General features: G+C 33.4%; 1 protein-coding gene across 1 annotated transcript; it reads right to left on the bottom strand.

The window, feature by feature from the left end:
* Positions 1 to 49,350: 49,350 nt before the first annotated feature.
* On the bottom strand, positions 49,351 to 56,426 carry LOC110665314 (BEL1-like homeodomain protein 9). The gene is made up of 4 exons (XM_021825371.2): positions 55,189 to 56,426; positions 51,009 to 51,373; positions 50,667 to 50,727; positions 49,351 to 50,500 (listed from the first exon to the last, which is right to left on the bottom strand). The coding sequence occupies exons 1-4, from the start codon at positions 56,134 to 56,136 to the stop codon at positions 49,967 to 49,969; spliced, it is 1,908 nt and encodes a 635-aa protein (XP_021681063.2). The 5' UTR covers positions 56,137 to 56,426; the 3' UTR covers positions 49,351 to 49,966.
* Between the last annotated feature and the right edge of the window lie 15,663 nt (positions 56,427 to 72,089).

Raw genomic sequence — 72,089 nt, 5'->3', positions numbered from 1 at the left:
CAGAGAAAGGATATGAAAAATATCCTTCATCACTGCCATTCATCACTATATGGAGGACATTTTGGCACCTCAAAAATAATAGCCAAGATCTTGCAAGCAGGATTTTACTGGCCACATTTGTTTAAAGATGTGAGATCCTTTGTCCTAGCTTGTGATCATTGCCAAAGAATAGGCAACACCTTAAGTAGGAATGAAATGCTACTGCATGGTATACTTGAGGTAGAATTGTTTGATGTGTGGGAGATAGACTTCATGGGCCCATTCCCCTCTTCCCATGGAAATAAGTATATTCTCATTGGTGTTGATTATGTGTCAAAATGGGTAGAAGCAATAGCCACACCAACTAATGATGCTATAGTGGTCACAAGGTTCCTTAAGAAGAATATCTTCACAAGATTTGGCACACCATGAGAAATAATCAGCGATGGTGGAAGTCGCTTCTGCAACCAACAATTCAAAATACTACTGAAAAAGTATGGAGTGACTCACAAGGTGGCCACACCTTATCATCTTCAAACCAGTGGCCAAGTAGAAATCTCAAACAGGGAACTGAAGCGGATTCTAGAGAAAACTATAAACAGATCCAGGAAGGACTGGTGCATAAAGTTAGAGGATGTACTGTGGGCATACCTCACTGCATATAAAACCCCAATTGGCACAAAACCCTTCTGACTAGTTTATGAAAAATCATGCCATCTCCCTGTTGAACTTGTGCATAAAGCTTACTGGGCAATTCAGATCCTAAACTTTGACCTCAAAGCTGCTAGTGAAAAAGGGCTCCTACAACTGAATGAGTTGGAAGAAATCCGACAGGATACATACGAAAATGCCAAAATCTTCAAGGATAAAACCAAAAGTTGGCATGACAGACGCATAGCAAGGAAAGAAATAAAAGAAGGAGATCTTGTCCTATTAGTCAACTCTAGATTGAAACTCTTTCCAGGGAAGCTGAAATCAAGATAGCTTGGACCTTTTAAGGTCACTCAAGTCTTTCCACATGGAGCAGTAGAAGTATGGAGCAAAATCTCAGGAGCATTTAAGGTCAATGGGTAGAGGCTGAAGCTTTACTTTCAGGGAGAACCCATAGAAATGAGAATCAATTGCACCCTCGAACATCCTACTGACAGACCATAAATAAGCAAAGTCCAGCTAAAGACTATAAATAAGCGCTTTTTGGGAGGCAATCCAAAATTTTTATGAACTTTTCTTCTTTTCCTTTTTCATATTGATTTTTGTTTCATACTCATTAGTACTTTATTTTGTAGGACCTTCTGGAAAAGAAAAAAAAAGGAGTAGAGAACAAGAGAGGAGAGGAATCATCGAGTCAAAACCACAAAAGAGAAAATTAGACAAAACCGGGGAAGTAGCTCTATTGCTAACCTTTGCATCCATGTCATGTGTTGTGATGATAAAAATTTTCATTTGAGAAAAATTTGGAAAATCAGGAAACTACACGGGTAATGTACTGATTTTACACGCCCTATTTAACTTTCTGGAAGTCCGTAATTTCTTGCAATTTTTAACTATGAGGGAGACAGAAAGTTACACGGGTCCATAGCCTAATTTACACGGATCGTGTAATGTTGCTAGCAAAATAGCTTGAAGACAGAAAGTTACACGGGTCCTTTTTGTACTTGACACGAGCCGTGTAACATGTCCAGCAAAGTAACTCGAGGGGCAGTAAGTTACAAGGGTCCCTGAGCTAAATTACACAGGCCGTGTACTATGATAGAATTTGAAGTTTTCAAGTAGAAATTTACACGGCCCTACATGTCAGGACCCGTGTAGTGATACATGACCCGTGTATCATGTCACAGATGCGACTCCTGGGGTGCAAAACACGCAAAACGAAGAGTCCTAACGGCTCTTTAAATGCATCCCTCGCTTAAACCCATTCATAAAGGCAAAACCCTTCATCTCCACCCCTTCTAATCTATAAAAACCCCTCAAATCTCTTCTCCCTTCACCAAACCCTACTCTTCTTCTTCTTCCCAAAAACTCATCAATGGCTCCTGCAAAGCGATCTACGTGAAGAATGGGATCTTCCTCAAGGCACGAAGGGGAATCCTCACCTTTTCCCCCTCAGCTGACACCCTAATGCCCAAGAACAAGTGCAGCCTCTCCTCAACCCTCTCAACTAGCCCATCCTCCACCGCAACCCCAACCACAAGCCACTCCTCAACCAGAAATCTCCATTCCTTGGGGATTCAGTGATGATGCCCACAAGGCAATGTGCACCCGGCTTCACACCCGAAAAATAAGCTCCACAAAATACATGGATTTCGCGCTGCTGGAGCAAATCGGGCTGCAGGATGAGATCAATGAGCTACTCGATAGCATTGGGTGGACAAGGTTCGTCCAACTCCAATTTCTGGCATACCGAGACACAACTTTGGAGTTTTTGGGCAGTTTCAAGGCCACCTTATAGCCTACCGACAGGGAAGACAGAGGCAGAATTGAATTTTGCCTCCTTGATGTCGATCGAGTGATGAATATAGATGAGTTTAATGCCATCTTCGGCTTCGATAGCACCGACCACCAAGAGATCCCTAGGAACCACATGCTCTATAACAACATAAACTTCTAGAGTTCCATTGCCCTGAACATGGAATCGTATAACTCCAGCAAGTCCAAATCCACAGGTATCACAAGTCCAGCCCTACGCTACATGCACTAGTTTGCCACCCACACCATCATGGGCCGTGGTGATAGCCTTGGCATAGTAAATGCCAATGAGCTATTCTTCTTATGGTGTATGGTCACCGGGCAGTGCTGTAGCACCGGCTTCTTTTTGTGCAACTACCTCCTCCGCCTTGCCACAACCATCGCCCTCCACTTTAGATTCGTTCTAGGACATCACAAGTTGCGCTCTGTCAGTGGAACATCAAGAATAGATCAAACCATCTGCATATCCATGGCGATATGTAAGAAGGTGGGCAACACCTGCTACCTGCTGGATGGCGAAGGGAATGCCATCCCTCAAAGAGACAAAGCACAAGAAGGGCCTGGAGAGACTTCATAGCCACAGGTGGAACCCCAAGAACCAATGTTTTAGGAGTCCCCTGCTCGAGTACCTCCATACACACCACCACCCACAGACCTAGTACTCGCATACCTATAGCACATGGAGACCACAATCAACAATAGGATGTGAGCAATCTAGGACAGCCTCCAGGAAGCTCACAACAAGTTGGACATGCTAATGGAGAGGCTCGATGAAGAGGAGATAGCATCGCCATCATCACCATCAGAGACCTTTTAGACCTAGGACTATAGGATAGGTTCTTTATTATAAAATCCTGAATACCTTATGCCTAAACTGCAATCATAGGTCTCTTTTATTTGCTTTATGTCCAAACTTTTCCATGCTTAATAAATAATATGCTTTCTTATAATTTGTGTACGTTTTCTCTAATTTTGCATATTATGTTAACATTGAGGACAATGTCCGGTTTGAGTTTGGGGGGTACAAGTGCATTGCATATCATTACATGCATGTCATTACATTGTTTAAATTCAGCTATTCTTGTGTATCAAAATTCCAGAAAAATATTGAAAATTTTTAAAAATTTTGAACTTTGAATTGTGAAATTTAGAACTATAACTAATTTTTAGTAAGCTAATAATTGGACTCCATGGGATAGAAGAATGAACATATCTAGATAGGCAAAAAGGGATTCTAACATGTTGTCCGTGAAAAATCTAATCTTTTTAATGGAACTAAACTAGTTAAACCCCTTCATAGTCATTAATCTGTCACATTAAACTTGTAAAATTAGGAGAAAAGTTTTTGAAATACAAGTAAACCTAAAAATGCCTCAGCAACTCTAGAACATATCTTTTGGACCTATCAAGGCGAAATCCTAACATATGCTTGATGAAGAAATGATTAAGGCATTTTTTGCTATAGCCTCACTAAGCCTTAGCTATCCCTAATTAAAATGTATATCCCTTGTAGCCAACTTGAAGCATATATCTATCCCTTAGATTTTCCTTGCTTACCCATATTATTTACCTAGCCTCTAGCCTAGACACATACCTACCCTTTTGAGGAAGCTAAATGCATAAGTAAAAAAGTATATTAAAGTGCAAAAAGGAATTGGAGAGAGGATGAAGAACTTGAGAAAGAGTGCAAGTGTGAAATTAAAACCAAAGAAAAATCTGCCTTCCTAACCCAATAAAAGCTATGAGTTTGGGGTAAAGGACAAAAAGGGACATAAATAAATAAATAAAGGAGAGAAAAAGGAAGTCTCAAGAATCATGGAAGCATGCTTGGCACTATAAAAACTAAAAGCCCCTCCTCTCCAGACAAAATCAATAGAATAAACTTAGTATACTTGGTATTTTATGCATAAATATTATCCTCATAATTGCATTCCCTATAAACCTTTCATTAGCAACCAAGTCATTATCCCTTTAGCCCCATTACAACCATTTTAAAGACCTTTTGATCTTTTGAAAAGTGTATGCTACATTAGTGGAGATAGAAAATTGAGATATGCCTATGGAGTTGAAATTGAGTCACTTCATCACAATTACTCACAATAGAGGCAAATTTGAGAGAGTAAGTGTTTCTCAAGTCTATCTTGATAAAACAGGTTATTTGTGTAAGTGTTTCTTAAGTCTATCCTAATAAAACAGGTTATTTGTGACTTTTTAATGACCTTGTATAGAGGAATAATTAGTTGAAACACCATGAAAGGAGGTGAAGTTCCAAACACTTGAAAGAGGGTAATTGGTTTGAAGGTTGGAGGAGCTCAATTTTGTGCTTATTAAATTGTTGATTATATTCCTAAGTTATCCCCTGAAATGTATTTTAAAATAGAGTTTTATTTTGGTTGAGGATAAGCAAAAGTTTGAATTTGGGGGTATTTGATACACTTGAATTGTATAGATGTTTCTAAGCACAATTGTATACTATCTCATAGCATTTAGGTAAGTAATCTCATGCATAGTAGTTGATTTCAATAGTTTTTGTAATTTCTATTGTCAAACCCTTAATTCCATGTTTTCTGCATCATTTCAGGTGTTTGGGTGAAGCCTTAGAGTATAGGAGTGCAAAGGAAAGCTTGGAGAGGTCAAAAGACTCATAATTTCTGCTGATACAAAGTACACGGCCGTGTAAGCAGAGCCACAGACCTGTGTAACCTTCTACCAGACGAAAGCCAAAGAGCCAATGGAGAAACACAAGTACATGGATCATGTGATTGGACCCGTGTAATTTGCAGGGACCCGTGTAAGTCTCTGCCGGGCACAAGCTTGAAGAACTTTCTGAGAACAAAAGTACATGGCCCATGTAACCAGGCTTGTGTAGCTAGCGTAGACCCGTGTAAGTCTCTGTGCTAATGCAAGACTCCACAATTCCAATCCAGTAAGTTACACGGCTCGAGTCCGTGTAGTGACACATGGGCCATGTACCATGCGATAGCCAGTTTTTAAACCCGAGTTCCCACTCTTGTTTCCACATTCAAATCAGACTCCTAAGGCTTTTTGGACTCAAATGACCTAACCCTAGAACAGCTATTATAAATAGAAACAGAAAACATCAAAACAGGAGAGAGGGATCCTTTGACAGCACTTTTTGGGAGTTTCAAAGAAACTCACATTCTGCACTCTCTCCAGCCGTCTAAAGGAGAAGAATATCAGTATCAAGAGGAGTTTTTCAGCTGAAGTTCCACAAGATCAATGCTGCAAACTCTCTTCGGTTCCTTCGTTCCATCTCCTTAAATGGATTTTTATTGTTTTATTTTTCTATATGATTTCTTTCTACTGTCTTTACCTTTTTATCATGATGTTTGCTAAACTCATGAGAGAGTAGTTTTTATATTCTGGAATTGGGAGAGTAATGCTTGTAATCATTGTTATGGATAAACATTAAGTTTTATTTATTAGATTTGAGATTTGTTCCTTGATTTAATTTCTTGTGATCTTAATGCATGCTATGTGCCGGTACCCACTTAGTATTGATTGTAGATATTAATTGAAGGACTGAAAAGTGAAGATTAATATTAAAAAATCAAGATCTTGAACCTAGGAATTATAACCTAGACATAGGCTGATACCTTTGTGGAACTTCAAAATTGGTCAAAGACCTTAAAGGAATTTAATTAATTTGATCGCCACCAAAGTCGGGTTTAAGTTAATTAAAATACACCCTAGGTGCCTTGAGAGAGGACTTAGAATACCTTAGGACTGATTTCCATCAAGGCAAACGATTCTCAATCCAGTAAATAAACAAGATAACATCCATAGTAAGATTCAAGTGTGAAATCTTAATTCTGGAATTGTTCCAAAATAGAATACTTCATTTTAAACTTATCATTTTAGTGTTTAAAATAGACAACTTTCATTCCCTCATTGTTCGATAGCCTAAACAGTCAAAATTACTGTGTAGATTGGTACTTACTAATCAAATTCCTCGTGAGAATAATACTTTACTCATCACTTTATTACTTGTTAGCGATTCGTGCACTTGCTGTGGTTGTAAAACCAGCAAACAATAAAGCTTGAAAAGAATTTATTAGCATATGAAGACAACCTAAAAGATATTAGACAAAAATCATGTTAGAAACACTACTTGGGAAGGTTTCAAGGTTTTCTCTTCCACATGGTCCAAAGCAATTAGTTCTAGTACAAACCAAAGGAAAATTTCACTAGAATTTGTACCAAAAATTATTTCTCCTAACACAAAATCTTATCAATCAATCAATTCATATTCACATTTAAACTTGAACAAGAAAATCATAATGGATGTATATAGATACTACAAGTTACAAACATATGTACTTGGCAGTGAATGACAAAGGCAAAGTTTAGAGACCATATAAATTCAGGTAAATTTCATAAATCACCATAATTTGGCAAATTATACACTTGGGTCTTCACTTTCTCAAGCATGAAGTGTTTAATATATGAAAACTTGGATATTAAAAGGTTGTTTAATTTAAACAACTTTTGGGCCCAAAATGTTAGTCCTCCAACTCAAGGACCAGAATGTACAATAATTTAACAAAAAGATTAAACTATAAGGAAATTCAGAAGTGAAGGACCACATAATTTGGAAAAGAAAATAACAAGCATATATTTTGCCAAATGTTAGCAAGGTTTACTAATTTCTAGATTCCTACTTCACAGCAACATGGAAACAATGTCAAAATAAAATCTAAAGCAACTGCCAATAAACAGGACTAGACAAACAAAGACCTGATAACAGAACCCGTGACAAAAGGAAAAAGGTACATACTATGTTCTAAGGAATGGAAAAGGACTGAAAACTGAGCCATGGATAACAGAATAGGTCACTCACTTGTTGATGATGCAATGCCTGAATGACTACCACAAGCAAGACTAACCACAACAGTAGAATCAATGAGCCTGCAGTCAATGTGACAAAAACTTTCAATAAATCATTACAACATAAGCATGCTAAGCAAGAGACATTAAACATAACACTGTACATTGACATAATATTGCTCAATTTGACCCATCCAAGGAGTCTTCACCTTTGAGACTACCACAAAGATCTAAGGGATTTATAAACAGAAAAGCTTATTGCAATACTTGGACCAACTCCTTGCAAAACAAAACATCTTAATTGGTATTCAAAAATTAATAAAACTTAATTTAACTCAACTAAGCCTTTATCCAAAAAATTTGGGGTCGGCTATATGGATTCGCTTTCTCCACTCTAAACGATTTAGGGTTAAATCCTCAAAAATGTGTAATCCTTCTAGGTCATATTTTACTACTCTCCTCCAAGTCAATTTAGGTCTACCCCTTTTTTTCTTTTTATCCTCTAACCTAATGTGCTCTACTTGTCTAACTGGAGCCTTCATATGTCTACGCTTCACATGACCAAACCACCTCAATCTCCCTTCTCTCAACTTATCCTCAATTGGCACCACTCCTACCTTTTCTCTAATACTCTCATTACGAACTTTATCTAGTCTAGTATGGCCACTCATCAACCTTAACATTTTCATCTCTGCAACTCTTATCTTAGACGCATATGACTCCTTTGATGCTCAACACTCACTACCATATAACATGGCCGGTCGTATGGCTGTATGGTAAAATTTTCCTTTTAACTTATTGAGAATCTTGCGATCACATAAGACTCCCATGGCACATCTCCACTTCAACCATCCGACTTCAATCCTATGATTAACATCCTCCTCACATCCCGCATCTACTTGAACGATTAAGCGGAGATATTTAAAGTGATTACTTTGGGACAGTACCACTCCATCCAAACTAACTCCTTCCCTATCACCAGTTTGGCCTTCACTGAACTTGCAATGCATGTATTCTGTCTTCGTTCTACTTAACTTAAAGCCCTTTGACTCTAGAGTATTTCTCCAAAGCTCTAGCTTTCTATTGACTCCTTCTCGCATCTCTTCTATCAGAACAATATCATCCACAAACATCATGCACCAAGGAATACTCTCTTGTATATGTTTCGTCAATTCATCTAAAACTAATGTAAAAAGATAAGGGCTTATAGTTGATCCTTGGTGTAATCCAATTGAGATCAGAAAATCTCTTGTGTCCCCTCCCACTGTGCACACAATAGTAGTTGCTCCTTCATACATATCTTTCAACACTTATATGTACCTAATAGATACCCTCTTTGTTCTAACACTTTCCATAAGACATCTCTTGGAACACTATCCTAAGCCTTCTCCAAATTAATAAAAATTATGTGTAGATCTTTCTTCACATTTCTATATTCATCCATCAAGCTTCTAATGAGAAAAATCGCTTTCATAGTTGAACAACCAGGCATGAAGCGAAATTGATTGAGAGAGATAGAAGTATCATGACATAGTCGATGCTCCACAACTCTCTCCCTCAACTTCATAGTATGGTTCATGAGTTTAATTTCCTTATAATTTGAGCAACTCTGTATGTCTCCCTTATTTTTAAAAATAGGTACTAAAATACTCCTCCTCCATTCATCAGTCATTTTATTTGAGTTTAGAATCTTATTAAATAATTTAATTAACCATTCCACTCCCATATCTCCCAAACATTTCCACACTTCCACAAACTTCGCTTAAATAGTTTGCGCTTAGCTAGTCCCAAGCCCGGATAAAGGAAGAGGGTTGCAGTAGGTGACAATCAGTATAAAAATTTTATCACACCTTATGATATGGATCCAAATGATATTCAAAAATTAATAAGATGAAGCAAAAAAAAAAATTAGAGATATACAACACAAGCATACCAATAGTGTTGCTTTAAGTCCCTTGTACAAACCCAAAAACCCTTTTTCTCTGCATATGGTACGAAATGCATGCCTAATACCTTTATAATAGATTGTGTTCCTCTGCAAAGTTTAAAACTAGAGGGGGAAAAAAAGAATTCAATGAGAAAATGCATGTTAAATGGGCCGAAACAAACCTAAGCAGCATTATAACTGTCATTAAAAACTTCCCACCACCTCACCCCTAAGCCAAAGCAGCTATTTACTCTCCCACGTATGCTGGAGTTACTTGCACTACAAGTCACACCCTCACGAGATCCAATGGATATGTTGTAGAGGCTGCTGTTATTCCTGATAATCCACCACCTAAAAAGTGCACCAGAAGATCTGCAGTCACACTCCCCCTCTGCTTTTCCAGGCTAAGAATTGACTGAAACAACTGCAAAAGATCAAAAGCCAATATGAAATTTTAGAAGGAATTAGATCACATATCAATCAACTTTAATTTCAAGAGTTCTCAATAGCACATCACATACACTCTTGTAGCGTTCATAAGCATAGAAATTCACAGAATAAGGAAAATGATGAACAATAGTAACTAGATTGCCTTTCCAAAATGCTCTAAACCCTTCTTCATGAATAATACGAGAAGCCTCACACCATATGCTAGCCTTGCTTAATGTTGTAACATCAGAATGCATACCTTGAACCTATTAGATTAAGACAATAAGAAGACATCAACCAAATAAACAATTAGCAGCAACTAGGCACAAGAAAGGCAAATTATAACATAGCAAAATAGCTAAGAAAACAATTTTTGGGATGCATGCATGTTTAAGATAAAGGTAACGATAAATATTAAGCCTTTATCCAAAATCGGCTATATAGATTCTCTTTCTCCACTCTAAATGATTTTGGGTTAAATCCTCGAAAATGTGTAATGCTTCAATGAAAAATATTAAGCATACTGTACTAAAAATATATAGCAGCACATAAGTTAATATAACAAAAATTTAGAACTTCATGAAAACACCTAATGACGGTCAAGGGTGTTTGAGCCAATTACCATAAGAATTGAAGGTAAGCCAACAGCTCTTCAGCCTATTATCCTAATACATGCAATAAAAGATAACAACCTCCTTCTACCAAATTCCTTCAATGTCAATACAGCAGTCACTCATGTTACATCAAATGAGCAAGAAATTCAATTCAAGTACAATAAGCTAATTCTAATTCATCACCACAGCAATTGAACAAAGTTTACATTTTTTTTTTTTTTACAAAGCCTCAATTAACAAAAAGCCCAACAAAGGAGTAGAAGAGGGGAAAATAGACCTAAAAGAGTATAGTAAAGCGAGCCAGAGGAGCAGTGTAAGTCTCACTAAAAACACCAGCAAGTAGCTGCTGTACGGTTCCTATCTGTGCTTAAGGGCTAAAAGGGTGATGTTTATTGTGGTGGTGGCTGTGATTGTGCTGCTGTAGAAATTTCCTAGCACCTGCATCAATGAAACTTCCATGAACAGCAACAAAATTGAGGGCTTTATATCCTCCCTCAACAACCACACCAACTCTTGCTTCCATATTCAATTACTTCTCTATATATTTGCTCTTTCCTCTCAAAATCGTAGGTGTCTCTGTAATTGGGGTGTGTGTGAAGGTTGGCGTTGCACAGGTCTAAGGAATTTGGTAGTGAAATTCGGGAAAGATGAAAGCCATATTAGTGGTGAAGACCCAAACCCTAATAAGGGTGGACCAGCGTGCACTATTTTGTTTGGGGATAAAAGACAACCGAGAATTGAGAAACAAGGGTCGAACATTCAGCATACGTCGGACGAAATGCTCATTCTAAACAAAGCATTGTGTTATTAAATCCAGCTTCTCAAAATTTATTAAAAAAAAAAGCCTATTTCTGACTGAGATTAAATATATTAATTTTCAAAAAAATAATACATTTATTAGTATAAATGTGACACCCCTTACCCGTCTACAGTATAGCCAAGCAAGATATGCCACACTGTGTACCGGAACACCATATTTTATCTCAATTATTTTTATCCTTTCTTAATTTATTTCTTTATGATGATGAAATGCAATTTGGGAGATTTGACTCATTTAAGTTATTTATTGAAAATATAAATTCATTTGAGGTTTCGAAAATTTTATAGAAAATTTGGCAGAGTACTGGTTAAAAATGGAGAAAATAGTTCTTCGGAACCAGTGAAAAACACTTCTAATAATCATTCTATTCCACAACTCTCAATTATCACATTAATTTTCAATAATTTCTCATCAATTTCTCAAACTTTCCAATCATTCAATTCACATCATATTTATACTCAAATCATAAATAAATACTCAACTTTCATTTATGAACACCATTTACAGATAATTTCATTAATACATAATCACATAAGTTTCAATATACATGACAAAATAAAAGTTTAATTACAAAATTTACAAAAATACAAAACACAAAATACAAAATATAGCCTAGCATCCTACCAATGCACTGTAGCTAAGAGGTAACACAGGACACTAGCAGATCTGACTCTTACCCTGACTGGGGTCTACTGGGATCGCGCTCTGTATCTCCAGTGCCTACGTGTGGCAAAAAGTAACACACTAAGCAATAATGCTTAGTGGTGTCAATAATAAAATAAAAAGAACTAAAAGAAAATAAATATACAGTGTGTATATTGATGTCTCATGCAGACAAATTGTTGGTAATTATTTATAGTCTTATTTATTTGGTACTTGTTATATCCATTATTTCATTAAATTTATCAACTTCCATTTTTTGTTGCCCAAGTAACCTATACTGGATGACTGGACTGGATAAATGGGTAAACTAGCACTGGGTACCAAGTACATCAAGGCTGTCACACCATCGGTCACATATGTATGTCCCGGTGTGCAAAATAACAACTAATAAGCTGTAATAATTATTACGCACATGGCCAAGTATCACCATAATATCAGAATGGCTAAAAGCCATAAAATCACAGAATGGCATAATGCCATGTGCAGTACTGCTAACTGAACCCTATTGACATGCCAACCTATCCAAACCAATCTTACTAGGTGTACTAGGGCACATTACAAAGTTATTGATTAAATTTTTATGCTTTACATGTAAGTTACTATTCATTTTACTATTTAAGTCAAATTATTGACTTTCCAATGCATAATAGCTACATGAGTCCTAATCACATGAATTTACCACATTTTGGTTCCCAAAAGTATTGGCATTAGTTGTCAATCCATACTTCTAACCAATAGAGAATAAATCAAAATTTCAGTTTTTGGGTGCTAGAGTTCACTGTTCCATTAGGCCATTCTACAGTGAGAATTTGGCCAAGTGTTCTAAATCAAAGTTGTTCTTTATTGTGTCTAGTTATATTTCACTTTTTGAATCACCCCATTTGGAGCTTTCTAGCTTAAGTTATGTCCTCAATACCATAACTGGCCGAATTGCAATTTTTCCAGAATTTCTGGATAGAATCAATTCTGTAGTTTCTGTACACTAATTGCAGGTGGGTTTTTGGTCATGTTATGGTCAAAATTTAGGTTTTTTTTCTTCATGAAAGTTGTAGGGCTATGTCTCAGCTTTCTATTGGTATAAAATTCAGGTCAATTGGACCTTTCTACACTGAGTTATGACCAAATGAATGAATACTGTTCATTTGGTCATTTTCCAGGGACTGCATATTAGTCACCCGGATTAGGTCAATTTTTAGAGCCACTTTGGTTGGTTTTCTGGGCAGGGTTCCTCCACCAAAATTATGGCATTATGTATCTAGTTTCACCTCCAATTGACCTTGCACCAATTGGAGCTACACAAGTTCAGTTAAGGCTCTCCAAACACACTGGACTCCAAGAGTCTAGACTGCAGCACACAAGGCAGCCTACCCTTTCCAACATTCAATGACTCAATTCACTTCATATTAAGTTTAAAACTTACCAAATGGTCACTAATTGACCATTAAAATGTTCCTACACCATTATAGGAGCAAAACCTCAATTTGGTCAAAACCCTAAGTTCTCAATTTCTCTATTCTTCCATTAACTTACACTTTAAGGTGCTAATTGTTAAGTTCATATCAAAGGGCAGCTTATGTACTCATTTAAACCAAAGAAATCATCAAAACCCTAATAAGTCCATGGCTACCAAAAATAGTAAAAATTCATCATGTAAATTTTGTGTAATTTCACTTAATTTTCTCACTCAATTCCTACTCCACATAAAGTATACATAACATTTCTAGAAGGAATTGGCACTAACCTTGTTGGAGCTAACTCCCAAGTTTGCAAAACCCTCTTTTTCCTTCTTCTTTTTGCTGGTTAGAGAGAGTTTAAGGGGTGAGGAAGAGGTATTGTGAAGCAAGTTTAAAATTTGATGGTGGTTTATCAAAAATTTCTAGGGAGAAGTTTTGATCAGCAATGGTGGGAGGGAGAGAGAGGAAGTAGCCAGCTGAAATGGAAGATGATAGCAAAATTTTCCTTTCAATTTTTCCTCAATTTATTTGTATTTATCTCTTTTTAATTGGTTTGTCCATTTCCCATTGGTTAGAATTTAAAATTTGTTGGGATTTTCTTTTTATGCATTATGTAATAATTCAATTTACATTTTATTTTCTTTTCTCATTTCTTTTACTCATTTTTAATTATTTTCTCACAAATATTAATTCATATTTTATTTCATAATAATTATTTAATTAACTGGACAAGTTGGCCAAAAATATCTCTGAAGACGAAATGACCAAAATGCCCTCTGTTTAGCCTAATAAGCTAAAATTGTCTATACTAATTGAAAAGTTTTTCTAAGCCTTTTTCTTGGCATTCTAATGCCATAAAAACCTCAATGACTCTTCTCTAGAGTCTCAAAAATTATTTTATGAATTTTCTCCCGGGTTTAGGGCTTCTAGCCGTGAAGACCGCAACTTTCCACTGGGTTACCAATCGCTAGGGCACCGGCTCATTTAACTTGGTTGTATTTTATTTCTAAAATTCTTCCTAAATTTTTCTTATTAATATTTGAGTTAATTATGGCTCCTCACTTTAGTTTAAATGTTTTTCTAGACGTTCTAGCTATTCGGACCGACACCGGTCATCGGAACAGTAGAATGTATTACTACAGTGAGGGTGTTACAATAAATAAATAAATTTAATGGAATAATTTTTATTTTTAAAATAAATTTCAATATTTATTAAGTTACATTTTTATATATCTTAATAATATTTTTATAAGTAATATATGAAATTAAAATATTTCTACAAACATATAACTATCTTTTTAATAAACATTAACTATATATTAAAATAAAGAAAATAAATACATCATTTATAAAACTTACTATATTACAATAAATTAAAAAATAATAACTAAATAACATCTCATTTATTGAGACAATATGCATTTAAATTTTAAAATATTAAGTTATTAATATTATTTATATTTTTGAAAAAATTTAAAAATTATAACTGACCTAGTCAAAGTGTCAAAAGGTTACACCGATTCAACTATCAAGTCACTTAATTTTTTTTTTTTAGTTTTCTCATTATTTTATTCAATTGATAAATCCTATTTTATGTCTAAATCACTGATCAACCCACTATATTGGTCCGAATTTTATAGCATGAAACAAAGTCCTAATTAAGGAAATCAAATTAAAATATTTGCTCTATAATTGTAAACAAATTCCAATTTCATCTAAATCAATGTTTAGGATTGATAGGCATTCAAATTTAGATTTAAGACCAATTTAATGTCTTTATTCGCAAAAAAATAAAATAATTATTCTATATTTTTAATAATAAAAATATTTTTAAAATAATTAGGAATATTAAAAAATAAAAGAAAAAACTAAAAATACTAACACTATGTTTGGAAATTTTTTTAAATAGAGAAAGAAATGATAATAAAAAAAAGAAATGAAAGATTAAGTAATTTTTTAAGTTTATAAATTTTTTTTTAAAAAAATTAAGCATTAAAGTATAATAAATTTTTAAAATATATTTTTAATGTGTTACATGAGAAATAATTCTTATTATTTAATTTTCATGACAAATAAAGTGGAGTTTGAAAGTTAACTTATCTCTCGTTATTATTCATAAAATTCCCAAATAAAGAAGGGGAAAGTATAATTTAATATCATGTGTAATGTCCCTAATTTCAATTTTTTTATGTATTTTGGTATATTAAAAATTAGAGAAATTTAATGAAATTTTCCTAGAAGTTAATTTTTGAGGTAAATTTTACTCATAGTACATAAATTTTAGGATCGGTAACACTACAATATATGAACTTTAAAATTTCATTTAAACCTTATAAACTACAAATGTCATTTTAAACCTTATGCAACCTACAACAATCAATTTAAAGGTACAATGATGATGTGGCATGTTCAAGTAAGATAAAAAATCATCTTTCTCTTTTTTTTTCTCTCCTCCAACACGTAATATTCCACTTTCTCACTCTCTTATCTTTATTTAACTTGAACACCTTGCCTCTCTCATTTCTCTCTCTTCCTAGTTGAAGAAGGTGAAATCCCTTGTGCTTTCCTTTTGGTCTCTTTCTTCTTCATGTCTATAGGTGAAGGATATCATTGTGCTACCCTTTTCTTCGCATATGAGTTGATAATGTCTCAGTTTAATGGGAGAAGTGTAACACCCCCATTTGCATAGCCTGGTAGATTTCACTGTTCCGGTGACCGGTGTTGGCCCGGACAATTAAGGGGATTAGAACCACACTTAAGTTAATTAGAGAAGCTATAAACACAAATAATTAGTAATGTTCAATTAGTTGAGTATAAATAAGAAAAATAGAACAGAAGAAGTTAAACGAGCCGAGAGTCACAAATGATGAGTGACTCCCTGAACGATCACAAGTCGTTTTAAACTCAAATTTCGAACCGTAAAAAGTGACGCTGCGGTCCTTAGGACCCTTATGAACACAGTGGAAAAGAGAAAATCATGAAAAAGAACTGTTAAGCCAGTCAAATAATTAGGTCAGGGAGCCATAAGAAATATTGGATTATTTACAAACCGGGATGAACCGGCGAGGGGCAATTTGGTCAATTGACCCCGAGAGCTGACTCCTGACCTAACTGTCAAATAAAATCGGAGAAAAGAAAATTTCAGGATCGAAAATTAAATTAAAGAACTAATAGAAAAAAAAAAAGAAGGAAAATGAAAAAGGTGTAGGGAAATGACATCATGCATGACATCATGCATGATGCCATAAATCCCATAATTAATAAATTAATTAAATGGATTAATTGTTGTCTTCCATAAGGATAAAAACATAAAAGAAAAGAAAAAAAAAATCATTCTTCTTCTTCAAAAACGTGCATCTCTCCTCTCTCTCTCTTTTCTCCTTAGTTTCCTCCATAGCCATGAAATTCAAGCTTTCAAAGCTTGAATCAACCCCATAAACTCTCCAAAAATTCTACTAAATTATGATTAAGCTTTGTTTGGGCTACTAGAAGTGGAGATTGAAGAAACAAGAAAGAAGAAAAAAGAGAAGAAAATTAGTTATTGGAAAATCAAACAAAGGTTAGTATATAAATTTGAATTCTTTTACTAAATTTCTATGTTCTTAGTTTAATTAACTTAGAAAGTAACTTAAAATGAAATAAAAATAATTGTGAGGGATCAAAGCTGAATTTAGGCTAGCTAGGGTTTGATGTGTGTGCATGAATTTGATGGACTTAAAGGTGTATATGAGCTTGATAGAGTTAAAGAAGCATGTACATAGGCATTGAATTGGTTAAATGAAACAACTTAGTGAGTTAGGGTTAGGAGGCTAGGGTTTGTGAACCAAATTTTGGAGAAATGCATAAATGATGACTTTGGTCTATTGTGAGATGAAAAATGGTCAATAATGACCAAAAGAGATGTGTGGGAATTGTTGGAATGAAAACCAAATTCGTAGGTCAAATGGTCATGCTGCTGGCAGCATGACCAAACCTACTTTGAAGGACCAAAACAGGAATTTTACAAGCCCAATTGATATGCCACCAATTGGGGATGAAAATAGACATAAGAGGGCACAATTTTCATTAAGGAACCATACCCAAAAACTGACCAAAACTTAGTGAAACAATTGACCAAAGTGAAATGAGAGCAGGCTGCCACTGCACCAAACTGACCAAATGAACAGTAACTGTTCATTTGGTCATAATTCGAGCTAGACAAGTCAAATTGACCTGAAATTTTACCAGAAATTAGATAGGACATATATCTAAAACTTTCATGAAGAACACCACCCCAAATTATGCCATTAACCCATTCAAATTATTGAGCAAAGTTGAGTTACTATACCTGCGATTCTGCAGAATTCCATTTGAGTAGTAATGTTTGAAGGGCTATAACTCTCTCTAGCAAACTCGGATTTAGGTGATTCTTGAACCGATGGAAACCTAAGACATAATAGAACATTTCATATGAAGAAAGTTAGACCAAATTATGAACTTAACTTGATCAAATTACTGAACAAATTTGGACCAAAAATCTGCCAGAACCAAAATACCAGTATGAACAGTGCACGTGAACAGTAATTATATTTTGGCTATAACTTGAGCTACAAAACTCCGATTGGGGTGATCCAAAAATGAGAATACACTTAAGACAATAAGGAACATTTTCTATGAATGAAGTTTTGCCAAATTCTAACAGTAGATTGACCAATAGAACAGTGCAACTTCGGAGCACCAAAACCGAAAATTGGCAATTTTGCCAAAATGACTTAAGCTTTGAGAAAATGACCAAAACCAACAAGTTTAATGGCCAAAATGTGGTATGTGGGTGAAGTTGGAGTTCCCATACCTATTAAGCCTTAAAAAGTCAACAATTTGACTTGAATAGTGCAGTGAATAGTAACCCGAAACATAAAATTTCAAGAACGTCAAATTTAGCACGTTAGAGCTAGGTAAAAGTGAAGTTAAATTTATTTTTGGATTTATGTTAAATTATGGTACTGAAACACTATAAAATTGTGTGTTTCAGAGGAAAAGAATACCGGGACAGAACCTGAGGAGTCGAGTCAAGGCCAACAAGCGACTCATTTGAGGTTTGTGTACAACTAACACTTTTGTTATTTTTCAATTCCAAATTGATTTGAAATAAATTTATTGTATGATTTATGATTTTTGTTGTGTTGAGAATTTTAACTTATTGAATGAAATTGTATAATTTGAATATAAATTTTCTTATGCATTTAAGGATTTATAGCATTGTTTTGAGGATTGTAAATTTTAAGTTTGATGTGTTGCCAACCTTGAGCATGAATTTATGATGATTAAATATGTTAATGATTTGTAAACACTTTGTAAATAAAAATTGTTTTGAATATGATTTAAAACCACAGTTGACATGACAAAATATGTTGTGAATTCTCATTAGCTTGTCTAGTGAGATAACTCCTCCACTTGATGGGGCGAGTTTCTTCCTCTCTGGCTTGCCAGTTGGGGAATGATGTGAATGAGTACTCATATATACTAGCTAGTCTTTGTTTCTCCCTTTTAGCCTCGGTTATAGGGAGTATGTGAAATGTCGTGGTGTACAACACGGCATCTATTCGAATTTTGGGTCATGGGTTCGACTGTGTGTATTGTTGGCAACGCCCTTTAAATTATGCATGATTTGATAAATTGTGATTGAAATAAATAATTTGTCAATGATTCAAAAATTTTTGCATTGTCTCGGAATTTCAAAGAAATGTAAATAAATAGTTACTATTTGATCAAAATGTTATTCGAATGAATAATTTGCATAAATGAAAATGTTGATTTCTGAAGGTCATGGATTTTGAAGAATTTAGAAATTTTAAAATTCTATTTGTTATGAATTGTCAAGCATAAATTGTGTTAAGTTTTAAATTGTTAGGTTGTGCACCACTGAGTTTACCACTCAGCGATAGCTTTGTATGCTGTCGCAGATATAGGGACTAGAAGAGCAGCAGATTGAGCTGCTGAGGACAGGGGAGTTACGTGCTAGAAGCTATCGGGTATAATTTATACCCTGGCTGTAAATACTTCTTTTGATGTATATATTGCACATAAATGTATGGACATGTAAAAATCGATCTTGAGCAGCTTGTATAAAGTTTGTATAAAGTTGTAATAAATTTTAGTTTGGATTTTCTTAATGTAAATTTCTTGTAATGATGTATCTAAATTGTTTTGTTTCTAAGGAAATATGAATGATATTGATTGACAGTATTTTGAGAATTATTGAACTTGTGAATTTGAGAAATTGGTTGAGATTGAGTATGAATTTGAAGCAGTGGTTAGAAAATTATTGGAAGTGCTTTTATTTCAGGTATTTGAAGAACTGGTTTCTCAAAATACAGAGGGAACTCTGTCAAAATTTTTATAAAATTTGCGTAAAAACAAAATGGACCAAAAATATTAATTTGATTTACTTTTAATCATATGTTTTAAATACCTATTGGAAAATGCTCACCACTCATCAAAAATAAGAAAATTGTTTTAAAATCCCTTGTAGGGTACTTAATGAGTTATCGATAGGTGAAGTTCGGTAGTTCATTAGGTATTCTACGGGATCATGTTATACCTTATAGAGGGGTAAGGTGTGACATGTTTTAGTGGTATCAGAGCAAGGTTTTGAAGTACGTTTTAAATTGTGAATTTGTGTCTTTCCTTGTTAAGTATAACTGCTCAATGTCAATAATTGTTACATACCGTGCATTACATCATGAATATGAACTAACGGGGAGAAATCTCCTTGTGTTGGGTGTACAGGAAATTGAAAAAAAAAAATTCCTGTGAATAGATATGGACAAGAGGGATAAAATTGTAGAGCAGTCTGATATAACTAACGTACAAAAAGAGGCCCCAGTTTCACAGAGCATTGGGGGTCCAACTGCACCAATCCCTCCTATACAAATTACTGCTCAAATGGCCCAGCAGATGGCAATGTTCTTTCAGCAAATGGCTGATAATCTATCAGCCCAGGCCCAAGTACGAACCCAACCCCCTCAAGAACAGTAAGAAAAAGAGAAAAGTGGGAAACCCATCGGTCAAAGTTCGAGTAGTAATTTGGGAAAGACAAAAGATTTTGAGGGACCCCGAGCTCCTAAGTATGACAGAGGTGGATCTTTAGGGCGGAAGCAATCAAGAACCATTCGTCAAAGAACCAGAAGTTCCTACCCTACCCGTCTCTGTGACGTTTGTGGGAAATTACACGGAGGTATATGCCATAGGGTCACTGGAGCCTGCTTCAATTGTGGTGGAATTGGACATTTCGCCCGAGATTGTACTAGCGCACGTCGAGTTATGCCACATACTACACCAAAGGAATCAGTCCAAGGTTTTGATTTTAGAGGCTCATTAATAGTCAGTAGGGGCAAAAGCAGAAGTAGAGACAACACTTCAGGTAATCCTCGTACAATGGACCAACCCGAGCAGAGGAATACACTAAAAAGAGGGAACGCCGTGCATCAAGGGGAAGAAGCAGAGACTTCAGATGTAGTTGCAGGTATGTCCTTAACTTGTGAAAGGAATAATTATGTACTATTTGATTCAGGCTCTACTTGTTTATATGCTAATGCTAAAATTATATGTTCTACTGCTATTCCCTTGCATGGAGATAAATTTTAATGTGTTAGTAATTAGTCTTTTAGGATAAGAATTGCAATAATAAGCATGATTGGAATTAATTTTGGAAAAGTTTCTAGTGAGAGACATCTCCTAGACTATGATAAATTATAAAGTTAATTAGTAAGCCTAATTAGATAAGGCAAGAGGACCTAAAAATAAGTTGTAGTAATATATTTGCCCTAGATGGAAGTAAATGTATTACTGTTGATAGATGTCAGTAAGTACCATAATCAAAATAAATTTAAGATATTAGTGGATTTGAAAGAAATAAAACATAGGAAAGTTTGATCTATTGGGATATATAGTAGCAACTATGCAATATACTTGATGTTTGTGCTGTAAGCTGCAGATTACAGTATTGACTTGAGATTTATTATGTAGAGCTACGTACTACCCAATAGTACATAAGGATAAGAATAGTTATAAATGATTTTTGCTCTGGTATAAATATACCAGAATAGAGTTTATTACTAGAACTGAGTTTGAAAATCCTAATTCAGGATTTAAAACTCTATGATTAGAATAGCAAAATATCATAGTTGTAAGGTAGTGAGAGTTAAAGACTCTGTTACCCTAGCATGAATTACAGTACATCAGGAATTGTTATGGGACTAGAGATTTTAGCATGGAAAAAATTTAAAAATAACACCTATAGGGCTAAGTCATCCAATCTCCGATAAGGGATTTATAGTTGTTCTGATATTGCAATGGATCTTTTGCTTAAAGTTTAGCAAGAAACAGTATTCTATTTGTGTAACGGTAAGACACAAAATATAATTTTGTTTCCTTAGAAGAGATAGGATGCTATGGATGACAATTATCACTTATAAACAGTTAAGAAACAATATTCTACTGATAACAGCAATTCGATAGGAACTAGTTGGTCAGGTATTCTTTAGGAAGAGCACAATTTTATTGTGCAGATCATAAGGATTAGATTAGAATTCAAGCGGAACTTTTGAATAGTATGGGAAACAGGAGAGTCCGGTAGACTCCCTTCTTAAGATTAAAGAATTGTTTATGGTTAAAAAAAAAGGGGGGTAATGATCACAGACCAGCGGAAAATAAGCTATAGAATATTGATAGATAAAAGAGTTGTGGGAGTAAAAATTAGAATAATTAGTGCGAATGTAATAAAGAAACATTATGAATATTAGTTAAAGTGTTGACTAGAATGGTCAGAGGACCAAATCAAGTAATATTGAAGTATAGTGGATTTATTAGGGACGATAAGAGGTACTAAATTATGACTCGACAGCCAAGTTAAGGAAGAAGATAAGATTGAGGAATAAAATAATTAAAGTTAAGTTGTGAAATGAAAAAAGGAAACAAATAGAACATTAAGAAATGAGAAAAACACTAGATGAGGAATTGCTACTAAGGTAAACAACTTACTTAAGATGCGTAACGATATCCTGAACTATTTTATCAAGAAGGAAATAAGTTAAATAAAAGCAAACAAGATACTGCAAAATGGCACATAGGCCGTGGTCATAAATGGAGATGGTAAGATAATGGTTATGGACCTATGGCCAAGAAAGAGATAAGCAGTTCATATACGACCAACAAGGTCATTTAAGAAGAAAAGACTATAAAAAAAAATAATTGTTAAAACAACAACAAGAAAAGACTAAAATATTCTAAACTAAACTGAAGGTTGCATCAAATGATCAAGAGATTTGATAAGAAAATAGTAAAACTAAGTTCTCACCCATAGGATCATACGAGGTCCTAGAAAGAGTGGATCCACTAGCACACAGATTTGCTTACCTCTAAAACTGAAATGAAATTGAATCTAACTTATGACAGAAGCTCATAAGAAAATTGGCACACAAGGTAAGCAATTGATGAGTAAATAGTGTTGGTTAAAGTGCTATAGACCATTATTCTGATTATAAAGCTACACAGAAATGTGAGAAAAACACGAGAAAACAATATGTATGACTATTTGAGGACAGATAGTGAACAGAATTTCGAGGACGAAATTATTTTAAGGGGGAGAGAATTGTAACACCCCCATTTGCATAGCTCAGTAGATTTCATCTGTCAGGTGACCGGTGTCACTGACAATTTAGGGGATTAGAACCACACTTAAGTCAATTAGAGAAGCTATAAACACAAATAATTAGTAATGTTCAATTAGTTGAGTATAAATAAGAAAAATAGAATAGAAGAAGTTAAACGAGCAGAGAGTCACAGCGATGAGTGACCTCCTCGGGAACGACTGCGAAGTCGTTTTAAACTCAAATTTCGAACCGTAAAAAGTGACGTTGCGGTCCTTAGGACCCTTATGAACACAGTGGAAAAGAGAAAATCACGAAAAAGAACTGTTAAGCTACCAAATAATTAGGTCGTGGAACCTAAGAAATATTGGATTATTTACAAACCGGGATGAACCGGCGAGGGGCAATTTGGTCAATTGACCCCGAGAGCTGACTCCTGACCTAACTGTCAAATAAAATCGGAGAAAAGAAAATTTCGGAATCGAAAATTAAATTAAAGAACTAATAGAAAAAAAAAAAAAGAAAAAAGAAGGAAAATGAAAAAGGTGCAGGGAAATGACATCATGCATGACATCATGCATGATGCCATAAATCCCATAATTAATAAATTAATTAAATGGATTAATTGTTGTCTTCCATAAGGATAAAAACATAAAAGAAAAGAAAAAAAAAATCATTCTTCTTCTTCAAAAACGTGCATCTCTCCTCTCTCTCTCTTTTCTCCTTAGTTTCCTCCATAGCCATGAAATTCAAGCTTTCAAAGCTTGAATCAACCCCATAAACTCCCCAAAAATTCTACTAAATTATGATTAAGCTTTGTTTGGGCTACTAGAAGAGGAGATTGAAGAAACAAGAAAGAAGAAAAAAGAGAAGAAAATTAGTGATTGGAAAATCAAACAAAGGTTAGTATATAAATTTGAATTCTTTTACTAAATTTCTATGTTCTTAGTTTAATTAACTTAGAAAGTAACTTAAAATGAAACAAAAATAATTGTGAGGGATCAAATCTGAATTTAGGCTAGCTAGGGTTTGATGTGTGTGCATGAATTTGATGGACTTAAAGGTGTATATGAGCTTGATAGAGTTAAAGAAGCATGTACATAGGCATTGAATTGGTTAAATGAAATAACTTAGTGAGTTAGGGTTAGGAGGCTAGGGTTTGTGAACCAAATTTTGGAGAAATGCATAAATGATGACTTTGGTCTATTGTGAGATGAAAAATGGTCAATAATGACCAAAAGATATGTGTGGAAATTGTTGGAATGAAAACCAAATTCGTAGGTCAAATGGTCATGCTGCTGGCAGCATGACAAAACCTACTTTGAAGGACCAAAACAGGAATTTTACAAGCCCAATTGATATGCCACCAATTGGGGATGAAAATAGACATAAGAGGGCACAATTTTCATTAAGGAACCATACCCAAAAACTGACCAAAACTTAGTGAAACAATTGACCAAAGTGAAATGAGAGCAGGCTGCCACTGCGCCAAACTGACTAAATGAACAGTAACTATTCATTTGGTCATAATTCGAGCTAGACAGGTCAAATTGACCTGAAATTTTACCAGCAATTAGATAGGACATATATCTAAAACTTTCATGAAGAACACCACCCCAAATTATGCCATTAACCCATTCAAATTATTGAGCAAAGTTGAGTTACTATACCTGCAATTCTGCAGAATTCCATTTGAGCAGTAATGTTTGAAGGGCTATATCTCTCTCTAGCAAACACGGATTTAGGTGATTCTTAAACCGATGGAAACCTAAGAAATAATAGAACATTTCATATGAAGAAAGTTAGACCAAATTATGAACTTAACTTGATCAAATTACTGAATAAAGTTGGACCAAAAATCTGCCAGAACCAAAATACCAGTATGAACAGTGCATATGAACAGTAATTATATTTTGGCTATAACTTGAGCTACAAAACTCCGATTGGGGTGATCCAAAAATGAGAATATACTTAAGACAATAAGGAACATTTTCTATGAATGAAGTTTTGTCAAATTCCAACAGTAGATTGACCAATACAACAGTGCAACTTCGGAGCACCAAAACCGAAAATTGGCAATTTTGCCAAAATGACTTAAGCTTTGAGAAAATGACCAAAACCAACAAGTTTAATGGCCAAAATGTGGTATGTGGGTGAAGTTGGAGTTCTCATACCTATTAAGCCTTAAAAAGTCAACAATTTGACTTGAATAGTGCAGTGAATAGTAACCCGAAACACAAAATTTCAAGAACGTCAAATTTAGCACGTTAGAGCTAGATAAAAGTGAAGTTAAATTTATTTTTGGATTTATGTTAAATTATGGTACTGAAACACTATAAAATTGTGTGTTTCAGTAGAAAAGAATACCGGGACAGAACCCGAGGAGTCGAGTCAAGGCCAACAGGCGACTCATTTGAGGTTTGTGTACAACTAACACTTTTGTTATTTTTCAATTCCAAATTGATTTGAAATAAATTTATTGTATGATTTATGATTTTTGTTGTGTTGAGAATTTTAACTTATTGAATGAAATTGTATAATTTGAATATAAATTTTCTTATGCATTTAAGGATTTATAGCATTGTTTTGAGGATTATAAATTTTAAGTTTGATGTGTTGCCAACCTTGAGCATGAATTTATGATGATTAAATATGTTAATGATTTGTAAACACTTTGTAAATAAAAATTGTTTTGAATATGATTTGAAACCACAGTTGACATGACAAAATATGTTGTGAATTCTCATTAGCTTGTCTAGTGAGATAACTCCTCCACTTGATGGGGCGAGTTTCTTCCTCTCTGGCTTGCCAGTTGGGGAATGATGTGAATGAGTACTCATATATACTAGCTAGTCTTTGTTTCTCCCTTTTAGCCTCGGTTATAGGGAGTATGTGAAATGTCGTGGTATACAACATGGCATCTATTCGAATTTTGGGTCATAGGTTCGACTGTGTGTATTGTTGGCAACGCCCTTTAAATTATGCATGATTTGATAAATTGTGATTAAAATAAATAATTTGTCAATGATTCAAAAATTTTTGCATTGTCTCGGAATTTCAAAGAAATGTAAATAAATAGTTACTATTTGATCAAAATGTTATTCGAATGAATAATTTGCATAAATGAAAATGTTGATTTCTAAAGGTCATGGATTTTGAAGAATTTAGAAATTTTAAAATTCTATTTGTTATGAATTGTCAAGCATAAATTGTGTTAAGTTTTAAATTGTTAGTTTGTGCACCACTGAGTTTACCACTCAGCGATAGCTTTGTATGCTGTCGCAGATATAGGGACTAGAAGAGCAGCAGATTGAGCTGCTGAGGACAGGGGAGTTACGTGCTAGAAGCTATCGGGTATAATTTATACCCTGACTGTAAATACTTCTTTTGATGTATATATTGCACATAAATATATGGACATGTAAAAATCGGTCTTGAGCAACTTGTATAAAGTTTGTATAAAGTTGTGATAAATTTTAGTTTGGATTTTCTTAATGTAAATTTCTTGTAATGATGTATCTAAATTGTTTTGTTTCTAAGGAAATATGAATGATATTGATTGACAGTATTTTGAGAATTATTGAACTTGTGAATTTGAGAAATTGGTTGAGATTGAGTATGAATTTGAAGCAGTGGTTAGAAAATTATTGGAAGTGCTTTTATTTCAGGTATTTGAAGAACTGGTTTCTCAAAATACAGAGGGATCTCTGTCAAAATTTTTATAAAATTTGCATAAAAAAAAAATGGACCAAAAATATTAATTTGATTTACTTTTAATCATATGTTTTAAATACCTATTGGAAAATGCTCACCACTCATCAAAAATAAGAAAATTGTTTTAAAATCCCTTGTAGGGTACTTAATGAGTTATCGGTAGGTGAAGTTTGGTAGTTCATTAGGTATTCTACGGGATCATGTTATACCTTACAGAGGGGTAAAGTGTGACAAGAAGGCTATCACCCAATGGCATTCCTCTTTGCCAATATGAAGAAGAAGTAAAATTAACAACATGAACCAATGCACACCCTGGAATAAAGTTCTATAGCTACATGAACTATGGGGTAAGTAGAGATGAAATTTTCATTTGGATCCAGATTTGGGTAAATTTTTTATACAGTTGCATGGGATGAGCAGTGATGGTTTTGGTAAAATTTTTAATGTGGGTTTTAGGGTGAAAGAGGATATTTATGATGATATAGATTATGGGTTCTTTTATATGGACAATGTTATGATATGTGTTTTTTCTTTGTAGAGAAGCAATTGTTGTTATTATTTTGAGTGGGTTGATCCAAAATTTCCTAGGCCAATAAATGTTGTCAAAGTTTGGCTGTTGAATCGAATCATGAGGATGGAGCTTGGGAGAGATGTTAAAAAGAAAAAGATTGGAAAAGGTTGTAAGAGATGGAAAATGGTTGTGGCATATTTGTTAATTGGGAGATATTTCTTTTGTGCTTAGTATGAAAGCTGGTCAATAATGTTGGGACTGAAGTTGGAGCCAAAATTTTGCAAGTATGTAACAGTTGGCTCTTTTGTGTATTTTGAGTGGAACTTAATGTAATTTGGGTTAAGATGTTACTGCTTTGTATTACTTAATATATTTAATCTATTATGTAATTTCAATTATTTGGAATGTTATGATCATTGTGGTATTTCATGGCTCTTGTTCAGGTTGACACTACACAATTTTTACACTATATTAGTTCTTTATAGTAATTTCAATCTATTATATAATTTCAACACATTTGGACTAAAATCCTTAAAAGAATAATTTAGGTCATCAAATTTTATTTTTACTCCACAAATGGAGGGATTTACAAGAATTCACAAAATCCTTCACAACATCAAGAAAATCTAAAGTAAATAATGCCAAACATTAATATGAAAATGTTAGAAATTATGTCCCATATTAAAAGGGTTATGTCTATTTTTAAAAGGTATCAAAATGAACTATTTATTATCAGTAATTGTATCTGTTCTAAGAAGTATAAGTGAAGAGATGTAATTATTCTAAGAGATACGGAATGAAATGTTGTATCTATTATTTTAAGGTACAAATGAATAGATATAATTGTTTTAATAAATACAAAGTGAACTGTAGTATTTATTTGAAAAGAAGCAAATGCTTTATAAATAGTAGTTTTGAACAAAAATTTATTAACTCTTTCTCTTTTATCTTTTTCTCTTCTATCTCTTCTTTTTGTTTCTACTTACAATCAACATTATTATTTTTTATTTCATTCTTAGGAAAATTTTAGAGATACTGCTTAGAATTCTGTTTTGGCTTTATTATCCTGGACGGATCTACCCAAACTACCTAGCAATAACATAGTAGGGGGAGGGGGGGCACATAATTCCCCTAAGGAGAGTGACTACACGATCGAAGCCTATTGTTATTGTTATTGTTATTGTTATTTTTCTAAAAATCTTAAGGAAATTATACAATAATGGAGGCTTCTGATACTAGTGTTGCTGATTCTATTTTCAACAAAATTGTCAATCCTAATTTCTTCAAACTATAGCATTTTGATGGAACCAATTTCACTCACTGGACGAACAAATTATTATTTTTGCTTACTGAATTAGGTATTGCATATCTGCTTAGTAAAAATCTACCAAAAATTCTTCGACCATTTAATAGTGATGATGCAACAGTCACAACATCTTGCAAAAAATGATAAGAAGATGAAATTCGATGTAGATGATTTATTTTGAATTCTCTTTTTGACAGACTGTATGATTTATTTCAACCTATCAAAATTTCACAAGAAATTTGACAGACCTTACAGAATAAGTATACTTTTGAAAAACTACGTACGAACATATTTATAAGTACAAAGTTTTTTGAGTTTCAAATGTCAGAAAATAAGCTTATTATGAATCAAGTAGATGAATTGCTTATTTTGGTATCTGGACTCAAAGATTTGATAATAGAAGTATCTAAAGAACTTTAAGTGGCTACTGTGATTACAAAATTGCCCACCACTTGGAATGATTATGAAAAGAAAGTATTGCACACTTATAAAGTTTTCACCATAGACCAACTTATAAAGCATGTTCGTATTGAAGAAGAGACTCGTATTTGCAAGAATAAATTTACTTTAGAGTCTGGTACTAATGTGAATAATATAGAGTTTAGTACTAAGAAATTTGGAAATAGCAAGTTTGGAAAAAAGAGGAAATATACTAATATAATTTCAAGTTCTAATTCTGCAAATAATAAGAAAAATAAATCATGTTTTTTCTATGGAAAAAAGGGCTATTTTAAGAAAGAATGCAAGTTCTATAAGAAGTTAAAATTGGAAGAAAGTGTTGGTCAAAAGAAGGCAAATGTTGTTGAAAATAAACCATCTATTTAAGAAATTATTGTCATAGTTGCTAGACTTAATATCATTATGATAACAAAATGCAACATGGCAACAATTGAGAAATCTGCTAATTGATGGTATGATTCTAGTGTTACTGTTCATGTCTACAACAACAAAAATCTGTTTAAAAATTATAAAGTTACAGCAAAAGATGAAAAAGTTTTGATGTGAAATCAAAACATATCCAAGATTTTTGGAAAAGGAACCATTGAACTTCAATTCACTTTTAGAAAGAAGTTAATTTTAACAAATATTGTTCATGTTCCAATGGTATGATTCTAGTGTTACTGTTCATGTCTACAACAACAAAAATATATTTAAAAATTATGAAGTTAGAACAAAAGCTAAAATAGTTTTGATGGGAAATCAAAACACATCCAAGATTTTTGAAAAAGGAACTATTGAACTTCAGTTCACTTTTGGAAAGAAGTTAATTTTAACAAATGTTTTTCATGTTTCGGATGTGAGGAAGAATCTGATTTCTGCAAATTCATTATGCAAGAAAGGTATGAAGGATGTCATAGAAGTAGAAAAAGTTATTTTGTCTTTAAATGGTGTATTTATTGTACAGGGATATTTATGCGATGACATGTTTAGATAAAGTATTAATAAAGTTGATGTTTCTATTTATATACTTGAGACTTCTTTCAATTTATGGTATGTTCGTTTATCACATGTTAATTTTCAATCAATTAAATATATATCTAAGTATGGATTGATTCTTAGTGTTAATGACAATTCTAAAAAATGTGAAATATGCATACAAGCAAAGATGACTAAGAAACATTTTCCAAAGAATGAAAGAACAACATAATTGCTTAAACTTGTACATTCTGATATTTGTGAATTAAATGGTCATTTAACTAGAGGAGGTAATAGATACTTTATTACTTTTATAGATAATCATTCTAGATTTACTCATATTTAGTTAATGAGAATAAAAGATCAAGCTTTTGACATGTTTAAAAGTTATAAAGCCTTGGTAGAAAAGTAATTGGAAAGAAAGATTAAAATCCTATGAAGTGATAGAGGTCATGAATACATTTTAAATGAATTTTTTGGTTTTTGTAAAGGAAATAGTTTGATTCATCAAATAAGTGCTCCTTATAACTCATATAAAAATGGTTTAGCTGAAAGGAAAAATAGAACATTAATGATATACTTATGCATGAAAAATTACTAATAAATCTATGGGGAGAAGAATTATTAATAGCTTACCATGTGCATAACAGAGGAAAGGAAGAAAGCCTATCTTAAGTTATTTAAGCATATAGCCTATTATAAAGTTCCTAATCCTTAAAAAACTAAGTTAGGACCTAGAGCTCTTAAAGTCCTTTTATGAGATATGCTGAAAATTCAAAAGAATATAGATTGTTGGATTTAGATTTTACTGTAATTATAAAATCTAAAGATTTTAAATTTTTAGAATCAAATTTTCTTGATGCTACAAACATCAATCCACAATCAAATATAGAAGGTCCTAATCCTACATTAACTTAAGATGCCATTTTGAATTCTAGTTCTTCAAATAATAAATGAAAACAAATTGATTCTCCTATTGAACCTTAGAGAAGTTAAAGAGTTCAAAAAAAGAACTTAGATTATGATTTCATTTCCTCAAAAGCAATAGCCTTCCTAGTTGAAGGTAGTTGAGATATAGTATTAAATAAAATACATATTGTTTTAAATCTGGAAGAGGATCCTAAATCTTATAGTGAAGCAATTGCTTCAAAAGAATCTACCTTTTGGAAAGAAGCTATAAATGATGAAATGGATTCTTTATTATCAAATGGTACATAAGTATTAGTAGATTTACTTCATGGTTCTAAACCTATTGGATGTAAATGGGTTTAAGAGAAAATATAATACTGATGGTTATCTACAAACTTTCAAAGCTAGACTAGTTGCAAAACATTTTAAACAAAAAGCAGGAGTTGATTATTTTGATACATATACTCCTGTAGCAAGAATTACTTCAATAAGAGTGTTGTTTGCTTTAGCATCAAATTATAATTTATTTATTCATCAAATGAATGTTAAAACAACATTCTTAAATGTTGATCTTGATGAAAAAATATATATGGAGCAACCTGAAGGGTTTGTACTTCCTGGAAATCAAAAAAAAGTTTGCAAATTAGTAAAATCATTATCTAGTTTAAAGCAAACCTAAAAACAATGGCATGAAAAGTTTGATAATGTGATATTATCATGTGGTTTTAAACATAATGGAGCAGATAAATGTATTTATTCTAAATTTACAAAAAATTATGGTCTAATAGTGTGTCTTCATGTAGATGACATGCTAATAATAGGAACTAAGATACAAGGTGTGAATGATATTAAGAAATATTTAGCTTCTTAATTTAAAATGAAAGACATAAGAGAAGTGAATACTATCTTAGGTATCAAAATTAAAAAACATAGTGGAGGTTTTGCTTTGAGTTAATCTCATTATATTGATTAGATTATCTCCAAGTATAATCATTTAGGTATTAAATAAGCTACTATTCCTTTTGATATTTTTAATAAATTAGTTTAAAATTTGGGTAGATCTGTAAGTCAATTATACTATGCTAATGCAATTGGTAGTTTGATGTATGCTATACATTATACTAAGCCAGATATTGTTTTTGATTTTTATAAACCTTCAAGATATACTCATAATCCTAACACTGATCATTAGAGAGCTATTAGAAGAGTTCTCATTTATCTTAAAAGGACAAAGTCTTTTGCCTTGTTTTACAATAAGCTTCCTTCAGTGCTTAAGGGTTATAGTGGTGCTAGTTGTAGTATTAATGATAATAAGTTTATATCTAGTTAGATATTCACTTTAGGTGGAGGAGCTATCTCGTGGGCTTCTAAGAAACAAACATGCATCACTCATTCCATAATAGAATCTGAGTTTATTGCTTTCGTGGTAGTAGGAAAAAAGGTAAAATGGCTGAAAAATTTATTATTAAATATAAAGTTGTGGCAACAACCGATGTCGACAATCTCTTTACACTATGGTATTGAAGCTACTATGTCTAGAGCATTTAGCAAGATTTATAATGGCAAGTCTAGATATATTACTTTAAGACATGAATATGTTAGACAACTAATTTCTAATAGTATATCGCAGTTATCTATATTAGATCAAAGAACAATCTTGCTAACTAATTAACTAAAGGGCTCCTAAGGGATATGATTAATAGCACTGTATGTGTGATGGGTCTAAAATATTTATGACTTGTCACTAGTAATAGACATCTTACCTTTCTTATTACTCAACAATTTTAAAGGTTTAAAAGGTAATAACAAGTTATAGTTTGTGATAGGTTGCGAGCACTAGAAATTAAGCAGTGCTTAAGAAAAAGAGATTGAGTATTTATTACTCTTAATGAAGATACTAGGTTTGGTTTAGAGACAAGAAGTCCTTAATTGTGACTTTGCTTAAACTTTACCAATATAAACACAAGAAGTGGTGCCACTTCTATCAAAGTTTGAATAATAAAATTTTGTAAGTGTTTATAAATTCAGGAGGTAGCACAAGGCCATAATATGGTGCTAAAACTCACAATGAATGTGTTAAAGAAGTTAATAAGATTTATAAGATAGGAATTATGGTTTAATATTTAAATATAACCATTAATTTCATTGAGATTTTGAAATATTTATACTAATAGCAGGTTTAAGTCGAAAGACACCTTTTATATGTATAAATCTTAATTCATGTTGATTGTATTTATCACTAAATAAGTGAGGGATTGTTAGAAATATTTAGGGATTGTTAGAAAAGTTACCCCATATTGAAAGAGTTATATCTATTCATTAAAAGGCATCAAAACAAACTGTTTATTACCAACAGTTGTATCTATTTTAAGAAGTATAAATAAATAAATGTAATTATTCTAAGAGATACGAAGTAAACTGTTGTATCTGTTAGAAGAGGAACAAATGATTTATAAATAGCAGTTTTGAATAGAAATCTATTAACTCTTTCTCTTCTATCTCTTCTCTTTATTTCTACTTACAATCAATATTATTACTTTTTACTTCATTCTTGGGAGAATTCTAGAATTGTTGTTTAAAATTCTATTTGGGCATTGTTATTCTTGAGGGATTTGTTCAAACTATCTAGCAACAGCATATTGGGGGGCATAATTCCCTTAAGGAGAGTGACTGCATGATTGAAACCTATTGTTATTTTTATTGTTATTTTTCTAATAGAAATAAATTATATTTATATATTCATATGAACAATCACTATTCAATAACAATCTTGTTCGATATATCCAACATATACTTAGCATTGAATCAATAATATATCAATTTGATTCAATATTTGAAGCACAAATATTGTAGCCTTATAAAATCTAGACATGTCAATATGCCAACCCTACCAAAATATAAACCAAAATTTGACATATACTTGTGGTATTACTAAAACCGCAATAAAAGGTAATCAACTAAGACATCCCACCAACAAATCATTCACAAACTCCTGGTCAACATTAATAAAATCTGTCAAAATTACCCTAAAATAGGCTAAAATAGACTATTCTCAAACACATAAAAAAAAAAGACTCAAAATAGAACATTAATATTTAGTTTACTTTGTTTTTGTTTGCATATGTGCTCCCTTTGCTTTTGCCTCCTCTCACTTTAAGTTTGCTTGTTGCATTAAACCTTCCTTTTCGAATATGAACCCGCCTAACTCCACCTCAAAAGCTAGCTCACAAGATGGGGTTTGTAAACTCATATATATAACACCCAAGACCTCCTGCAGAACTAATGTGGGATGTATCATTCCTCACCCCTTTAGACTGAACATCCTTGTAAAGCAACCGGGTCATAATTCATTCACCCTATCTCTCTCGAAGAACATCTAGCAACCTTTAAACATGGCCCACCGACCCATGCAGAGTAAGGCTCTGATACCAAATGGTATGAACCCACCGAACTCCACCTCAAAAACTATCTCACAAGGGGAGGTTTGCAAACTCGTATATATAACACCCAAGACCTCCCTACAAAATTGATGTGGGATGCATCATTTTCCTTTAGATGTGTGAGGTACCCCTTCGTCATTAGATGCATTTGCTTAACCCAACAAAATGTAAAAAATAAAAAAAAAAATCTTAAAAACTCACTCAACTTAGTAAATACATGAGTGTCTACACATTTTTGGTCCTCTCAATTAAGCTAATAACATACTGGTTTCCAGCACCAATTACGTGCACATTTGGTCCTCCAAAAAGTGTGGTTCAAATAAGCAAGAAAACTTTTTTATCTTGTTTAACTTCTTTTGTATTTTAGGACATATCCCACCATTCCACTTTCTAATATCTTCCTTCTTCTTAAATAACAGCTTCATTAGCTTAGATCTAATCATCTCTAAAATTAAGATAATTGGCTTGTCCATAGCATTTAAAATGTATTTGTTAAAGCACTCATAGAGGTTATTGGTTAAAATATCATAACATATAAGCTTTCATTATAAAAGCAATATTGACATTTTACATGAGGTACATAATATCTTTCAATAATGGGTTCATCATTAAAGCACTAGACAGAAAACAACTTGACACTAAACACTAAGAGAAAGACTTTGCAAACAATGACACACACTAAAACTACTAATATTGACATATTATTCATTATAAAAGCAACATATTTAATACATATAAGCTTTTCCAAGTCAAATATCATTATTCAAAAAGCAATCATTTTGTGGGTAAACTTGATTGTAAGCCATTTTTGTTTCCATAACTGTGGAATCAATAGTGGTCCCTCTTTAAAAAAAAAAAAAAAAAAAAAAAGTGCTATCAGATGGACCCTCAAATCTTCTCCTTCGAATCAACTGATAACAAAAAACAACATACCCAAAATGGTTCCCTTATAGTGGATTACATTAAAAATTTTCAACAAAATCTAAACTAAATAATGTTAAATCAACCATACTCAACAAAATCTAAACTAAATAATGTTAAATCAACCATACTCATTAAAAAAAAGCTACAACAAATAATGTATCTTAACTAAATCAGGCAAAAATAATAAGGAAAGTCCCAAACAATGAACTTAAGAGAAATTTGCGAGGCAACAATAGATTTGTGAGAAAAATAACAAGCAAGCTAACAATCCTTTGAGGGAACAATAAGTGAACTGATGAATTGATGAAACAATGAGTGAATTGACAAATCGAGGGAATAGTAAGAGAGAGAGAGAGAGAGAGAGAGAGAGAGAGAGAGAGAGAGAGAGTAAAGATGAGGAAAATATCGTGAAAGTGAACAGTGACGAAAAAAGCCATGTTTAAGGTTTTAGGTGCGATCCTTGGCTAATAATGAAGAATAAGCCATAGGAAGAAAGAATCAAAGGACTTCAAGTGAGGATTTGCAATGAAAAAATGAGCTTAACAATGAAGAAATTGAAGGGACACAGCCTGTTACATGTAAAAGAGAGAAAATGTGAGATGAGAGAGTGAGACAGTGAAACATTACACGTTGGAGGAGAGAGAAAAGAGAAAAAGATGATTTTTAATCTTAATTGGACATGTCAAGTCATCTTTTACCTTCAAACTAGTTGTTATAGGTTGTATGGGGTTAAAGTGACATTTACCATAATTTATGAGGTTTTAAGTGAAATTCTAAAGTTCATGCATTGTGGTGTTACCAATCCTAAAATTCATATACCATGAGTGAAATTTACCCTTAATTTTTGAGTTTAAACTTTTAAGATATTTAATTCAAGAATTTATTATAAATTATTTAAAAACTATGTAACATGTTTTAAATAATATTTATATTTTAAATATTATTCTCAATCTCTAAAAATTTTGTAAATTTTTTGGAATTTATTTTGTGTCAAAGCAAAAAGGACAATAAAGAGTATTTAGGGTTAAGTTATTTGAATCGGACCAGACTTGCTTCAAATCACCCTTCCCTTTTCCTTCTCTCCTCCTCCTCTTTTGGAATTTATTTTTTTGTCAGAACAAAAAGGACAATAAAGAGTATTTCATCCTCCTCCTCCTCCTTCTTTGGAATTTATTTTATACCAGAGCAAAAAGGATAATAAAGAGTATTTAGGGTTAAGTTATTTGAATCAGACCAGACTTGCTTCAAATCACCCTCCCCGTTTCCTTCTCCTCCTCCTCCTTAAGTTATTTGAATCGGACTAGACTTGCCTCCTCCTCCTCCTCCTCCTCCTCCTCCTCCTCCTCCTTCTTCTTCTTTAATCTCCCTCCTCCTCCACTATCCTCCCTCTCTCCTCCCCATTCACTCTTCCCTTCAGCCCAAAACCCATGCCACCACCCTTCCTTCCTTTTGATGCACCTCCCAATGCTAGCCAGCGCCATTTTCAAGCTGAAGTTGAGATTTTTTACTTGTTTCTCCACTAGAAATTGGTCATTTTCTTTTTGGCGTTGTTTTCGACCATTAAAGCCAACATTTTTTATGTCTATAGTTTCATCTTGTAACACCCTCCCTGTAGCAACTCTGTACATTCTACTGTTCCGGTGACCAGTGTCGGTCCAGACAGCTAGAACGTCCGGAAAAATATTTAAACTAAAGTGAGGAACCATAATTAACTCAAATATTAATAAGAAAAATTTGGAAAAAATTTTAGAAATAAAATACAACTAAGTTAAATGAGTCGGCGCCCAAGCGATGGGTAACCTAGTAGGAAGTTGCGGTTCTCGCAACTAGGAGCCCTAGACCTAGGGAAAAATTCATAAAATAATTTTTGGGACTCCAGAGAAGAGTCATTGAGGTTTCTATGGCATTAGAATGCCAAGAAAAGGTTTAGAAAAATTTTTCAATAGGTACAGACAATTTTGGCCCGTTAAGCCAAACGGAGGGCATTTTGGTCATTTCGTCTTCAGAGATGATTTTTGGCCGACTTTTCCAGTTAAGCAAATAATTATTATCATCTAAAATATGAATAAATATTGCTAAAAATTAAATTCAAAATAAGTAGAGAAGAGAAGAAAAGAAAATGAAAGAAAATGCTAATTATGACATCATATGATGTCATTTAAATTTCCTCCACCAATCACAATTTGTTAAACTCATTAAAAGAGATAAAAGAGACCAAAAAATTGAAAAACCAATCTGCATCTTCAACCTTTGGGCAGCCAAAAACGTTGAGAGAGAGAGAGAGAAGAGGTTCCACCATTAAAGCTCCCTTAAGCTTCATTTCCCACTTCAATTCACCTTAAAACCTTATCCTCCCTTCACTAAAAATTATAACCACACCAAGGAGAAGTATTTGGCAGCCAAGAAAGAGTAAGAAAGTAAAGAAAAATTAAAGTCTTGGTTGGCTTGGATTTGAGCTACAAGAGGTTAGTGCCCTAAACAATTTCTTTTCTTTCTTTAATCTTGTAAGCATGCTAAATCAAGTGGAAATTGTGTGAAATTAAAAGAAAAACTTGAGTAAATGAAATCTCTAAATTTGGCAGCCATGAGAAAGTTTAAGGATTGTTGGTTTTTGATGAAATTAAGTGGCTTAATTATGTTATTGATGAGTATAGATGATGGATAGAGTGATTTGGTATGAGTTTGGTGTGTGTATGCCATGAATTGGAAATTTGAGTTAGGGTTTGAGCATGAAATTGAGACTTTGATTATGTAATGATGAAATTGAGTTTTAATGGTCAATTAGTGACCATTTGGCTATTGGTAAACAAGAAATGAAGTGTGTTTAGTGATGGGATTTAGGTTTAGTGTGGCTGCCCTAGGTGACCAACAGAATTGGACATGAGTCCAGCAGGTTTGGGCAGCCATAACTTGAATTGTAGAGGTTCAATTGGTGTTTGGCTAATTTGACATGAAACTAGACACATAATGGCACAACTTTGGTGAAGAAACCACGCCCATAAGACCAAACCAAGTGGACCAAAAGCTTGCCCCAATCCGGGTGACCTGCAGTCTGTTTCTGCAGAATGACTAAATAAACAGTGTTTGGTAATTTGGCCATAACTCAGTTTAGAATAGTCCAATTGATCTGAAATTTTACCCACAACAAGCTGAGATATAGACCAACAACTTTTATGAAGAAATATAACCCAAATTATGACCAGAACCTATCCAACAAGTGAGTTGAAGTCACTGTTTACTGCACTGTAGATATGGTCAGTCCAGAAAAATTTCAATCCGGCCAGTTATGGTGAAATGACCATAACTTGAGCTACAAAACTCTAAATGGAGTGATTCAAAAAAAGAAATTCAACTAGACAAAATAAGGAACAACTTTAATGTTGATCATTTTGCCAAATTCCCACTGCAAAAATGACCAATGGAACAGTAAACACAAGGCATGAAAACTGAAAATTCTGCCCAATTAACATTAAGCTTGGAAATGGTATTGGCAACCAATACCAACAAATTTTGAATGCAAAATGTGGTATCTTTGAGAACTTAGGTTCAATAAATTTATTATGTATTAAAAAGTCAATAATTTGAGTGAATAGTAATGTGAATAGTAATACATAGACACAAAGTATAATAACTAAATTGGTAGAGGAAATTAAGGTATGAAATTTGGAATCCATGAAACATTCATGGATTACTTGAAATAGAAATAATAATTCACCTAAATGACTTAATGAACATTTAAGTTATGTGAGTATATAGTTAAGATTTATTCTCATTACTAGTAGGTCTAATAAAACATAAGTAATACCACTTGAATATGAAATGACATTAACCTAGATGGATTGTTGAGTATAAATGGGATGAGGTTCACATTAAGATTTATGTTTCCATTACAAATAAGATAATAACACCTTGTATGAGTTATGAATTCATATAAATATTGTAATGAATAAATGAATCTCATGAAAATATGAATGGAACATTAGTTTTCTTTATAAGGGAAAAGAAGAACGTTTTGAGTACAATGGTATATGAACACCATTGTTATGAATTGTGATCAATATGAATGATGTAAGGAATGTATGAATATTATAATGAATGTATAAATTATGAAATTTATCATGAAATAATAAAGTCATAAAACACAATATATTAATATTTAATGATATTATGTGCCCTTGTATTGCCTAGACATGTGTGTCAATTGGATAGTTTGGCATGCCAATAGGGTATTGTTTTAGCAGTACTGCGAAAGGCTTTATGCCTATATTCATGGCTTTGTGCCTGTATTCATGGCTTTATGCCCGCATTCATGGCTTTATGCCAACATTCATGGCTTTTATGCTCGATTATGTGTTATCATGGCTTTTTAGCCATACTGACTGCATACGTAGTTGACGTTCTGCGTACAATGGTATGACGGCCCGAGGCACTGTGGTGTCCAGTGCCAACGACTCATTATCCAGTTTAGTCAGCCTGTCATAGGTTACTTGGGCAGTGAAATTTATTGAAATAAGTTAAGAATATTAGCAATTAAAAATATTAGAAATTAAATAAAATAAATGAGTAAGATGACCTAAAATAAATTAGAATAGTTATTTATTAGAAAGAATCGAAACGAACTAGACCGATATTAAAATTTACTTATTATGAAATAATCTGAGACAACCTAGAAAGTATTGAGAAAATGCTAAAAGATTAGCAAAGAAAATTATAACATACATAAATATTGCAAATGTGACTTACATGATAATATAAGCATAAATTTATTATTTTTAGATCATTTTTCTTTGTACATTATTACTATACATTGGCGAAATAAACACTTCCAAAGAAGACTAAATTAGGATAAAACATATTAAATTTTAGAACCGCATGTGAAGTATAAATAAATCTTAATTATTTAAATTATGTTTTATTTCTATATTTAATTGTATATTATTTCCTTGTTATATTATTGCACCACTAAGCAGCAATGCTTCGCGCGATGGAATTGTTTCCTCGCGCAGATACTGAAGTTAAAGCCCAGCGAATACTAAACAGAGATTTTGGAGTTCTGATCTGCAGAGCGTTCAAGGTTGTCACCTCCTCAGCAATGCATGTAGATAGGGCACATATAGATCATATTTTGTATTTTATATAAAATGCTAGATATTGTATTATAATGTAGATTATGAACAGGTAATTAATAGAAATGTGATGTAAATTAATAAATTAGCTTTTTCATATGTAATTAATTTATATATCATGTAAATTATGAAATTATGTAAATTAATGAAATTTGAAAATTTTACTTATGTGACTTGAGCATGAATGAGATTGTATGGATTTGAAGATAGATTTGAAATATATAGATAATGCATGGAAATGAATATGAAATTGAGATATATGAATGAGATGTGAATTATGAGATGGTTATGAAAATAATTGATGAGATTTTTATTATAAAATATTATTGAATTTTTCAAACGGGTAAATAGTAAAATACGTCAACTGGTAATAAAATAGGGAAAACTCCGCTGGGTTTCTCCGTCGAAAAATAATTAATATTAAAATATAACGAGATCAAATTATGAAAGGAATAAAGTAAGATAAGATAGGGTGCTCCGGCACCGAATGTAGCACACTTTGCTCGGCTAAACTGTAATTGGGTGAGGGGTGTTACATTTATTGGTATCAGAGCACAGTTTAGGCTTTCCTAGGCATAGATAGATAGAATAAGATTGTGTGCATAACATGCATTGCATTCATATGAGTTGAGGTGACACTAATGCAGATCTGTTTTCTTGGTTATTTTAGGTTAAGGTATGGACTCAGAATCACAGAGGGCAGTAGAAGAATAAGTAGTAAGCCGTATTCCGACTGGGAGTGATATTGGAAATCGGGGAGATCCTGCTCCACTAGTGCAAGAGGTGCCTGTACAACCCCAACAGGCCTTGTTTGAGCAGATGACTGGATTCTTTCGATAGATGATTGGGGTTATTCCACCACTGTCTCAGCAGAAATCACCTCTAGGAAAAATTAGAAAGTATGGAGCTATGGATTTCAATGGTAAAAAGGAAGACGATTCTTCAGCAGCTGAGTATTGGTTAGAAAGGACTGAAAGAGTCCTGCAGCAGCTCCATTGCACACCAGAACAGAGTTTGGAGTGTGCAGTTTCATTGTTACAAGAAGCTTCATATCGGTGGTGGGATGTTGTAACCAAGGTAGTGCCACCAGCCGACGTAACTTGGGAATTCTTTCTGATAGAGTTCAGAAAGAAATATATTAGCTTTGTTCATGAAGAGGAACAGAAGAGGAGTGGTGATCAGCAAAAGAGGAAATTTGGACAGTCTAGTAATAAGAGGCCGAGAGAACAGTTAAGTCAGACATCTGATCAAAGTAGGAGATCCAGACCTAGGCCTATACCCAGAAGAGATCAACCAGAAACACTAGTAGTGAGTGCGCCAGATTAGCAAGAAAATGTGGCCATTGTAACAAGTGGCATAAAGGTGAATGTAGGGGATTGACTGGAGCCTGTTATAGTGTGGGGCCATAGACCATCGTCTAAAAGATTGTCCTAAGAGGAATTTACCACGAACCCAGACAAAGGTCGTGGAAGGACCAAGTACAATAGTAACACCACTTCCAAATGTCACCCAAGCCGGAGAGGAGCAAGAAGCCCCAGATGTGAATTTCAGGTAAAACATTTCCTTTATGATATGCCTAAGTGTATAATGATATATTCGAAAAGACTAAATAGTACCATATATATAAAAGAAGTAGACAGAGGGAGCAATAGAAAGGTAAAAGAATTATCTTAGATACCTACACCCAGTAAATTTCGAGGACGAAATTTAAATTAGAGGGGAAGAGTTGTAACACCCTCCCTGTAGCAACTCCGTACATTCTACTGTTCCGGTGACCAGTGTCGGTCCAGACAGCTAGAACGTCCGGAAAAATATTTAAACTAAAGTGAGGAACCATAATTAACTCAAATATTAATAAGAAAAATTTAGGAAAAAATTTAGAAATAAAATACAACTAAGTTAAATGAGCCGGCGCCCAAGCGATGGGTAACCTAGTAGGAAGTTGCGGTTCTTGCAACTAGGAGCCCTAGACTAGGGGAAAAATTCATAAAATAATTTTTGGGACTCCAGAGAAGAGTCATTGAGGTTTCTATAGCATTAGAATGCCAAGAAAAGGTTTAGAAAAATTTTTCAATAGGTACAGACAATTTTGGCCCGTTAAGCCAAACGGAGGGCATTTTGGTCATTTCGTCTTCAGAGATGATTTTTGGCCGACTTGTCCAGTTAAGAAAATAATTATTATCATCTAAAATATGAATAAATATTGCTAAAAATTAAATTGAAAATGAGTAGAGAAGAGAAGAAAAGAAAATGAAAGAAAATGCTAATTATGACATCATATGATGTCATTTAAATTTCCTCTACCAATCACAATTTGTTAAACTCATTAAAAGAGATAAAAGAGACCAAAAAATTGAAAAACCAATCTGCATCTTCAATTTTTGGACAGCCAAAAACGTTGAGAGAGAGAGAGAGAAGAGGTTCCACCATTAAAGCTCCATTAAGCTTCATTTCCCACTTCAATTCACCTTAAAACCTTATCCTCCCTTCACTAAAAATTATACCCACACCAAGGAGAAGTATTTGGCATCCAAGAAAGAGTAAGAAAGTAAAGAAAAATTAAAGTCTTGGTTGGCTTGGATTTGAGCTACAAGAGGTTAGTGCCCTAAACAATTTCTTTTCTTTCTTTAACTTGTAAGCATTCTAAATCAAGTAGAAATTGTGTGAAATTAAAAGAAAAACTTGAGTAAATGAAATCTCTAAATTTGGCAGCCATGAGAAAGTTTAAGGATTGTTGGTTTTTGATGAAATTAAGTGGCTTAATTATGTTGTTGATGAGTATAGATGATGGATAGAGTGATTTGGTATGAGTTTGGTGTGTGTATGCCATGAATTGGAAATTTAAGTTAGGGTTTGAGCATGAAATTGAGACTTTGATCATGTAATGATGAAAGTGAGTTTTATGGTCAATTAGTGACCATTTGATTATTGGTAAACAAGAAATAAAGTGTATTTAGTGATGGGATTTAGGTTTAGTGTGGCTGCCCTAGGTGACCTGCAGAATTGGACATGAGTCCAGCAGGTTTGGGCAGCCATAACTTGAATTGTAGAGGTTCAATTGGTGTTTGGCCAATTGGACATGAAACTAGACACATAATGGCATAACGTTGGTGAAGAAACCATGCCCATAAGACCAAACCAAGTGGACCAAAACCTTGCCCCAATCCGGGTGACCTGCAGTCTGTTTCTGCAGAATGACTAAATGAATAGTGTTTGGTTATTTGGCCATAACTCAGTGTAGAATAGTCCAATTGATCTGAAAGTTTACCCACAACAAGCTGAGATACAGACCAACAACTTTCATGAAGAAATCTAACCCAAATTATGACCAGAACATATCCAACAAGTGAGTTGAAGTCACTATTCTCTGTATTGTAGATATGGTCAGTCCAGAAAAATTTCAATCCGGCCAGTTATGGTAAAATGACCATAACTTGAGCTACAAAACTCCAAATGGAGTGATTCAGAAAAATAAATTCAACTAGACAAAATAAGGAACAACTTTCATGTTGATCATTTTGCCAAATTCCCACTGCAAAAATGACCAATGGAACAGTAAACACAAGGCATGAAAACTGAAAATTCTGCCCAATTAACATTAAGCTTGGAAATGGTATTGGCAACCAATACCAACAAATTTTGAATGTAAAATGTGGTATCTTTGAGAACTTAGGTTCAATAAATTTATTATGTATTAAAAAGTCAATAATTTGAGTGAATAGTAATGTGAATAGTAATACATAGACACAAAGTATAATAACTAAATTGGTAGAGGAAATTAAGGTATGAAATTTGGAATCCATGAAACATTCATGGATTACTTGAAATAGAAATAATAATTCACCTAAATGACTTAATGAACATTTAAGTTATGTGAGTATATAGTTAAGATTTATTCTCATTACTAGTAGGTCTAATAAAACATAAGTAATACCACTTGAATATGAAATGACATTAACCTAGATGGATTGTTGAGTATAAATGGGATGAGGTTCACATTAGGATTTATGTTTCCATTACAAATAAGATAATAACACCTTGTATGAGTTATGAGTTCATATAAATATTGTAATGAATAAATGAATCACATGAAAATATGAATGGAACATAAGTTTTCTTTATAAGGGAATGGAAGAACGTTTTGAGTACAATGGTATATGAACACCATTGTTATGAATTGTGATCATTATGAATGATGTAAGGAATGTATGAATATTATAATGAATGTATAAATTATAAAATTTATCATGAAATAATAAAGTCATAAAACACAATATATTAATATTTAATAATATTATGTGCCCTTGTATTGCCTAGACATGTGTGTCAGATTGGATAGTTTGACATGCCAATAGGGTATTGTTTTAGCAGTACTGCGAAAGGCTTTATGCCTGTATTCATGGCTTTGTGCCCGTATTCATGGCGTTATGCCCGCATTCATGGCTTTATGCCAACATTCATGGCTTTTATGCCCGATTATGTGTTATCATGGCTTTTTAGCCATACTGACTGCATACGTGGTTGACGTTCTGCATCCCATGGTATGACGGCCCGAGGCACTGTGGTGTCCAGTGCCAACGACTCGTTATCCAGTTTAGTCAGCCTGTCATAGGTTACTTGGGCAGTGAAATTTATTGAAATAAGTTAAGAATATTAGCAATTAAAAATATTAGAAATTAAATAAAATAAATGAGTAAGATGACCTAAAATAAATTAGAATAGTTATTTATTAGAAAGAATCGAAATGAACTAGACCGATATTATAATTTACTTATTATAAAATAATCTGAGACAACCTAGAAAGTATTGAGAAAATGCTAAAAGATTAGCAAAGAAAATTATAACATACATAAATATTGCAAATGTGACTTACATGATAATATAAGCATAAATTTATTATTTTTAGATCATTTTTCTTTGTACATTATTACTGTACATTGGCGAAATAAACACTTTCAAAGAAGACTAAATTAGGATAAAACATATTAAATTTTAGAACCGCATGTGAAGTATAAATAAATCTTAATTATTTAAATTATGTTTTATTTCTATATTTAATTGTATATTATTTCCTTGTTATATTATTGCACCACTAAGCAGCAATGCTTCGCGCGATTGAATTGTTTCCTCGCAGAGAATCAAGTTAAAGCCAAATAATACTAAATGAGATTTGGAGTTCTGATCTGCAGAGCGTTCAAGGTTGTCACCTCCTCAGCAATGCATGTAGATAGGGCCCATATAGATCATATTTTGTATTTTATATAAAATGCTAGATATTGTATTATAATGTAGATTATGAACAGGTAATTAATAGAAATGTGATGTAAATTAATAAATTAGTTTTTTCATATGTAATTAATTTATATATCATGTAAATTATGAAATTATGTAAATTAATGAAATTTGAAAATTTTACTTATGTGACTTGAGCATAAGTGAGATTGTATGGATTTGAAGATAGATTTGAAATATATAGATAATGCATGGAAATGAATATGAAATTGAGATATATGAATGAGATGTGAATTATGAGATGGTTATGAAAATAATTGACGAGATTTTTATTATAAAATATTATTGAAATTTTCAAACGGGTAAATAGTAAAATACGTCAACAGGTAATAAAATAGGGGAAATTCCGCTGGTTTCTCCGTCGAAAAATAATTAATATTAAAATATAACGAGATCAAATTATGAAAGGAATAAAGTAAGATAAGATAGGGTGCTCCGGCACCGAATGTAGCACACTTTGCTCGGTTACACTGTAATTGGGTGAGGGGTGTTACACATCTTGTCATAAGCTTCAATACAAGATCAACCTTGCATGATTCACTTTCTGATTCATGTAAAATGAGTTTTGAAAGTTTGAAGTCTATGACTTTTTTAGTCAGATCTCAACCAAACCAAACACCATACGTGAAATTTGAGGTTACAAGCATACTCTATTCTTCAAGAGCTTTACATACAAACCAATTAGAACAATTTTCTTGATAAAAAATCATTAGGACCCACATGCATTAGTTTGAAGATGAAGACCCACATGCCAAATGCACAGAGACCACCCATGTCCACACTTATGTCGATTTCTTCTTGCCTTCTTTTTTATTTCTTCATTCTTTTTGCTCACCCACAAGACATGACCACCCACTTATGATTCACCCATATGGTTATTCTTTGTGGTTCTTTGCATGCATCTAGATGTCATTGTCACCATTTCTTTGTGATTTTTGTTGTTGTTGAAGTCGAATGAGGGAAGAAGAATCGAAATTTATTTGGCTTGTTGCTAACATGTTGTGGTATTACTGTGGGATTGTGTTTGGGATTGTGTTTGTGGGAATGATTGCTGGGTTATAATCTACGATTAGAACTGCTGGTGTTAGGTTCTAATAAGGGATTATGGTGCTAGGTACTAGACTCTCAAATTAGTAGAGAGGGGAAAGAAACGACTTTATTTTTCTTCTTAGTCGCTTGTTCAAAATCGACAAATTAAATTGATTTGTTTTAGTTTGATTCAATTTCAGTTGGCATTTTAGATTAAGTCAATTTTTCGAATTTTCAATTTTGAATTGAATCAATAGAATGCTCACTCTTATATACAGTTGGATTAGATGGCATCTAGAAAAAGAGAGAAATCATTTGTTATTATAGGCTTAGCAATAGAAAATCTAGGCGAGAAAAAATTTTTAAGGAAAAATTTAGGAAGAAAGTTGATTGTTTCGTTGAGAGAAATTTTAATTTGTCAATTTGTGAGAGCAAAAGAGAGATTTTTTTTTTCACTTTAATTTAATTGATTCACTGTAAAAATCATTTTTTTTTATTGTTTTGCTTAACATAATTAAGTGGGTTTAAGCATATTTAATTTAATATTTTAGTTAACAATAACTTAAGGTGTATAAAAATAATCGTTTAGGAATTTAATGTGAATAAATGAATATATTTAAAAGTTAAAATATGCTGATGAAAATAAGAAGCAAGAGATTAGGAGATTTCTTAGAATGAATCCATAGATTTCATTAAAATTTATGCTTGATTGTTGAAAAAGAGAGTGAAATCCATCTTTTGCCAATTCCAACCTTTTAGGTGGACGAAGGAAATTATTAGGAATTCACTAATAATTAAGACTTCATTTATTTTGAGAAAAATGTTTTTTTAAAAAATATTTTTTATATTTTTTAATGTTTAAAATATTTTAAAAAATATGTTAATAAAAAAAATTTTTTTAATAAAAAAAATTAAATCATTTAAAAAAAATGATTTTTAAAGTCAATTTTTAAACTTTAACAATCTTATTAAAATGTAAAGATATCTATACATATATAATATAAACATATATTATAATTTAACATTGTAACTAAATAGTAAAAAATATTTTTATAAAAAATATTTTCTATATATAAATTATTTTGTAAAACAAATAAAGTTTAAATATTTTAAAATTATTATTTTATTCTAATTGCAAACTACAAATTACTACTTTCCCAAAAAAAATATAAAATACTGTATATTAATAGTTATATATTTAAGTGGAGACGTCCAAACTATTTTAAGTATTATTAAATATTTAAAGTTAAATTATTATGTTGTTTAATATTACTTTTTACAATTTAATTTTTTTTTCATTTTATTAAAATATGTATTTCATTAAATCTAATTAACTTTTAAATTATAAGTTATTAAATTATTTTTAAATAATAAAATCACTAAAAAACTATAAACACATTTTTTGCTATAAATGGACTCAACATATGCAATTTAATTAAATCAAAATTATAATTAATAGGTTTGAAATCTAAAAATTTCAACTATAAATCCATTGATTTGTTGACCACACAAAACGATAGAATTTGTAGCTTCTATAGATTATTCATTCCAGGGATTTTAATAAATTCTATGGATTCTACATTTCTTTAATCCAAACATCGTCGAGTCCTTTTCTTACATTCCGCCATGGAATCTGCACAACAAGCAGTCATAACCAATAATTCTGTGTGCTCTATCATCTTAATATGGTCTAAAATGCCATAAGCCTAAGCTTGTCTACCCCAGCCAAGCCTGGGAAAGGCGTGGTGTTGTTGCTCCGTTCGCCGGCCCGCATGAGAGTGTTGCATGAGTGAGACGTTGAAAGTTTTTGTCACCGTTACCTTCTGTCTTGCTGGTACGGTTACTGCTCTCTTGGCTCAATGGCTTCAGGACTATTCTAGGCCCATGGCTTCATTACTTCACTCGTCTGTAGCCTCCTTTAGACTGCGACCATCTGTTTGTTATGAAGATGGCTTTCCAGCCTTGCATGCGGCTGATTGTCACTCTAATGGTGCTGGAATATTGTGCGACAGCAAGGGTGAGATGCAAATCGTTTTTTTCTAGGTCAGAGTTAGATGGTTGTCGCCTATGGCCTTAATTTATTAGTTCAGGTCGCAGAGTAGAATTAGAGTTTTGTTGTATTGGCAAACTACAATCCCTTTTAATCCAATGAATTATCTGCCTGTGAAAAAAAAAGGGAGAAAAAAAAAACCAAACCTAGGAAGGGCCCAACACCACAAAAAAGCTCAGCCTTCATTATAAATGTGGCCTTCTTACCAATGATCATTATTTTTCAGCTTATGTTGTTTTAATATTTTAACAATCCTAGCAAAATAGGCCTTGCCCTCGAATGAGGTTTCTCTCTATTTATTGATTTCAGAGAAAAATTCACTTATCAGGCAGTTGTTGGGGCGAGTTGCTCAATTCAAATAAAATTATAGAATAAACTAACAAACTTTTCTTAATTCTCCAAATGATTCAAAATTTTTTGCTTACGAGAAAATTAATTGAAATATCGATATTTTATTTGATTTTTAAATTTTACAATCCATATGAACACAACATTTAAATTATAATTTACACATTTAATTCACAAGGCCTTAATTCTTTGTTTCCCCTTTTAATATAAGATCCAAAGCTAAACATTTAACAAATCAAAAAACAACTCCATGTCACCATCGCCCTTTAATTCATCTTTTGATCAGCCTAATCAAAGTAGTGATTTAGTCTTTTCTTTCTTTTTTTTTTTTTTTTGCCTAAATCATGTACCTAAAACACAAAATATACGCTGAAACTCAATTATTAAATAAATACCTTTGTATCTTCAGTCCATGCTTCACCTATTCATCGTATACGAGCCATCAAAAGACATTCCTTCTCAAAGTTTAAGAAGCTAATAAAGTTATTTAACCTTCAAATTGAAGAACTATGAATCTGCCTTTATGAATATAACATGCGTTGAAACAAATGCATGTTGCTAAAACTTCAAATATGCAGTTACAATAGGATTCTTGATAAACCAACCAATGATGACATTAGGTTAAGGTGTAGCAGAGATGAGTGGGGAAAAACCTGGAAAAGAAAAGAAATTACCAGGACTGCAGAAATTTGACTTTGGCCAGAATCCACCATCTGAGCTTTTAACCATTGTGACTTTTGATGGTGCTGAAAGATTGTAAAATGTGGGCTTTCATTCACAATGGAATCCACCATCAAATGCCAGTACTGATGATTTTGCCTCTAAAGGTATCATTTCCCATCATTTAATTATAGATTTACAGAAGAATGTTACACCAATCCCTTTCTCTTAAAGGCACTATATTAAGAGATCATGTACTCTTCAATTCAATAAACATACCTTGTTACACCATGAGGATAAGCATTTGACCATTTTGTATGAGCTTGGGCTCTGATAGTTGATAAAAGCACATCCAGAAGAAAACTGTTAGCATGAATATTGATGCTGAAGCAGCTCCTCACAACAAACATCTTCAACCAACAAAATGGCGCAAAAGTTGCCCCCCAATTACATCCCTTCCAAAGTGACGATTTTGTGCTTCAAAACTTCCCATGACAAATCCCTCGCTGCTTTTCTCAAGACCAAGGCCAAAACGTTGCGCTGCATTCATAGAAAAGGGTTCTGACAAACCTATCCCATTATTCTGATGCAGACCTAGTGTTAAGGAAACACTACTGCTTTCACCTGCTCCACTTATACCAACTCCTACAGACGGATGACTCAGCATACTGTTGTAAGACAAATTCAATGGTTCCTCATTCCCCAGAGGTAAATCAGGAAGATCATTTCTAGTTCGCTTTGAGGGTATGTCTTCAACCCTTTGGATAGAGGTTGATGAGTTGTCTGAAGTTATAGAGTTTGAAAGAGGTATCTGATCACTTGATTTGTTAGCATGTTGTTCCTCCCTTTGTGAAGATTTTTGGGTTTGCCGTGTTTCCAGCATGTGTATTTCTTCCACCATTGGTTTCCAGAGCCTTACTCTTGCATTGATGAACCAATTAGAGACCTAGTTCATGCGTAGATATTTGTCAAACAATGATCACTCAAATTCTTTATGAATACAGAAGATTGAACATTCCAAAATTTTTTGCTGGCTAGGAGAGAGAGAGCGAGGGCAAAGTTCCTTGGGTCTAAGGCAATAAAAGAATTACCATAGTAATAAGAATGCATACCTGGCTCCGTGATAGTCCAGTGTGTTTGGCCAACATTAGCTTGTCTGTGTCTGTAGGATAACTGCAACAAGAAAGATAGCCCTTATCATTCTAGTAAAATTATTGGTAAGTATGTACTCCTTTAACAGTAAGAGAAATGCAGAGAAAGAAGAGGGGGGGAGGGGGTGGTGGTGGTGGTTTGGGGGGGAGGAAGGAGAATAAATAAGGGATAGAAACTCGGCAAATTATAGAATACACCCGGTGCATTAAAAAATAATGCACTTAGAAACTATGCAACTCTATTTCAGAATGCAATCCGAGTTGATTGTTATTAATAAAAAATATAAACAGCTAGTCACTCACGGATGCAGGAAGTGTTCAAACAACCATGCCCTAAGGACAGTTACAGCACGTTCAGGAAGCCCCCTCTGAGGTCGCCAAACAAGCTGGTGCTCCATGAATCCAGAGTTCTTATCCAGCCTCTGTGCATAAAGGCCTCTATCAGTGTTACCAAACCTTGTAGCCTCTTCTTTTCCATGGCTCAGTTGACCCTTATTAGTGAACTGAAGCTGGTGAGTTATTGCATTCTTCAAGGACCTAAAATGTCTAAACATGGTTTTCAAGGCCAAGTTTGTGTATGGAGCAGCATTGCCAAGCCCAGCAACATACTCAAAGGATGCCACCACTGCTTGCATCTGCTGATAAAAATGCTTGTACCTTCTGTAAACCTAATAAAGATATACACACTATTAAGTTTCAGGAAACAGGAATAAATAGGTCTAATAAGAGCGGAAAAGAAAATATTCTATCAAAACTAAGCAAGAATTAGACGATCATTAATCATTTCTCCTCTTCTAGCATGACTCTCAAAAGCTTTAGAGAATTAGTAGCCAAAAAGCTTCTGTCAATTTGGACGCAAAACTACCAATCAACACTCAACTCATTGCAATCTCATTTATCAAGTTTATGTTATAGGAAAGAACTAAAACAAATTAAACTTGTTTTGCCCTCATTTAAGCGAAAAATCCAGGCATTACACATTTTGATTGAATGATGGGAAGGTTAACCGTAAGTCCACAATGAGGTAGCGTTTTTCAAGTCACAAATACACCTGACACTAGCAGCAAATATGATGATTTGCTTTAGAACCGACAACTGATGTGAACCTGGGACTTCCTTAATGATAAATCATTGCCAATGTTCATATTTCATCTTTTCTCTTTATGGCCAACAGGGAAGAGATGGTAAACAGATACCAGAATTACGATTACCCAAAAGAATTCGCATTATAGGAAAAAAAAAAAAAGGACACCCAAGATAATTTCATCAGCTGTCTTGTTTCTATAGTTGGTTTAGCATGCAGATGGTAGATATTTGAAGCTGATTATCTATCTCAACATGTTCTAATAGTTCTCTCATTAAAAATTGAAAATGAAGAAGAAATTAGTGGTGAACAACTGAACATTCTTGTTGCATTCAGGAACAAGTAAATGGAAAAGTGTGGGGAATAGAAAGCTAATCATAAACAAGCATGGATATGCAACTTTGTGGATTAAGCAAATATCTTGAATGGTAGGAGGCCACTTTACCGCATAAAAATTTAGTATCGACCTTCCAGTGGTTTAAGAGCCAACCTAACAAAGCAGTAAATACTAATCTGTCATATTTCTGCGTGTAACTCCTCCCCAATACTATCACCGTTCAAGTAGAAGAATGTTGTGAGTGCCATGCATGAATTATGTTTGAGAGACATTCGTATTTACAGGCTATAGCCTCCTTCAAACACCAGAACCAGAAGAATAGAATTTTTATGCTTCCCCATTGGCCAATAAGAAGGATTCAATATGGGGTACAAAACCCAAATCTTTTCATTTTCTGGCAGATTGTTGAGCTGGTGTTCAATGTTATCATACTTTCTACCATTAAAATGATAGTGTCTAGTCAAATTCCACCAAATTAATTAGTTTTTGGACCAAATCAAACATAGAATAATTATAAATGTTAATTGTTTACTAGGTGCAAACATATATGTTAATTAGTTTTTAGACTAAACCTAGCGCATAACACCCAGTCCACTTTAACTTATGTTGAAATATTTAATTAATAAATAGGAGTGACCAATATTTTAATTATGGACTTTTTGGTCTAAGAGACTCTAATACCATGTCAAAAAACCATTAAACCTAAAAGTTTAAACTTGTAATTGAGAGCCTCAAGTCATGAATAGTTTTATATCTCTAATATATTATCAGCCAAAAAGTTTAATATATAACCACGTGGAATACAGCCTCAACTTAAAATTGAACAAGGGCGAGGATAACTTGATAGGAAGCTAAAATGATTATAATCCAACATCCCAACAGTACATTTTAATACCAGACCAAACAGTGGAATTGAATTAACAAATTTACTCTAACAAGATATCTCCCTAACATCATTTACTCTTTATTTAAGATTTTACTAGAAACATATATGAAATGGGAAGGCACAAATACAAACAAAAAGAAATTGTATATTGTGATATAGTCCTGATAGTTGAAGCACAACAATAAGAGAGACTAATTAATTACATGAATCACTGCTGCACTAGCCTTATAACTAAGTGGCACTAGCCTGCTGCAAAATGGTAAGCAAGAACTCAAGCTCAAGTTCAATCCTCCTTTCTAACTACTAAACTAACAAACTAACTAAATGAAGTTGAGGTTACTGTATTTCAGTCAAAATTCAAACTTGCAAATGAATTGAACCAATACAAGAGCAACCTCAAATTCTTATTTCAACAAAAAATATAACCAACTCAGCCAAATTCATAAAGCCTTGGCTAAAAATCACTCAACTTATTTTGAATCATATCTACAGCATTCAAGTGCAAATAAGGGTTATAACACAACAGCACTTCTACTTAAATAATACATAGGACATGCATGCAAAAAAACCCACCTATACTATAGAAGAGACACGTAAGAAGGCAACAAACTCAACCTCTTGGTTAAGATCCAACTTCTGTTCTTTTTCCTCCCTTACCCTCTCTACATCTCCTCCTTGAGTAGCATATGTGCATTTAAAAAAATTACAAAGAGCTTTGGCATGCTTCACTCCATCGTCTTGCCATTTCCAAAATTCCAAAGTTAAAATAGTCTCGACAGGCCATTATGGGCTGAAAAGCCCGAGTATTTTCTTAAAAAAAAGGAATAAAATATTATAAAAAAAAAGAGACAAAATTATTAAAAAAGGATTAGACTATCATGAGATACATAAAGTAAAGTTGTACTACATTGAGACAGTATCTTGTTGGAAAATATAAATAGATAAGATTATCACATATTTTGGACACAGCACCACCACACACTTCATCCATGCAGAATTCCACATAGAAGTTGCAAATTTTCAAATTCTACTAGGGTGCTTTCTCCACTTAACAATCGTGACAACATTGTGAAAGCTGATCATATATTCCAAGTACATAAAAAATACCCCCCATATCAATTACTCTTTCAATTAGCATTTAGACTGTTCAACTTATCTCAAATACATCAAGCAAAACATCAATCAAGATCATCTAACCACAGTACATGATTTAAATTCAATGTGACTGCTCTCATCATGACCACCCACTAAATGGAATATCATAACAGACTATAGGGATCCAAGTGTAAAATCAAATTCCATGATGAAGATGAGCACATAAAGCGCACATGGAGGAATAATTCCATCTCAAACTTATCTTTCTTCTTCGTCAAAAGGTTAGAATCACATCCCAAATGATGATTTGCGATTAGCAAAAGCCGCTTGAATTGAAACTAGTCCTTCAAAAAGCCCAGACACCTTGTCATCTACTCATCTGTTTTCTTTAGGTGTGGAATACAATTATTGCTTTCCATATAAACTTTTTTTTAGTATAAATCCTTTCAACAGGATTCCTTCTATCACTCTATGCACAACACGCCCAAAACATAGCGACATGTCACGTATAAGAACTCTTTCTATGGCTGTCAGATACTTTATAACACTACTCTTTGTGCATATATTCCCTTCTATCGACTTTTCATAAAAGATGATTTTGTGATCATCGAGGCAATCTACCTCTCGAATGACAAGAATCTAATTATATACGGTTGAGGAAAGCTATAAATTACAGGTAGAGAACACTCATTCATGCAACATCACCAATTATCTTTTGTTTCCAGCAATGTCTGCCCCAACACATTATAGAATCAATTACTCATTTAATAATGGCAGTTGATGTCTCCCACATCGAGAAAATGTTCCGTTGTCACAAAGACCCGTCTCGAAGGGAGATTAAAGATGAAAATTACATCGATCTACAAGAATTTAAAACAGCCATTCACATAGGACTAAATTGCAGGGGAAAAAAAAAACATTATTAGTTATTAAGAACCCAGCAAGAATACAAAACATGAACTACGTATCAACATAACTTGAACTTAAACTCAAGAATTGCTTCACTAGACCAACCCTTTTAGCTCATATGTAAAAGAGAAAACACTGAATAGAAGAACCATATCATATTAGAGATGCATACCTCATCTAGCATTGAAATTAGCCTTGACTTCTTTCTCCGATTTTCACCTCCATCCCCATAATTAAGCGGATCATCCAGAATTCCACATGCGTTCACACACTCCACAGGAGGATCCATCAAAGAGGCATCCATCGTGATCTTCTCGCTGTAAATTCCCCCACCCCCATCACAAAAATCTTCAAGTAGCTGTTGTGCAGGCTTCAAAAATCTCGATTCCTTTAAAATCGAAGAATATCCCGTGAAAGGCCCGAGAGGGACCGAACTTCTAGACAACTCAGTCGAGGTCGAGCCACTGCCTCCAACAATGCCAGGAACCGTATATCCATCACCACCGCCAACAGTAATCTTACCACCGTAAACTGCAGACCCGTGTCTTTGCAAATTAAGGTCTAAAGGGAGATTACTTTGGTGGGTATGGTGAGAAGACAAAGATAGAGACAAGCCTTGGCCAGTGGTATTTGACTCATGAGCCAAAGATAAAGGTTCAGGTTTAAACGCTGCTGCTTCACCACCACCATTATATGGTTGTTCAAAATCTCTCAGGTTTTGAAAGTTATGTGATGTGTAAAGAAAATGGTTAGCGTTAATATCTTGAATCGAACTAGGGTTTATAGGCAAAGAGGATTGCGGATCCAAGTAAGGATGATGCGTAGCGGAAGAAGAAGCAGCAGCAGCAGCAGCAGCAGCATTCACGATCCCACCAACAAAGCCAATTAAATTAACACCTTCCTCTTTCACTACACAAACTCCGTTTCCTTTAAAGGCCTCACTAACATCAGAGAGAGAGTTATTAGTACAAGCCAGCAAATCCGAAGGGAGAAGTGCGGGATCGTAAAGAGGAAGTAACCCTGTACAACCCTGAAGGTCAGGATGGTTTTGAACCACAATTCTTAGCTTGTCTCTTCTACTTTGCTGTGGGACATGGTAGGGCTCAAAATCCTCCGCCATAGCTCCACAGAAAAAAAAAAGAAAAAATCTACACTCGTATCCTTGAAGAAAGAGAAGAGAAGAGAAGAGAAGAGTTAAGTTGGATACTAAAGACGAAAAGGACAAAAGTTAGAGAAGTGTGAGAGAAGTGGTAGTGATGACGAAATGAAAGATTATCAAGATCAGTGAGAGAAATATGAAAGAGAAGGTGCAGTGATGACGAAATGAAAGGCTATCATATCTTCTGGTACTGCAAAAATGACAGGTTAACAGAGACATACGTGAAGGGATAGATTGAAAGAAAAAAAAAAAAAAAGGGGTTTGTGTTATGGAGGTTGGGTTTCTCACTTCACGAAGACAGAGGATATAGTCCCTCACTCACACACAAACTAATTAACGTTTAGCAAAATCTTTGCGACTGGGTGAGTAGGTTTTGATTTAAATTAAAAAATTAAATTTAATTTAATTTTAAAATTTAATTTAATTTAATTTTATATTATATAAATTTAAATTATTTTAATTTAATTTAATATTAAAAAAAAATTAATTAAATTAAATCGAATTGAATAATAATTTATATGTTTAAATTGAATTAAATTAATTTTTAAATTAATTTATTTTTATAAAAAATTTATAAATTATATTTAATTTTATATATATTAATTATTTAATTTTATTGATTAATGGTTATTAAATTTAAATTAAAATAAAAATTAAATTAAATAATTTAAAAATTAAATTTAAATTAAAAATTAATTAAAAATTAAAATTAATTAATTTAAATCGAATCAAATCTAAATAAAATAATTCAACTCGATTTAATTTTTTATTTATTTTAATTTAATTTAATTTTTAAAATATATAATTTAATTTTTTATAATTTAATTTAATTTAATTTAGTACACCTTTATTTATAACAGTATTTTCTCTCTCCATGGAGAGGCACGAAGGGCATAGGGTTTCGAGAAACCGGATGACGACCGGCTATTTCCGGTAATTATTGAAGGAAGTACTGTGTTGCAGATATTTCTGGCAAAAGTTTTGTCGTTTTATACAATTTGTTGTTTGTTGCTTTTTTATTTTAATAATTATTAGTTAAATTCTGGGGAGGAGGAGGAGGAGGTGACGACGCACGTGAGAAAAAAAAAAAAAAAAAGCTTCTTTTTCTATTTCTTGTGTTGCTCGCTTTTTGAGGTTTTCGTCTTTCATTCTTTTTCCTTTTTTTATTATAATTATTAATTAATTTTTTTTATTTTTACGTAGATTTTAAGAAAACATTAAAAAAAAAAAAGCCAAACGCAATCCCAAGGGCTAGAGCTAAAGCTAAGAACTTTTACAATAGTTAAAAGAGATTTTTAAAATATAGGAAATTAATTAACTTTTTAATTAGAGTCTGAGATTTAAAATTTATTAAATAAAGAAATGTATATTCATTGAATAAAGAAAAATAAAAGATGCCAGACCTTTTAAATTAAGTATTGTGATGGTCTAGGAGCGTTGTTGATTGGGCTGTGAATGGAACAAAAACAAGCATGTTATAATTAGGTGCGAAAGGGTTTAAAATCATTGAATGAGTAAAGAGGGCAGAACAGGAGAAATTGGCGAGGGAACAGTGAAGTAGCAAGTACGAGGCGGAGATAGGCTACGTGTTTATTTCACATTGCGTTTAAAATTTTAAAATTATTTTTTTAAATAAAAATATTATTTTAAATATTATTAAAAAAATATTTTATTATTTTAATTTTTTTATAATTAAAATTTATTATATTTAATTTTAAATTATTTTTTAATATTTTTTTAATTAATATATTTAAAAAATTAATTTTTTTCATAATAATTTTAATAATAATATCATCCAAGATCTTAAATATAAAACTACATTAAATATATGTCCATATAATTATAATTATATAAAATTATTTTTTTAAAATTATAAAAAATTATTAAATATATTTAATATATATATATATTATTTTTTATAATAATATAAGATTTAATATCTATATTATGAAAAGAGCTTTTTTTTAAATAAAATATTATTTTTTAATATTTTCAATATATCTAATAATTAATCATAAATTAAATCTAAATGTGCCTCTAATACTGAATTATGAGCTTACTTACCTATCTATTTAAAAAAAAATGCTTACATCATTATTTTTTAAAAAATTTTTTAGTTATTTATTTTATTAATAAAAATTTTGAAAAACCTAATATGCGACCGTTCATTTTAAAACATGGTCGGTAAATCTCTTCGGTACATTCAACTTAATATAAACGAATTCTATGTTAAAAAATTTTAAAAATGTGCAAAATGAAACAAGGATACCAAAAAAGATGATGAACCACGACACAATTTAAGGCAAAACAAAATCAAAATAGTATAAATCAAAGTCTTGCAACGGTAGCAAATTCAATAGACCCCCAAACAAAACTACCCTAAATAGAGTAAATCATCGTAAAAGATTAGGGACGATAATGAATAAAGTATTAATAAATATTATTATATATAAATTTAAATTTAATTTGTATTTTTAAAATTTAAATTTATTTAATTTTATATTTTTTAATTAATAATTTATATAAAAAAAATTATTTTTTATTAATAATTTATTTTTTAAAAATTTAATAATTTTATAAAATATTTAAATTTAAAATAAAAATATAAAATTTACAAATGTTATTATAAAAAATATATTTTATATTTAATTAAATATTTATATAAATAAATTAAGTAATAGATACTTACATGAAATATTAAAACCATGATAAATATTATTTTTTAAACTTAAATTTATTTTAAATTTAATTATATATTATTTAAATTTAATTTATTAAAATTTGATCAAATTAAATATTCATAAAAATTTAACTCATTTTCTTCCTAAAGAAAATGTAGTTCTACCTTTGTATTTTTTTTAAATAATAATAAAAAAGCTGAGTGCAGTCCAATTTTGTTTTCCAATTTCGACATGGCAAGTTCAACAATTGCCTATGATTAAAGAAGAGTTTAGCAAGAAGTGTCAATCTTATATCGCAGTTTCACTCTGATATTTAAATTAGAAATTTGTGATAACAAAGAATGAAAATAAAATGATAATATATTATAGTATAGTATATTATAATGTATTTAGAATGAAAAAGTTATAATCTTTATTAAGGGAAATTAACTTCATGCTGATAATAATTTTGTAATTTTAATTATGCTAAGAATATTTGGCATTACAAAAGACTTATATGTCCCATTAGGAACATAAATCTGAGCCGAATTTATTATCAGCTAAAACATGCTCCATAGCATTAATTTTTAGATGGGGTTTATTAGCGTGGTAGTTTAGAAAGACAAAAATAGCTCAAAGTTGTGGCTCAATCACCGAGTGTGTTCAATGCTCATGACTGAAGACTCAAAACTGATCTAAAATTAATTACATCCAGCCTCCTATCTCTTTAGTTTACAACTACTCAGACTATGGTCAAGCAATGTGTGGCTAGGGGCATGTTTATTTAATTTTTGTTGCATAGGCATGTTAAAATTGTCGTGTGTAGGAATGTTGATTCAAGGCTTGTGCTTACCAAATGAGATAGTTTTAATTGCTTCGGCATAGAGAATGTGGGGGTAATTAGCATATGTAAGCTCTTTCGTTGTTCTTAGGACATAGAGAATAGAGAATATTGCATTGGACCCTTGAGAAAGTGGGATCAATTGTCGATCGTTTAGATCTAATAATAATAAAAAAAAATATTTGTAACACCCTCATATTAGGCGGTTTCGTACATTCTACTGTTCCGGTGACTAATATCTGTTCGGATAGCTAGAATGTCGAGAACCATAATTAAATTACAGAGAGAAGTCATACATTAAATTAAAAAAGATTAAAAGAGGTTGGATAAAAATAAGAGAAATGAAACGCAAATTGATTAAATGAGCCTAGGTCCCGGCAATGGGTGACCTACACGGAAAGTGACTGTAATATCAGTTGCTATCCTAAATTTGTGTGAAACTCTGTAGAGCCCTAAATCAAGGATTAATTTAGACATTATTAGGAAATTGAAAATCAAATAAGTGAAAAGAAAATAAGTACAAATAAGTGAATCAAAACATAAGGACTCATCAGGTATTATGAAAAAAGATGGACTATAACCAGATGAGAGGCATTTCAGTCAATTCACTTTAAGAGTTGACTTTTGACCTAAATGTCCATTTAAAATGAGAAGATTAAAACACTAAAATAAAATTAAAATATGGAGATATGTATGGAAAAATTAATGGGGACACATAAGGAATTAAGAGAATTGTATAATAATAATAATTATAATTAAAATTAAATTATTGAAATTATGGATAATTATCCATCCATATAAGAAGACAAAAAAGAATTAAAAATCAAATAACTCATCATCTTCTACCCCTCCCATGGCCAGCTCCTACTCTCCCTCCTCCTTCCTCCATTTTCATCCAACCAAAGCTCCATAATCTCAATTTTTTCCCTAATTACCATATAAAAATTAGTAGAAAACCTCTAATTAGTCTATAATTGGAAGATTAGAAGAAAGAAACTCAAGAAAATTTGAAGGATTTTGGAGTTTAGAAAATCACCATTAGAGGTAAGCTCTCTTCCAAACTCAATTAGTTATATATTCTATGAATTAAAGTTAATTTGTGTAAAAATAACATAAAAAATAAAAGAAATCATGTTTTGATTTAATTAGACATGAATTCTAGCTTAGGTGAAGATATGTGCATGATTTATATGTTTGGAATTGTGTGGAATTGAAGTTGAGCAATTAGGGTTTGGTGAAATTAGGGCTTTTGTGGTGTGAAGTTAAATTAGTGTTATTAATGTTGAATTATGGTCATTTGATGTGCTTTGGTTAAGAATTGGTGTTGGTTTGGTTAAGAGATTGATGGAAGTGAATTTGAACAATTGGTGTTGAATTTGGACACTTGAGTCCAGTGTATTTAGAAGCCTATAAGTTGAGCTACACAACTTCAATTGGTGTGAAACCAATTGGAAATGAAACATAAGACATAGGGCTAAAATTTTTATAAAGAGAGTCTGCTCAGAGAATGACCATAAGTTACCTCAAATTAGGCTTGAATTCGGATTACCAATTCTGGACCTAGAGAAAATGACCATATTAACAGTACTTATTCAATTAGGCATAACTCACTTTGGAAAATTTCAATTTAGATAATTCTTGAACCTATGGAAAACCTAGAATTTCAGGATATGACACTTGGAACAGTGTTTATTAATTTGGCCATAACTTGAGATCCAAAACTCCTAAGACATAGAGGAACAACTTTCATTAAGATCACCTTTTCAAATTATGATTGGAACTAGGTTAGAATTTGATTCTAAAGTCAGGGTCTAGAACTACCCTGAACCCAGAATTCAATGAAATTTGCAAAGTTAACTTAGAGATTCATTAGACATTTATTTGATTAGTTATTGGTGATGATTGAGATGAGTATTGAGACACTTTAATTGTGTGTTTTCAGTAGAAAAGGAACCTTCCAATGAAGGAAAAAGTTGAGCTAATTCAAGGTAAGTATAAAAAGGTTTGTGCACAACAAGCTTTCTTCTTTGTTTTAAAATTTGTAATTGAATTGAACGAAATTTATATGAGCTACTTATGCTTTTCCTTTGCATTAGAGATTTAAGTACATTGTTTTGAAAATTCTTAATTGTGAAATGAATTAATATTATGGAAAGGCGGACGTTGGCCCTTAATTTCATTGTAGCAAGGGGGTGGACTGGTATTTGAATATGTTTTGAAGTGTTTTTGTGAACTTGATATGTTGCCAACCATGTGCATGAATTTGCAACAATTAAATATGTTTATTGATTTGTAAAAATGTTTTATAAATGGAAATTACTTTGAATATGTTTTGACACCACAGTTGACATGGCAATATGATTAGTGTTCCTCATTAGCTTGCCTAGTGAAACATATTGGATGTGATCTCCTCCACTTGTGGGGTTGAGTTTCCCTCTCCGGCTTGCCAATTGAGGTTGATTCAGATGAGTACTCATATTTGCTGGCTAGCCTTTGGTGCCTCCCTTTAGCCTTGGTTATAGGGGAGAATTTGCTTTGTCGTGGTGTACAACATGATATTGATCATGAAATTTGTGTCATGGGTCTAACTATATGAATTATTGGCAGCACTTTTAAATTGTGATTGCTTGATAAACAAGGGATTGAAAAATAAATGTTTTGTCAACGATTGCAAAATGTTATAAGGATTTCATGGAAATGTGAAGAAAAATGGAAATATTGAAAATACTTTATGATGATTTAGTATATAAAATGGGATTGAAACAAATGATTTGTAATATTTGCAAAATTGTGATATTGGTTTCATTACCTTATGAAAAAAAAATTGAATATTACAAATCTTTTGTTATGATTTGATGAACAATGTTCTACTTTGAGTTTTAACAATGTTCTAAGAGGAATTAATGATTGGTTACAAAACTTAATGGGTTTTAAAGTAATAAAATATCATACAAAAGTAGGTTTGGTTATTTTAGAACACACTTTAGTTTACTTGAAAAAGATATTAAAGGAATTTAGAATCAATCACCTTCAAACTCTATTTTCCCTTAAAATTGGAATACCCAAGACAAATCTCAATTAATTTATGCATAAACCCCTAACTCTGAAATCATTTTTATCATAATTAGACTTCGATTTAAATTACCTGTTATTAATTTAGTTCAATTGCATCTAGATTTAGAATTTATTTGCTTGCTCTTTACCCATTCCAATTAGATTCATCAATTTACTTTGTTCATTTACATTTATTATTTATTCATCAATCATTAGCCTAAATAATCACTTCATTCATAGTTTGGTACTCAAACGGCAAATCTTCGTGGGGACAATACTTGACTTATCACTCTATTACTCAGTACGACCCATATACTTGTGAATTCGCGCATCAAGGTTTCAGTGTAGTAATAAATTAAAGGTAACACCTATAGGGTGACATCATTTGGTCCTTTATATGGGGTCTTACAGTTATTTTGGCATTGCAATGGAACTTTTGCCTAAAGTTTAATGAAAAATAATATCTTATTTGTGTAGCAGGCAGGGCACAAGGTATGATTTTGCTCCCCTAAAGGAGACAGGATGTTATGGATAATGTTCACAATTTGTAACATGATGCTTTAAGGGATTTATAGTATGAAAAGAGAGTAGATAACTTTATACAGTTGTGGTAAAGTGGTAGATATAGTATTCTCTTACAGTCAGTTATACTGCAAAAGTATAGTAATGTTTTCTCAGAAAGGACAGATGAATACCACTAATAAAATAATGATTTGTGAAATGATGTTCTAATTGGGACTGTAGTGTGATAGGAAATAGTTGGCTCAGGTATCCCTTTGGAAGAGCACAATTTTCATTGTGAGGATCATAAGGATCAGATCATGAAGGATGTGGAGCTTTTGAATGGCAAGAGGAAAAAAGAGAGTCCTATAAATTCCCTTCTTAAGGTATTAGAAGGTAGTTTATAGTCAAGTAGAAGAGAGAACAATCATTGTAAATCAGTGAAAAATAAGTCATAGAATATCGATAGATAAAAGAAAATATAAAAGCAAAAATTTGAAGAGTTGGTTCAAACGTAATAAAAAGATGCCACGAATATTAGTAGAAGTGCTAGCTAGAGTGGTCAGAGGACCAATTCAGAGTAATATTGAAGTGTAGAAGACTTATTAGAGACGGTAAAAAGGTACAAGCTTTTGACACTATAGCAAGGGTTTTGCAGTTGCCGGACGAATTCTCACTAAAGTGGGAAAAGTGAGGAGTCGCCACTTTAATTTTGAGGGAAATTAAAGAAAATCATTTGTAAAGATTAAAATCCACTTTGAAAAACAGAGATTCTAGGTTCGGGGTCCGTATACGGGTGGGGAAAGTGTTAGGCACCCCACCTCATCCCTCAATGAGGGTAAGCATATTTAATGTCGTGCTCTTCATAAATTAAAATTGATAATTAGGAGCTTGGAATTACGATGTTAATCCTTTGTATGGATAAAAGGAATATTTGATATTTCACTATTTAGGGTTGCCCAAGAACACGAGTACATGAGGTGACTCTCCAATGAATAGGTGTTGTGTAATGGATTTTTGTTTGGGGGTTAATTCAGATATTGAATTTGTGATATTTTAATTTGGATTTAAGCTAATAGAATTCGGGTAAGAACTCTCTCCTGATCTCTTAATGTGTTTTGTTTCAAATTTAAGCAGAGAATTTTGGGTAAGAACTCTCCCCCGATCTCCACATATTATATTAAGATTTTGGCCGAGAATTCGGATAAGAACTCTCCCCCGATCTCTTAATGTATTCTATTTAAAATTTAAGTGGAGGATTTTAGGTAAGAACTCTCTCCCGATCTCCACATATTTTATTAAGATTTTGATCGAGAATTCGGGTAAGAACTCTACCCCAATCTCGTAGTGTATTAGGAACTTAAGTTGAGAACTCGGGTAAGAACTCTCCCCCGATCTCTTAGTGTTAAGGGTTTTAGGTTGGGGGAGACCCTCCTGCTGAATGACTTGTACATTTTCATTTTGAAATGAATTGAAGTCCTCTTTTTTTTATGTTCAATTTCTTGATGAGACCAAATTGCCTGAGTATTTAATTGATTGAATGTAGTTGAACATTAAACTTGAAAGCGACTATTAATCAGAAGATAAGAGATTAGAAAAACATTATACGCGAATATGAGATCAGACGAAGCCACGACTAAATACCGAATGAAACTTTAAAATATTAGAATTGTAAAGATTTGACACTGACTTGAACTTTTAATATCTAAACCATTATTAGACCAGATAGAAACCTTAACTTCATTCTAAGGAATATCTGGGGCATTCAAGCGAGAAGCCCAATCACAACATTAGTCAAATGAAGTTCTACGATATTTGTACACAGAGAGATCGGAGAACATCAGTAAGCCAGATTGGATGGTTCGGAGACCCGATATTGACTCGAACTCATCTGACAAAGACTAAGAGATTGGAAAAAAAAAATCTAACTCGAGCGTGAGATCGATTTGTTCCAGGGACGAGCAATCGGTAAGTTCAAAAAAGCTACCTGTGATCGGATAATAAAGTTTCGATTTTAAAAGACCCTTGCCTTCGCAGGTCGATCAAAATATGGTGTCTACAACTGCCTCTCTTTACATAATTTCTATTAAAGAGAATGAAATTCTCTTGTATAGGAATTATGTAAAGATTCAGAACCATATTTTAGGCGGCTGGGATATTGAACATTAAAATCAACTTGGATCTAGGAACCAGAGGTTGATGACAGGAAATTAAATGCTGAAAATCAAAATCAACTTGGATCTAGGAACTAGAGGTAAATAATAAGAAATTACAATGCTGAAAATTAAAATCAACTTGGATCTAGGAACCAAAGGTTGATAACAGGAAATTAAAATGGTGAAAATTAAAATCAACTTGGATCTAGGAACCAGAGGTTGACAACGGAAAATTAAAAATGCTGAAAATTAAAATCAACTTGGATCTAGGAATCAGAGGTTGATAACGGGAAATTAAAAATGCTGAAAATTAAAATCAACTTGGATCTAGGAACCAGAGGTTGATAACGGGAAATTAAATGCTGAAAATTAAAATCAACTTGGATCTAGGAACCAGAGGTTGATCATGGGAAATTAAAAATGCTAAAAATTAAAATCAACTTGGATCTAGGAACCAGAGGTTGATGACAGGAAATTAAAATGTTGAAAATTAAAATCAACTTGGATCTAGGAACCAGAGGTTGATGGTAGGAATTTAAAATGCTGAAAATTAAAATCAACTTAGATCTAGGAACCAGAGGTTGATGACCAGAATTAAAATGCTGAAAAGTAAAATCAACTTAGATCTAGGAACCAGAGGTTGATGGCGGGAAATTAAATGCTAAAAATTAAAATCAACTTGGATCGAGGAACCAGAGGTTGATGACAGGAAAATCAACTAAGAGGTTGAGGGTATGAAACGTTGGTTTATACCTTTAATGATCTCAAAGCAAACCTGACATAAGATGTTCCTCTAATCAAAATGTACTTAACAAGGTCCCGAAGATAGATGATTAATGGAGAGGGAGTCCCAAGGCTTGGCCTATAATTTCCTCCTTTTACTCACTTTTTCAGAATGCCCTTCCAGGTTTTGGCTCCTAACTCATTTTGCAGAAAGCATCCTTGTGGGTTTTCGCTTTTTTCTACACTTTTTTTTTTGGCTCACTTTTTCAATCACCCGACCATCATTCATCCCCTGCAAATCTTATAGCAAAATACATGAGGTTATCAATATTCAAATCCTGATCTTATAATAAAGTTTTAATGAATTAACAGTGCATAAATCAAGGTATATAAGAAAAATAAAACAAAGTGAAGGAATGATTTTATTATGGCTTAAAAATAAAGGTACAATTTCAAAGAAAAATGGTACAAGAATAGATCTCACAAATTCCTTATAGCTAACTTTGAATTCCCTTAACTGTCACTATTTCAAGTAATCTTTCGACGAATGTTCATGCCATGGTGTCTTATTATCTCTTCTGTTCTTGGGCTCTCTTCCTTAGTTCTCCGTTTTCTGGTCCTAGGAGCCCCCTTTCGGGTTTTCACCTCTAGCGGATTTTTTTTTTATTTTTTTTTTTTTACTTTTTCAGGATGCCCTTTCAGGTTTTCACCCCTTACTCATTTTGCAGAAAGTGCCCTTGTGGGTTTTCGCCCTCTTTCACACATTTTACTAGGAGCGCCCTTTCGGGTTTTCACTCCTACATTTTTTTCTTTTCTTTTCTTTTCTTTTTTTTTTAGGCATAATATCTTTTTATAGCATCTACATTCGTGGGTCTTGGGAATTCTTTGCCGTCCATATGTGTCAAGATCAATGCATAGCCAGAAAATGCCTTTTTAACCACATAGAGTCCCTCGTAAGTTGGTGACCATTTGCACCGAGGGTCATTTTGATTTGGGAGGATCATTTTCAAAACTAGATCTCCTGATTGGAATTCGCATGGGCGAACGCCTTTGTTAAATGCTCTAGCCATTCTCCTTTGGTATAATTGCCCATGACATATTGCTGCTAGTCTTTTCTCATCTATTAGATTCAACTGGTCCAACCTCGATTGAATCCATTCTGACTCGTCGATTCCTGATTCTTTTAGAATTCTCAGGGAGGGAATTTCCACCTCTATAGGTAAAACAATTTCCATTCTGTAGACCAATGAATATGGAGTTGCCCCAGTCAATGTCCTTACGGAGTTTCGATAAGCATGAAGGGCAAAGGGAAGCATATCATGCCAATCTCTATAAGTGACAATCATCTTCCTTATTATTCTCTTGAGGCTTTTATTAGCGGCTTCCACTACTCCGTTCATCTGGGGATGGTATGGTGAAGAATTGAGATGCCGGATTTTGTACTGCTCACACAAATTTCGGATCTTTGGGCCATTCAAATTCTTAGCATTGTCGGTGACAATTTCACTAGGAAGTCCGTGTCGGCAGATGACATTATTCTTGAAAATTTTGAGGAATGTATTTTGCGTGATATGAGCATATGACGTTGCCTCAACCCATTTGGAAAAGTAGTCAGTAGCCACCAAGATGAACCTGTGCCCATTGGACGCCTTGGGATTAATAGGGCTGATTACGTCGATGCCCCACATTGCAAAAGGCCAAGGTGAGATAAGATTAAAAAGTTGATGAGGCGGGACATTTATCGGATCAGTATAGATTTGTCATTTGTGACACTTCCGAAAGTACTCAATGCAGTCTTTTTTCAAAGTAGTCCAGAAGTATCCCCATCTCATGATTTGCTTGGCCATCATATGCCCATTGGCGTGAGTAGCGCAATTCCCCTCATGAGTTTCAAAAAGGATCCTCTTTGCTTCTTTTGCATCCACGCACCTCAACAATTCGCCATTGGAGCTTCTTTTGTATAAAATTTCCCCACTAGGGAAGTATCCCAGTTTTAATCTCCTGATCATCCTTCTTTCATTTCTGCTTGCCCCGAGAGGGTATTCCCTGGTTTTGATATAGACCTGGATGTCATGATACTAGGGTTTACCGTCTGTTTCTTCTTCGATCATGAAGCAGTACGCTGGCTCACTCCTTGTTTTGATTTGCAACTCCTGTATTATCTGTCCCTCTTCCATCTGAGTCATGACAGCTAGAGTGGCTAAGGCATCAGCGAATTAGTTCTTGTCACAGTTGAGGTGAGTGAAAGAAATCTCTTCGAATTTCTTGATCAATTATAGGAGCTACTTTTGATACGAGATCAGTTTTGGGTCTTTAGTTTGCTATTCCCCTTTGACTTGGTAAATGATCAAGGCCGAATCTCCGTACACCTCTAACTTCCTGATCTTCATTTCGATGGCAGCCTGTAAACCCATCACACAGGCTTCATACTCTGCAACGTTGTTGGTGCAGTCGAACCTCAGCTTGATAGCTATTGGGAAGTGTTTTCCATCAGGGGATATCAAAACTGCTCCAATCCCATTACAGGACAAATTGACCGCTCTGTCGAAATACATTTCCCATACATCATTCGATTCTTTGTCCTCGCTGCTGACTTCATTAACATACTCATTGGGGAATTCAAAATCCAAAGCTTCATAATCTTAGATCGGGTTTTCTGCTAGAAGATTAGCAATTACACTTCCTTTCAATGCTTTTCTGGTTATGTAGACAATGTCATATTGAGAAAGTATGACCTGCCATTTTGCTATCCTCCCTGGCATAAACGGGCTTTCAAATACATACTTGATGGTGTCCATTCTAGAAATGAGCCACATTTTATGATTCAACATGCAGTGCTTGAGTCGATTTGCCGTCCATGCCAATGCGCAATAAGTTTTCTCTAGGAATGAGTATCTCGACTCGCAATCATTAAATTTCTTACTTAAATAATAAATGGCTCTTTCCTTTCTTCCCGTATCATCGTGCTGTCCCAGAACACAACCCATCAAGCTCTGTTGAACTATCATGTACAAAATCAACGGCCTTCCCGTCACTAGAGGAACCAATATTGGCAGATTTGACAAGTATTGTTTAATCTTTTCAAAAGCCTCTTGACAAACTTGATCCCACTGAGCGGTGTCATTCTTCTTAAGTAGTTTAAAAATGGGCTCAGCTTTAGCAGTAAGATTGGAGATGAACCTCGAAATGTAGTTCAGCTTTCTCAGGAAACTCTCCCTTTCTGTTTTTGGGGATGGCATTTCTTGATTGGTTCAAACTTTGTCTAAATACACTTCTATCCCCTTCTCGCTTACTATGAATCCCAATAGCTTACCAAACCTGGCCCCAAACACACATTTGGCAGGATTCAGTTTCAGTTGATACTTCTTGAGCCTTTTGAACACCTTTCTCAACCCCTGTATGTGACTTTTTGCCCCCCTAGATTTGATGATCATATCATCCACGTATACTTCTACTTCCTTGTACATCATATCATGGAATAATATGACCATGGCGCGTTGGTAGGTAGCTCCAGCATTCTTTAATCCAAAGGGCATGACCCGATAGCAGAATACCCCCCCCCCCCCGGTTGATAAAAGCAGTTTTATCTTTGTCCTCTTCATCCATGGGGATTTGGTTATACCCTGATTTCCCATTGATACATGAACACCTTCCCAGCCCTGCAGCATTGTCTACCAGCACATCTATGCGTGGGAGAGGGAAATCATCCTTCAAGCTTGCCTTATTAAGATCCCTGTAATCAACACATACCCTTACTCTTCCATCCTTCTTCATTACGGGGACTACATTAGCTATCCACTGAGGGTATTTGACCACTTACAAGAATCCAGCATCATATTGCTTTTTAACTTCATCCCTAACTTTGAGCAGCGTGTCGGGGTTCATTCTTCTCAATTTTTATTTTACTAGAATCTTCCTAGGAATCAGAGGGATCTTATGCGTTACTATCTGAGGATCCAATCCGGGCATGTCATCATAGCTCCACAAGAATACACCAATGAATTCCTTGAGCAAACTGACCATACTCTTTAATTCTTTATTATTCACGACTTTAAGTTCCCTCTTCATTTCCTCAGTCGCTAGATTTATGGTGTGCATTTCATCCCCATAAGGCACCAGGGAAGGTTCATCTCTTTCACCTGTTCTTCTACAGACTCTTCTTCGGAATCACTTGAACCAATGGCAATTATGGGAGTTTCAAAGTTAACATAAGGAATTTCATAGTCAATTGAATTATTAGGTCTGGATTGGTCAATGGTCCTGAAGAAATGAAAGTGGAGTATATATTAAAAAAATGGATTTTAATGGCGAAAGGAAAAGAGAATTGGACACAAAATACGCTATTAATTTATTAATACTTTAATCATAAGAAAAGGGTCCATTTACAGCATTGCACTTATCATTATGGACAAAATGATCAAATGTTGATAACAAAATGCACTTTACTCGAGATTAAGCATGGGGATATCTTTTGCTTCCCAATTATCAAGCTCTTGCCCTTCAGCGATTGGGGAAATCAGAGCCTCGAATAGGGAATCTAGTTGTATGACATCGATGGATGGTTCTTCTGGAGATTCTTCACTTTCTTCTGGATTCTCGATAATCAGTTTGGTGAAAAAATCTGTGATTTTCGGGACAACTTTCATTTTCCTGACTGTTCAGTCAAACCTTTGATCCCGGAGCATATTCCTCATCCAGATACTCTCATCCACCAAAGCATCTTCCTCATATCCCAAGTCAAAGCCGCCGATCTTTTGAATAGCCGGTACAGGTTCGACAATCCCCTATAATGCGAGGCCCAATCCCTTGCCCTTCTCATGGCCACTTTTCAACATCACCTTTGCCACCATTGCCACGGCTCCTTCATCCCTCGGGGTGGTTCCTTGCAACTTCAATGTTTGGAAAGAACTTTCCAAGGATCTTTCAGTTGTTTATACATAAGGAACTTATTGAGGCTTGGTGACTAGCATGGCTTCCTCCCCTCTCACTGTGATGATTTTGCTGCCCATGATGTACTTGATCCTCTGATGCAAAGTTGAAGGCACCGCGTTTGCCGAATGGATCTAGGATCTTCCCAACAACATGGTGTATGCAGGCTCAATATCCATTACTTGGAATGTGACATTAAAAGTTCATGCCCCTATCTGAAGCAGCAAATTGATGTCCCCAAGTACCTCCCTCTTTGTACCGTCAAAGGCTCTTACCACCATGGCACTTTGGTGTATAGCTAATGGGTCAACAGGTAGTCTTGCCAAGGTGGCATTGGGCAAGACATTGAGGGCAGATCCATTATCAATCATGACTTTGGCAACTATGCACCCCTTACACTTGACTGTCACATGCAGAGCTTTGGTGTGCTTCAACCTAGCCAGGTCTATCTCATCTTCCGAGAAAGTGACAAAACTGGATGCCTGAATTTGCCCAACTATTTTCTCTAATTGCCCCGACGTGATATCGGGGTTCACAAAGGCCTGGACCAGAACCTTTTGCAAGGCTTGGCAATGCACTTTCGAGCTCAAAATTAGTGACAGCAAGGAAATTCGAGCGAGCATCTTTCTCAGTTGCTCGATAATGTCATATTCGCTCTTCATGATCTATAGCAGCAGTTCCTCTTCTTCTTTCTGTTCAGCAGGTTCCCCTCTCTCAACCCTCACAGCCCTTTCCTCCATGTTTTCTTGTGGCTCTCTCATTTTTACTTTCCCCTTCTTCTTTTTAGCTTCATAACTTCTATAACATCTCCCACTCCTAGTTATAAATTCCACTTCCTGATCTTGTGGGAGTGAGTGACTGGTTGTGAGAGGTTTTGGGTTTAGTTGGGGAGTAGCATTGTTAGAGGGTCCGGTATAGGTCATTTTAAAATGCTCGTGAGGAGCGAAGCATAACTTAGGAGGGATGATGGGTTGAGTGTGGGTATGGTTGAGGGTAGGAGCCGAAGTGCTGCTGGATGCACTCTGAGTAAACACTTGGAGGTTGTAGTTC

This window comes from Hevea brasiliensis, chromosome 5 (genome assembly GCF_030052815.1).
Source record: "Hevea brasiliensis isolate MT/VB/25A 57/8 chromosome 5, ASM3005281v1, whole genome shotgun sequence".
Taxonomy (NCBI): domain Eukaryota; kingdom Viridiplantae; phylum Streptophyta; class Magnoliopsida; order Malpighiales; family Euphorbiaceae; genus Hevea; species Hevea brasiliensis.
This window is presented reverse-complemented; position numbering and strand designations above follow the sequence as displayed.

Excerpts from the sequence above, each read along its gene's own strand:
- LOC110665314 (XM_021825371.2), bottom strand. The coding sequence starts at position 56,136 with ATGGCGGAGGATTTTGAGCCCTACCATGTCCCACAGCAAAGTAGAAGA. Across the intron at positions 51,374-55,188 it reads TAATTTCAATGCTAGATGAG|GTTTACAGAAGGTACAAGCA; the intron begins GTATGCATCTCT and ends TATCTTTATTAG. Across the intron at positions 50,501-50,666 it reads CTGGACTATCACGGAGCCAG|GTCTCTAATTGGTTCATCAA; the intron begins GTATGCATTCTT and ends CGCATGAACTAG.